The sequence below is a fragment of the Beta vulgaris genome, chromosome 1 (assembly GCF_026745355.1).
Source record: "Beta vulgaris subsp. vulgaris cultivar EL10 chromosome 1, EL10.2, whole genome shotgun sequence".
Taxonomy (NCBI): Eukaryota; Viridiplantae; Streptophyta; class Magnoliopsida; order Caryophyllales; family Amaranthaceae; genus Beta; species Beta vulgaris.
This window is the reverse complement of record NC_079202.1, coordinates 61,078,651-61,140,503: the sequence shown is the minus strand read 5'-3', so window position 1 is coordinate 61,140,503 and position 61,853 is coordinate 61,078,651. Positions and strand designations below refer to the sequence as shown.

The 61,853-nt window shown below is 32.1% G+C and overlaps 2 protein-coding genes across 2 annotated transcripts; one reads left to right on the top strand and one right to left on the bottom strand.

Moving 5' to 3' along the window:
- Nucleotides 1-2,004: 2,004 nt before the first annotated feature.
- Nucleotides 2,005-6,829, bottom strand: LOC104908672 (auxin response factor 18). The gene is made up of 14 exons (XM_010697844.4): nucleotides 6,330-6,829; nucleotides 5,862-5,977; nucleotides 5,612-5,707; nucleotides 5,414-5,470; nucleotides 5,147-5,299; nucleotides 4,974-5,058; nucleotides 4,741-4,831; nucleotides 4,474-4,638; nucleotides 4,262-4,375; nucleotides 3,954-4,026; nucleotides 3,714-3,864; nucleotides 3,097-3,620; nucleotides 2,471-2,658; nucleotides 2,005-2,380 (listed from the first exon to the last, which is right to left on the bottom strand). The coding sequence occupies exons 1-14, from the start codon at nucleotides 6,370-6,372 to the stop codon at nucleotides 2,230-2,232; spliced, it is 2,007 nt and encodes a 668-aa protein (XP_010696146.2). The 5' UTR covers nucleotides 6,373-6,829; the 3' UTR covers nucleotides 2,005-2,229.
- A 32,795-nt stretch (nucleotides 6,830-39,624) lies between these two features.
- LOC104908760 (ethylene-responsive transcription factor ERF023) lies at nucleotides 39,625-40,573 on the top strand. Its single transcript, XM_010697939.3, has one exon. The coding sequence runs from the start codon at nucleotides 39,775-39,777 to the stop codon at nucleotides 40,324-40,326; it is 552 nt and encodes a 183-aa protein (XP_010696241.1). The 5' UTR covers nucleotides 39,625-39,774; the 3' UTR covers nucleotides 40,327-40,573.
- The last annotated feature ends 21,280 nt before the right edge of the window (nucleotides 40,574-61,853 follow it).

Sequence of the window (61,853 nt, the reverse complement as noted above, 5' to 3'; positions counted from 1 at the left end):
AAAAAAATTACAAAAGCAAATCATTTAAAAATTCTCATTCCAACTTGCCATTTAAAACAAGTTTAAAATGATATATGCATCAAATACTTCAATCAAAAATTAAATGGACAAAATATTTATACCTTAAAAAAGATGGCGGCATACATAAAGTGCACATGAAAAGTCTGAACATTCACTACCTTTGATAGTCTTTAATCCAGTTAAACCAACTCTTATTTTTGTTCTTTCTGTTCAATATTCATTCACAAAAAATTAATGTTAACAATCACTCACAACCTTTTTATTTTTTTACATTAGCGAATTAATACATCTAAATTCATCTAACTATATTTAAGTTCAATCATAAATAAAATATAAAATACGAATGGAGTATCTAATAATAGAATAACAAATTTTGAAATTAACGCACGCATCGCGTGCATATGAAGGCTAGTTTAAATAAATGTTGTATGGGAAAAGATGATTTTAGGAGAGAGAATGGAAAATTATTGGTGAAAGAGCATTAATTGTAACATTTTTATTGAATAAACAAAGAAAAAAACAAAATTCAAGAAGCAAATAAATGATGGGACACGTTTTTTCTAGACAAATTATGAAAAAATGTGAAAACAAATATGAAAATAGAAACTATATTTTGAGACACCCAAAATGGAGATGGGAACTATATTTTGAGACGGAAGGAGTACTTAAATAGTGCAAAAATCAAAATTGATACTTAATTAATAGGTAAGATTTATGATAAATCTTTTTGTTGAACAATAAAAAATAGTTTTTTTTTTAAAAAAAACACTAGGTCTAATTTTAGCCTTATCCGTACGAGATCCCATCAAGGACACATCCATCTCATGCATCCTCTTACGTTTGATTTAACCCCAAAATGTCATTGTTTTTGGTCCTATGTTTATGCAAAAATCCAATCCACCATATTGCCCTGTCTATACTTTTCCCCTCCAAAGTTCATAAAACATTTCCCCCTTGGAGAATAATGTCAAAATGATTAACAAACTGTGATCAATATCATGTCCTTTGCGTGTAAATGTTCAAATTCAATGGGCGTTGTAGATAACTATGACAAATATCCCAAATAAAATGGTACTGCTATTTGATGCAGTTATGCAAAAAATTCATCGTAGACTTGAAGGCTATTTCCTACTAATCTAGAGCTCCCTCTAGTTTGCTTATATTTGTTCATTCGGATAAGATAATCATCAATCAATAATAAAAGTTATACCATACGCACGATACACCTGAATCAATAAAATAAATTATGTCTTCCTGCTCCCTAAAAATTATACCATACGGACAATACACCTGAGTCAATAAAATAAATTACGCCTTCCTGCTCCCTCGAGTCATGCCATCGCCAAAGCCATCACCATCGCCAACAATTTCTTACAAATTTACCCACTAGTCAGAAAAATCCCATAACACTAGCTTCAGGAGAAAAAATGCCCATTTATAGTATGGCTTCCCCAACCCACCATTAAAAAGAAGGTGAAAAAGGTAATAGCACTACCCCATAACCTTTGCATAAATGCCTAGTCAAAAAAGACAGCTCAAAACAATTGAATGCATCATTATTCATTCATAGGAAGTTCCATCTTTACCAAACCTTTCAGAATTGCCCAAAAATACTAATTTTCGTATCTTGGATGTCTCCATCACTTAGATTTTCCAGCTTTTTCTAAGCAACATTACACATTTTTCCCTCTTTTACTAGTCAGTTCAACAAGGAAAAGACCTCCTTGCCCCCATTCTATCTGACAAAACTTTCTCCAACATTAGTGGTTAGAATTCCATGTCTAGTTGACACTAAAATTCTCGCACACCAAACGTTGAATATACTCTTAATACATCTTACTAATCACCATGTTAAACATCATTTGTAACAAATCCATGAAAAATTCCAAATCTTAATCATGATCCACAAAGACCAACAACACATTTCATTATGTTTACTTCAAAGTGCATGATAATTATATGGAAAATGAGACGATAAACACGTTTAAATTAAAGTTTTCCACTCACCGAATTGTCAAATTAAAGCATAATCAGGGTTCTCCACATACTATATATTACAAGCTGAGAAACCAACCAAAAGGCACACTAAATCACAACATTAGGCAAGTTATAGACAATTAGCACCGACTAATCTAGGACACTTAAAGGGTTTTAGCACAATTTAGGTCCTACCCTCTTCAAAATGATAACATAATTACCTACCAATCATCAATCGCAGGCTTCGGACTTTTGCTCGGTTCCCAAGCTTAGAACTGTGCCTTCATCAGTTGATAGTGAAGATAGTCTTTTATTGCAACTCATTTTCTTCACTTCCTCGCTTGAGTAAATGCATATCTTTCTTACCATCTTGCAAAACTCCCTGAATAAATATTGATTAATAAGATACAAATCATTATTAGAGAAAGAATTCGCAAGAAGATGAGATTATTATTTGTTGTAATTCACTTACTGCCATGGATCATCGCCTACAAGCATCATATCACCTTCGTCATCTGTGAAAACAACGGCCCACTTATTTCGGGTTTGAAGTTCACCTTTGATGTCAAACATTCTTTCTAGCTCACTTATAAGTTCATCATATCCCTCTAAGATTGTCAGATCCACTGCCCGACCAACAGCAACACCTTGCATGTGTACCTTCCCGATCAAACAAAAACCACAAATACATAGTCAGGAAGCGTGTTGCATTTCTTGCCCGGATTTAGATAAAGATAAACCATTTCAACATTGTATCGTGGAAAATTTTATAATAATTACTCCATCCCATTTTATTTTTCCTATTTGCCTTTAGTAGAGTCAATATTATCATGAATATAGTCAAGAACATTATCATATAGGACTTGGTTTCGCTCACTTCAATCTGTAAGTTCCAGTTATCAACATGTTAACGTCACTACTTATAGAACAACTAAAAAGAGATAAACAGTCAACGACGAGCATTTGAGACAGTGACCAATCCCTTTAGGGCTATTAAATTGGGGACACAAGGAGTACGAAATATAGCAGATCCTTAATCAAGGACCCTTTCATCATCTAGCACATATTCATAAAAAAGTCGAATGATAAGAATTTCACCTTAGTGCGGCTCCTAGTTGAAGATTGAGAAGATTGCTTAGTCTGACTTTCCCTGAGAGATGAATCAGAATTAGCTTGATTCTGCTCTTTCAATGCTTCCCCAACTTCAGTATTCTGAACCTCATCAGCCTTTCTAGCAGAAGTCTCCAGTATTTTGTCCCCATCCAGCAAGTTTTCAGGGCAAGCGGTTATCTTTTCCAGGGTAGGAACTATGTGAGAGCTGTTTCTCAGTTCAAATCCAAACAGCCGGATCCCTCCAGCTGATTTTCCACCATTGATCACTTGCTCCGGGTGATCAGAACTAAGTTTTGTAGGTACCACAAGACAAGAAAAGGCAGAGGGAGTTGAACATGACTGAACTGACGACGTTTTGCTTTCATCTTTATTGTCGGCGAAGAACCTGAAGGAATTTCTTCCATGAGTAGGAGTCCAAATATTATCTTGCTGGTTACCGGGGCTACAGAAATCTTGGGTATGGGCTGGTCCGTACCAAAAGTTTGACCCGGCAGAAACCCCAGTGGTTTCTAGGATTAAATCAATTGAAAACATTACAAATCACATATAATTATGCTCAAGAATTAATATAATTTGATTGAACTAACAAGGTGGTCTCTCACCAGATATGGACAGATCACTAGGTCGAGACCTCTTGGTCTTTGATATTGGTGGCGGAGTAGGATTGACAGGAATTGAAGCAGAAAAGGGTTCTATCTCCCATGGGGAAACCTTGTCTGGTCTTTGAAATGTAGCAGCTTCATCCCATTGAACCTAAAGAAGAAACGTGTGGAGAAAAAAGTATCAAAAATAGAAATTTTGGCAGGCGAATCATTAGTCTCGTCTGTTGTTATATATTCAACCTTCAGTGACCGCCATTTAGAGCCTGACCAGTGAGGACAAACATCTTCAACCCCAACGATGGTGCCTGTAAATCTGAGCAACGAGAAAAACTCAGTTAACTTCACGATTCTCAAGTAAAGCTGATGATAATGTACTGAGCTACACAGAAACTTATGTACAACAAGTGTATCATATAAGGCAAGGTTTTGTCACCCTAACATTATACTAAGTGAATTTTAGTATGACTGGGGTGATTGAGCTTATAGTATGGCGTACAATACACCCGATGTACACAAGACACATTGATTTAGCTAAGGGAAGAAGATACCTTCTCTCAGGGGTGTCATCACCCTCAAATCTCATGTTAAAACGCATGCCAATAGAGAATCTATGGTCCACAGCTTCTAGAAACTTCTTTACTCCAACAATGAACTGGCTAGACCTAAAAGAAGAAAGCAGAAAAAAGAGCCATTTAAGCTTACTTAAAATCAATAAACCAATTCAACAAAATCAAGCACTTCATAAGATAAAGCATCCAACCTCGGCTTATAGTAAACAGTAAACATAGTACTGGTATTAACAGCATGACGTGCAGTAGCAAGAACACCAAGATGCATACTTTGGCTGGATATAACAGATGAAGGCATAGGGGCCTGTTGACGGACAAGCCGCCTGACACCAACTCGCAGGTCTCCTTTATCATCTCTACATGATATATGGTAAGTGATGAGCTTTTAGCTGTCACAAACAAATGCACCTCAGTTCCCCAAGTAATTTACAACCAAAACAAGCCCCGTCCCTCAATACCTTAAGAAAACAAATGCATCTCCAGCAACTAAACGCTTAGAAGTAACAAAAGTACTCCACCCAGTCGTAAGCAAATGTCTACGAGGTTGACCTGAACAATTTAGTAGGAATTACACTAAATCACTAAATTGATCCACAAAGAAATGAGTTCAAACTTTCAAGCAAAATCACATTATTGCAAATACAAAAAAAAACTTTTAAAAAGAAGCAAAAGAGTAATCTCTAGTTAATACCTCTAAAAATATGTTTAAAGTGCCACTCATATCCATGAAGATCTCTTGCAACTAGCTCTTGAGTAGGAGTTGTCTGGCTCATATCCTAAACAAATCATATGTAAAGCAAAATAAGCATAACCTAGATGAAGACAATTCGAAAATAATCTCGAATGTTTAAGCGTCGTAATTACCAAAGGAGGCAAGCATTCATTGGCATGCTTGCGGAGGACCGAGAATCCACCATGAGTGCTTGTATCCGAAGCAGTTAATATCTTACAAAACGAATGGACTTTCGGCCTTGGAGGCTCAGGTAAACATGAATCAGACCCTTTAAACTCATCTTGCTACAATGTAAATACAATCAACCCATAATCCACAATTCAGTTTTTACCTCATAAATGAAATTCTACAAAACACAATGTACAAACTACAAAGTACTGATGATCAAACTGTCTTACATCTTTTTCTGGAATCAGAGTTATCTGGGCATATACTTCATCTGTTTCTAGCTCAGCCTAATAATAGAAATTAAGCAAAAACACCATCAATGTAGAAAAACCAACTACCAAATAATCAATTGTATTCTGTCTCATACCAACAAAACAATAATGTACCAACAAATTTTCTACTCCAAAAAGGGAAACAACCCAAATTACCTTTAGTTCAATGTTCATAACATGACAAAGAATTTTTGGTGGCAGATTAAAGCGTGGAATTTGATGATTTAATTCCTGATTTGTTGATGCTTCCAACTAGAACAAAAACCAAAAACCCACCTCCAAAAATTAGTGAAAAAATTCCAACAAAAATATAATAACATCATAGGATAAAAAATAATTTAATGCAAGTATAAAAAGTAACAAAGATAAAATATTGGTAAGATGGAAAAAAAGAAGAGGAAGGTACTTGTTCCATGTGACCCTGTGGAAAGTAAAACACTCTCTCTCCTGACTGTGGAACATCCACCAGAGGTCCTGCACATGCCCTCCATAGCTCTGCATACAGTGCATAACTTTCTCCACCTATAACCCATAAATTTCAATTTAACCCACAAAAAAACAATCTCAAGATTTTCAAATTAAGTAACTTTAAAAAATACGATTTCTTATGACGATTCATGTTAGCCGACTCCAAATTATACCAACGCGTGTTGTGGTTATTATAGTAGTACTAATTTTTTATGACGATTCATGTTAGTCGACCCAAATCATTTTGAGACGAACGCGTGTTGATGTTATAGTAGGCACTAACATGAAAAATTACCAAATTATAAAATCATGAACTTTTTTCCAATTGGGTATTCAAAAATAGCAGAATTATGCCTGTTTATTGCAGAAACATGTATACAGGGAAAAAAAAAGGAAAAAAAAGTACCTGTAAGCCTTTCATTACTGTGTGTTCTCTGACACTGCGCCATTAAAGAGACCAAATGAAAGCTTCAATCTTGGTCAAAAAAAAAACTAAAATTCTCCAGAAATTGAAATGAAAAAAGTGGCTTTTGAAGTGAAAGTGAAATGGGTATTAAAAGAAACAAAAAAAAAATTAATGGGTTGAGTAATTAGTTTGAAGTAATTGGATTAAATAGGATTAAACACTCATGTAATAAGATGAGTGAGTGAGTAGCAAAAAAAAAACTGTTACGCGCCTTCATTAAAACCTTCTATCTTCCAAGTTTTATACTCTTCTTCTTTCTCTCTCCTCCTATTTTTCTTAAGTCTTGTTTGGTTAAAACTAAAACAAGTTTCCAAAGATTGCTCTTAAAAGCCAGAAGTGTCTTTGTTTCTCTTTTCTCATCACTACTACAAAAACTCTCATTTTTTTTCTCTTCTTACCAAATCCCAAAAAACACTTTCACCTCTGTCTTTTTATTCTACTCTCTTTCTCTCTCTATCTCTTAATTGTTATGGGTTAAATGAGGGTTATTATTTAACCATGGTTGGATGGGGGACAAGGTGAAGGCCAATTTTTTTGGGGAGGAGGGTGGGTCCTACTTTTATTAAAAACTTAGTAGTAGTGTGCTTTTTTTGTATTGTATTTCAAAGTTTTCATGGTACCTTGAAGTTGTATGTTTTGGGATGGTCTCAATGATGTTTATATTGTTATTTTGTTGTTAATAATAAATTACTGATTATTATGTGTAGTAAGGTTATGATTTGGGTTCAAATTGATGTAATTAGCTACTTTTTGTTATAAATATGGAAAATGTAACTTTAGCATTTGTTTGTATGTCATATAAAAATGCTGAAACTAATTGAATCGGTTACTACTACCAACTTTGTAGTAAAATTAAGTGATGAAGAGATGATTGTATGGATAAAATTGAAACTGTTTCCAGTATAAAATTTTAAATTGGGATCAGGTAGTAAATTCAATGAGGAGTATGTTAAGGAGAGTGTCGATTGTCTAATAAAGATATAGAACCTGTAAAATAATAGTTAAATTACCCTAGGTATTTCCAAGGTCGTCCTTTTGACGCTCAAGTCGGTTTTGAGATTAGAGATATAGTTAATGGGTGAACAATTCATTGCCTCGATGAAATAAGGACTCGGTTCCTATTTATATGGATTGGGTGGATGACGTTATGTTAACGTCATGACACTTGGCTAAGTGCTCGAGCTTGTTAGGCTGGCTTTTAATAAAGGTAAGCCCCTCATTTTCTCAAGGGTGGAATGGTAATTTCATCTAGGGGTCGGAGTGTTGTGACTTATTGGGCCCAAACATAAACCATTATATATCCACGGATAGTCAAAAACTTGTAGAGAAGTAGTAATTGTATGAACTAGATTTTCAACAAGTAGAGGGAATATGCCAAAAAAAATATGTTTCAAAAGAAAAAAAAATGAAAAGGGACATTTTGAGAAAGAAAAGGAAAAAAGCTTTTAAATAAATTAAATGATATTTTAATCCTATATTACAACATAATTTAGAAGTGATTACGATTATAGTAGAGTGATCATGATTTGGGTCAGGACATATCCATCAGAAAGAATTGTCCATTGGTTAGGCTGGGCAAAATTTTGGGTCAAATTTATGTGCGCAGCTCACTATTTCATGGCAAAAAATAAATAGTATCTTTTCCAGCCAGATCGGGTCTGGTGATCTACTCATAATTCAATAAATATTTGGGGTTTACCATGGCTCATTTGATTAGCTTTAGGTTAGAGAAGATTGCACCTCGAAAAACTTATCCAAACCAAATCCAAATAATTGGATAGCCCAAAAACAACACAAATGTTTGGTTCAAGTACCCGATTCGATATATAAAGTATTGGATTGAATACAAAATATGGATACTCATTATGATATTATCGAGTACCCAAAGTAGTATTTAACTAGTGTAAGGAAAATTACATGTGAATTTGTCACACACTTTAAAAAAACATGACTAACATACAAATTAGAAATGTGCTCGACACTGATTCAAAATAAAAGATAAGTAATAAATTCCAATATAAGAACCCCAAATAAGTTCCGATACATAGAGATTATTGTAGTGTTCAACATGTGTGTCCGTTCGGGGAATTACAATCAAGCTTAGATGAACTCAAAGTGTTATCAGAGCTTACTTTTTAGTACATAAATAGTATTTAGATGTTGCAATCTTCAAAATCTTGCTTAGATAAAGTTGTATGATCAAAGCTAGAATTGTTATTGACCCTTCTTTTGTACATGGTAGGTCTCCTATTGAAAACCTTTATAAAAATATGTAATATGGCCAGTGTAATGCCTAAGGCGAGGGGAGCAGTGATATAGTACTCTGGTGAGATGAATGCTTTACCACCAAAAACATGCATGATTCTCGACCGATTCAACTTTAAAGTTTAAACTATATGTAGAGGCTACACCGACTAGTGCAACGATTATTTGTTCTTGTTTTCATTGTCGAACACTAGAATGTGATTAATGATTTATCATTAATCATGTTTTTTCAAAATAATAGGTGTTGCATATGGTGTAGAGTCCAACCCTTTTATGGCATTACCGGCCCATTTGGTAGTCGTTAATAAATTGCGGTAATGGGAATGAATTTTAAGTGTAATTTTATTAGGGAAGCACCCTTAAAATCTCCATAGGGAGGCATTTTTTCTTCATGGACAAGCAATCTCACCCCTAAACTTGTGTTTTTGTCTCCAAGGGGAAGCAATTTTCATTACCACTCATTACCACCCTACAAGGTGGTATTGGATGGGAATGAAAATTCAAGAAGGAAATTGGACACTTTAGGATGAATTAGCATTACCATGGTAATGGACAATGATATTTTTCACAAATTTACACATGAATTCATTCCCATTACCACCATTTATGATCAACTACCAAACGGGCCGTCTTATATATGATATAATGAAAATATTCATTTAAACAAATACAATGCCATCGATTCTAGTGGTTAGAGCTTCCCTTCCGTTCCAAGAGATCCTAGGATCGATTCGCACCCTTGGCAAATTGAGATCCCTTTTATTCCCCCCAACTTGTCAAGGTTTCTCCTTACCTTATTTTGAAATAGAAGTTAGTATATATGATATACGCCCAAAACTAATACTTCATCCATACTGAAATATTTTACTTATTTCGAAATAGAGGAAGTATATAAAATACATAGCTAAAGGGAAATTTTACTATAGGAAGTTAGGAACTATTGTCAACAAACCATCGGTGGAGTAGATATATAATCCAAAACCAAAGCTATGCCGAATGAACCATCAATGGAGTTAGAAACATATTTTGATGGGAGTATGGGCCATAAGTTAGAAATTCAACTTTTTATCGAATTAATTTGTCAAATTCTATTGGGTATATAGACCTATACATGTTAGGATATACCATCTCTATTTTTAAAAAATTGTTACACTTCGACTTTTGACATTATAAACAAATTTCAATTTGATTATCATTTGTGATTTATGGACAAGGGAAAATATATTCACGTGGGAATGTGGGATCTTGTTTTACTCGTCTCAATATTTACTTTTAGAATATCAACTTTTTTTTATTTCTTTGAAAATACAAAATTAGATATATATAAAGGCTCAAATTATTGCACATGCATACGTGAAAAATATAAGTGTACTGTGTAACTATTATTTAAGAACGGATGCAGTAGTAAACTCTCACTACTTGTCTACTTCTAGTGAGGAAGTTTCTGCCAAACCCTTTAATATATATTCCCCCAATTTCTTTTTAATTTACTCACTTCACTTTGGGGGTGAACCAAGGAGGAAGTACAAAAGTATGAGAGAGAAACTGAAAAGATGGAGAGAGACACTGAAAAGTGAGATAGTAAAACAAAAAAGAGGGTTAAAATATTAAAAAGCAAATGACATGGGTGAAAAAAGAGGATAAAGTAGATGTGATATGTTACCAAAAATATAAAAAGTAATAGTGTGTAGATTAAAAAGAAACGGACTAAAAAGGAAATTGTGTAACTAAAAAGAAATGGATGGAGTATATAACTAATATAGATGAATTTATTTATATGGCGAAGAGGATAAATAAGGTGAGGACAACAGATCTTTATAGTAATAAAAACAAAGTATACTTCCTCCACTCTAAAATTATCGTAATACTTACCAATTTTAGTAGCTCTTTAATTAATTCAAGACTTCTATAAACGAAATAGTTTTAATTCTAATATGTCCAAACCACGATCACATGCAAAGAAACTTAATTCTAATTGGGGTTGAGGTTTCTCTTACAATCCCTTTCCCTCAAAGGAGTCTGACTTGCAAACTTGGCTGGTTATACCTGTGCGAGGTGTCAGTTCAATAGGGTCCCTTTATCTTACCAACTTAAAAAACACGGTTTTTTCACCAAATACCTCTGGAAAATATAAAAATTCACCATATACCCTCAATGTTTCATAAATGCACCATATATACCCATGAATTTCAAAAATTGTGCGCCATATACCTTTTTCCTAAATGTCGTTAACTCACCGTTAGCTTTTATTTACAATTTTGCCATCATTAATCCCTAACCCTAATCTAACCCTAATCTAACCGTAACCCTTACTCTAATCCTACCCTTAAACCCTTCCCCTTCCCCTAACCCTAACCCTGACCCTGACTCTAACTCCTTGGCAGCCCCCACCCCTCCCATCCACCCCACCCCAACCCCCACCCTCCTCCCCCACCGCCGCAGCACCCATCCGTTCATCGTCGACCTCTCCCACCCCCTGCACGTTCGTTCATCGTTGATTCCTTCATCCCCTCTTTGTTCTCCGTCAATTCCCCCACCCCTGCGCGAAAATCTGACGCACCCCCCCTCTTCGTTCACCCACCCCTTGCGCGAAAATTCGATCTGATGTGGCGACAAGTGAAGTGACGGTGAACGAAGAGGGGGGAGGCGGAGGGGGAGGGGGGATGCGGCGATGGAAGGGAGGGGGATGCGGTGGTGGAGGGGGAGGGGTGGGGTGGGGGTTGGGCCTGGGGTGGAGTGGTGGTGGGTTGGGTGGGTTAGGGTTTGGGATAAGGATAAGGGTTTAGGTTTAAGATTAGGGTAAGGGTAAGGGTTAAATTAGGGTTATAGTTAGATTAGAATTAGGATTTAGGGTTAATAATGGCAAAATCGTAAGTAAAGCTAACGGTGAGTTAACGGCAGTTAGGAGAAGGGTACATGGTGCACAGTTTTTGAAATTCATGAGTATATGATGTATTTTTAAACATTGAAGGTATATGATGAATTTTTAAATTTGTTAGAGGTATTTGGTGAGAAAATCGAAAAATACAGTATATAAATGAATTACAATGGGCACTATACTCACCGTTAGTATGATTGACGGCGTTAGTGGGGAATAGACTCATATAATAGCAGTGTGACAGGTGGTAATAATAAGTAATACTCGGAAGAAGACTATGGGAGTATTATTATCTGACTAACGTACTCACTGTGTATTGTGTAAGCCGTCTCTTTCAGTTGTCTGCTTTATGGCAGGCAGTCCTATTGGTTTGGAGTTTACCCTGCAAATTTATTTGTTGTGTATTGTCATACTACTTTTTTTTTTTCACTCTTTCTTTCTCTCTTTTCTTTTTCTTATTTTCCCCTCTTATTTCGTTGATTTTTTAGCCTCCTGAAATCGACATAATTTATGATGATGAATAGATATCACTGATTCATTGGGTCCCACCGCCTGCCCTTTTTTTTTCCTAAAAGAAGAGTTATCTCAGCTCTGAATTTCTGATGTGTTTTTATCAATTGTAAGGTTGGTGGTCCTATGTGATTGGTGCGGGTAGTGCCATGGATTAGCGTTTTTTTCATCTGAATGATGCAATTAATTGAACTTATCTGAATAGAATTAAATTTAGGGGGAGTTTGCTTCGTTAGAAGAAAAGATAAAGTATGAGAAAGAATTACAAGGAGAATGAAAAGAGTTTTTTCTTTGATTAAAAATATTGTTTGATTAGGAATGTCAAATAAAATAGAAAATTAATAATAATAATTTTAAAAAAAATGTAGAGGGATATGGGGTAATTTCAAACCTTGAGGGTGGTAGGAAATCAATCTAAGGGGGAGGAGGGTTATCTTAATAAGAAAAAGGGATAAATGGTTTGAAAAAGTGTACTAACCAAACATAAACAACGAACTCAATTTCATTTTCCTTTTTGAAACCCTCCAACCAAACGACCCTTATTGGATCTGATTAGACATGATTCAATTTATTGGACCTAATTGAATCTAATTGGAACTTATTGATCCGATCGGAACTTATTAGACCTAATTGAAACTTATTAGACCTTATTGAAACTTATTTGACTTTATTTAACAAAAAATTTGATGAGTAACACCATAAATATTACTCCTCATCTAATATGATTCTTATTATCTCTGCCTATTACTTTTTGAAAAAGTTATATGTAAGTGATGCAACTCTTAAAAATGAAAGCATTGATTGATCATCTATTACATTGGTTGATATATAAATTTTCCATAAACTCACAACCTTATTTTCATTTTAGGTATTGTTTTTACATCTTATGTGCAGCCCTTACCGTAAACCTTATTCTTTCAATTTCATTCTCCCCTTATTTCTTATCATTCTCACTTTTTCGTGCACATCTCCCAATGCATATATTTGAACTTATATATCTTTCATAATTTATTAGTAAAAAATATAATAATTAAATATTAATAAAGTATTAATTGAGATGAATCAAACAAGACCCACATGACTATATTTTTTCTTATAAATTGAGAAAAATTGAGAAGATTTCTCTAAATATGAACAATGTCAAGATTTCAAATGAAAAAGCTAAAAAAAAAAAGGAGTACTTAATATAAAGGATAAATTTTCCAGCCAATCTTCGGTCAAATGATCTGACATCATCAAGACTTAATTTTAGACCAATTAGTTAAGTGTTACAACCAATTAAATCTTCCAACAAAATCATTCTTCATCTATTAGTGCATCATTACAACCAAATAGATTTTCTAGTATGATTGACTAATTGGTTGCAGCACGTAGCTAATGCGTATGAAGTCTAGAATAGCAATTAAAGACCAAGAGAGAAAGGGATGTAAAGAGGGAAGAGAGAGAGATTAAAAGTAAGATATTTAGACCTACATTTTTGACAAAAAATAATTAGCGTAAGTATAGACACCGTATCTTTTTGTGTTAAAGAACACTATGCCCCTTCACATTGAGAAGAGAGGAAAAAAACACAACACACTAGAGTAAAAGAATGATTCTATATTATAATTATATTATCATCTAATGAGATTGGTAGAGCTTTCTATCTCATGGAATATAAGTATATAACAGTATGTATTGATGTATCATATTGTATGTTATCTTTAGAGAGTTTCCTTGTTCGTACGAGATGAACATTATATTGCTTGATCACAAGTCAAGGGTAAATTTCCATTATATATAAAGGTATATACAACTTAAAAGCATATATATCACAAGAATCTTACGTTGTTTGAGTATCATATTGGAGATATAGAATATATATATGATCATATGATCATATGTCCCTCTTTTGATTGAGATTTGACGAGCTTTAGAAACAATGACATTTTCATTACTATATTGATATTCGACAAAAGGTTCGAAAAGAATACTATCACTCACTTGACTTATATCCAATGTATAACGGGTTAAAAAAGAATGTCGTCGTACCTATTTCAATCGTTTTATCTTGTTAATTGTAGTCCAACACAGTAATATTTGAGTAAATTACATATATTTTCCTATATACTTACTTAAATGGTTCAAGAGCACCTCTCAACAATATCAAGTGCCTATGCATTAAAGAATAAAGAGATGAAGTTGATTAAAACTAAAAGGAAGATCGCACCTTCGACGACAAATCTTGGATTCCACATTGTCACATTTTATAAACAATGAATTTAAGCGCACGGATGGGAATATTGCCTAATTATTAAGAAAAGGTTAGTGCCTGCATTAGAATAAAATTTTCGTCATTCGTTTATCATTAGGTAATGGAAGTTTCCATTTGTACTCTGAAAAATCGTCAAAGATCTAGGATAATAGAGCTTTCTCTTTCTTTCGTGCACTCTCTAATTTATTTTTATTAAAGAACAAACATTGATTACATATATTTTTTTGATAATATCGTTGTGATTTAGAAACAAGTGATAATTACTTTGTGCAATAAAAAATAATTAATAAAAAGTATGAAATTGAAATAACAACTGAGTAAAGCAAAGAGAAAGAAAACAACACACCAATTTAGTGATTTACTTAGGAAATCCGAGCTTCGAGACAACAAACCCATAAACTTGCACAATGAAATAAATGGAGAACAATTGTGAACATACAAATTTCCCACAAACTTTCTATCTCCTAAAATCCTAGGAAAAATGAGATATCAAGTTTGAACTTTGAGATTGTCTACTACTCTATCTAAAATTAGAAAATAGGGTATTTATACTCCTAGTACTAAAGACAGTACAACGATCACGATTAAAACTTAAGCCGTGTGCAAATATAAGCTGCCAGGACGGACTCAAAGAATCGCCCGTTTGGGCCAAACCTCAAGGACAAAATCAAGAGAACTTGGGCCGCCCGCCAGGACCGATAGTCGCCCATCTTGGCTGACCAGCCCGCCTGAAACACGTGGAAGCCCGCGCGGGGAAAGAGGCTCCCAACAACCTGCCTTGAGCTTCCAAAGTTGGCGGCTGCCCGGGCTTAGATGTCGCTCTCCCCAACCCTTTGTGTGCAGCCCGCCGGGGCCCTGCCGTCGCCCGCCCGAGCTACTAACGCTTTTGCACTCCTTCGCGATCTTCCTTTCTTCTCCTCGTTGGCACTTGCTTCAAGCATTTCCACAAACCCAACAAATATATCAATAACAAGAATTATAGAATCTGTTTAACACCTCTTCCAATTCACATAGAGCTTAAACAAGAAAAAAAAAAAATTATTGGCACTTGCTTCAAGCATTTCCACAAACCTAACAAATATATCAATAACAAAGATTATAGAATCTGTTTAACACCTCTTCCAATTCACATAGAGCTTAAACAAGAAAAAAAAAATTATATTCTAGTAGAATGAGAAAGAACATCCATGTGAGCACATCATAGTATTAAAGACTCACTAAATTAACAATACATTATGAGAAGATTACTTAATATATATATACTATTATATCACATATGAATATATGATTATCCCACATTGATAGAAAAAAGAGATGCTTACATTATAGCGTTAAGCATTACTTATCTTATTGTCATACTAGCAAATTATGCACGCGAAGTGCCTAATTTTTTTTGTTTTTCAAACATAAATTATAGCGTTTTTGGGCATAAATAGGGTGAAAATTCGAACATTAGACACTTTTTATTGGCTAAATTTCACAGGGATCACCCTCTATTACTTAACCCTTATTTTTTTTATTAATTTCTTTTACTTATTCTTTCTTTTAGGTTTTTAAGATTAAAAGTAAAGAACGATAAAAGAATGTTAAGAGAATTTATTTAGAATTTCTATATTGTATTAACATATTCTTGTGTGTTAAATAAATCATTTTACTTTGTTAATTGATTGAATATTCCGTTTTGAAGTAATACTTTGTGAATTGATTAAAAATATATTTGATTGATATAATATTAATTTTTACTTTTTTAAGCATAAATGTACTGAATCTTATAGCCAATGTTTTTTTAGTGGCTTAATTTATAATTTGATTGTCTTGAGCATTTAAGTTAAATTTTAATGTTATATTTGAGTTAAACGTGACTTTGTTTTTTCCCATTTCTCAAGATAAAACATCATATGATCGTCTTATCATTTTTTTTTTCTTTCCTCTCTCCTCATTGTGATAAGTTGATGACTATTGTGTAAAGCTTGACTAGGAAACATTAGGGAGAAGAACGTTCGTACTTTAGGTTAGCTGTGTAGGAACTAAAACCGCTAACTAAAACCGTGGCGTGAAGAATTCACTGCCCTAAAGTTGAATTTGCCCCGCTACAACACACGGCCTCTTAGCAATCAACCTCCAGGGGTACACGGTCTCTGAGTTTTCAGTGTAGATGGGAAAACAGATTGCGAACGATCTTGAATATTGGCCAGAAAAAGATTTTCGAGAGAGGAAGAAGAAGGTGTTTATTTTCTGTGTATCAAAGAGAACAATAACCTACGTATTTATAAAAGGATAATAGGGTTAAAACGTGGTTACCAGCCGACTTAGTGGGAGGAGATAATGGCCCGAAATTAGGAGATAACGGCTCATTAAAGGAGGAAATCCGGGAAAAAACGGTAACCTAATTACTGGCTAAAAGTCCTTTTGTCACACAACTCAAAGGGTATAGAAAGTGTAATGTATATAAACCCCTTACATACCTATTATTCTATCAATGTGGGACTCTTCACATTCTCTTTTGAAGCAACTCTTGAGTTTCCTTTACAAACATTTATTATAAACTCCAACAAGCTGAATAATTTCTTGATTACTCTATTCATTTGAAAATAATAGTCATATACTACTGCTCTTTTTGTTTCATATTCAACATTATTTCTTTTTAAGGAGAAACAAAATGCTCCTTAAACAGTAGTACAGACTACAGAATATATTCTTCATTTGCAAATATTAATATCTCAAAGTATCGAATAAATCGTGGTGAATCGTCTTAGTACTGTAGAATGAATCATGATAATCATCTTTGACGCTTTTTTTGGTCTCATTTGAAGAACAATGTTAATGGAAACAAAGTGAAAGATTATGCTTAAGAACCGAACATCCCTATGGCCACAAATCACGATCTGATTCCCACTATATACTTTTATGTTTTCTTATTTTTGCTATAACTCTATAAGCACCTCTTTTCTTTTTTTAACTAGCAAACATCTTCATTTGTTATCAGGAATAAAAACTTATCATTACAGTAAACCTTGCAAATTGCCTCATATGTGTAAATTCCATTTGTTCTTTTTTTTTTTTTTTTTTTGGAGAGAGTGATAATGAAGAAATTAAGGCAAAATTGGCCTCAAAACCTTGAACTGTAGCTCGGTTGCATTCAACACCACCAACTACGACTAGTAGTCTAAACACCACCAACTATGCGGTGAGGTGCATTTCGTACCATAAATGAGGATGGAAGCCTAAAATGTTGCCGAAAACGGTGGGTTTTTAATTTTATGCTACATATTGCACCCCACCCTGTAGTTGGTGGTACAGACTGCATCTCACCCCATAGTTGTTGGTGTTTAGGCTATTAGTTATAATTTATGGTGTTGGCCTGTTGGGTGCATCCGAGCTGTAGTTCAGAGTGTTGAGACCAATTTTGCAAAGAATTAATGATACTAAGAGATTCGATGGTAGGCTTTGAGTCTCACTATACTTATTTGTGCTTTATTAACTAAGTATTCTTTTCAGCTTATTTTTTTTATAACTTAGTTGAATTTAACAGAACTTATTAGAAATTATTTGAACTTATAATTGGACCTTATATTAACTTATGAAATATAGAAAAAAAAATAAAGAAGAGTTATTAGATAGGGAGCTAGTAACTAATGATGTTTCTAGTAAAATTCTAATAAATAGAGGAAAGTGAAAGTTTACATTTGGTGGTGGCAAAATAAAGAGGAGTTATTAGACTGGACAATTTGAATAACCAATTTTAACCCCTATAAATACAATGAATTTCTATTCAACATTTTCCTATAGTATTGTGAAGAAGACTTACATAAGTTGCATTGAAAATATATTAAAATTTCACAAATGTTGAAAAACTCTGGGGACTGGGAATAATATGTGGGTTATAACATGTTATAGATAGTCCAAAGAATAAATATAAGTACTAAACAATTTTTTTAAAAATTTAAAATTTATAACAAAAAGCAATTTCGTTTTTCTCATTAGAGACAAAGAAAGTAAATCATCAAAATATTTTATTAAAATGTGTTATAGAGAAAAATAGTATAAATAAAAAAACTTTTTAAAAAAGGATGCCACTTTCCACTTATAGTGGTTTAGAATTTTTTTTTTTTTAAATCACATGGGTGAAGTAGCTAGTTTTTCCCTTTCAAGTTTCAACGAGTTTTCGGGCCCATGTTATGCTTCGGATTAATCATAATTTTCATTTTACTTTAAAATTATGACACTAAATATTACTTCCTCTGGTGCTTAAGACTTTAGTATATAAGTTTGAAGTCATGGGATATCTTATACCATGCATTTTAAAAAATTTATTATATATGGAGTACATTTGGGATTGTTTGGCATTTGGATGTTGGCTGTTTTAGTTGACTTGTTTGACTGGTTGGAAGCATAAAGCATTGACGGTATGGATTGGCTTTTTGAGTTGGCTGTTCAAGCCAGCTATTTGCAAAATTGTTTGGTAAAATTAGTTGTAGTTGTTGACTGTTTATTAGAGAGTTTGTGGGCCAACAAGTCAAAAGTCATTCCAAAAAGCTACTACAGACAACTTTTTAATTTTGACTTAAAAGCCAGTTTTTCAGCCAACTAAAAAGCCAATAACCAAACACTTTTTTGACTGTTTAACCAAATTGTAAAGCCAAAAGACAATTAAAAAGTCATTTACCAACACATGACCAAAATCACGACTCTAAAAAATAGCGCCATGTAACACAAATATTTATTTAGTAACACCTTTTAATATATTAATAAAGATCTAATGGTTTAGCTAGTCAAACATTCATGTCTTATGCGGTCTAGTAAAAACAATTGGTTCATACTTCATATCACTCAAGTGACTTAGCGTGAAAATAAAAGTTGACTATAAATATCACTATGTTTTGACTTTAATCTATTATTAGAAGACTAAATTTGTTGTATGCAACAAACCTAATAGTACTATACAAGATCTTTGGCTAACATTAAAAGTAAACACTACAAGTCTACACTACCAATATTCCAGTAATATAGCATTTTCTACTACAGTATCTATCTTGAGTCTTGACTAATACGACCAAATAAAAAGATACGTTTCGATTCATGTAAAGTTTTAGAAAAAGTGAGAAAGAAACTTGCATTGATGCGTTGCTTAAGATTGATTAATAGTAGTATAAGATTAGATTAGAGTAGTTTCTCATTGAACGTGGAGTCCCACATCACCAATTAAGCGGAGATAATCTCCTTCCATTAGCTACTAATGAGTAATGACGCCCCTAATAATAAATTGATAACGACTCTTCCGGTTTCTTAGGGACTAATACAATAAAGTAAGAAAAATGCACCCAAGAGAAACACCAACTTAGCATAAAGATACAAAAATTATTAAAAGAAATGGTCTAATTTTAATATAAAAATAGACCTAGTCACTAAATAAATTAAACTAGTGACTGAAAGAAATTAACCTAGTTACTATTGAGCTTATTCTATTTTTAATATTGGATTTACCATTGCCTAATTTTAATTTAAAAGTAGGCGGTCTCTTACAAGACGAACTCAAAATGATAAGCAGTGGAAGTATCTATTTTTCTAGTGTATATATGTTGAAGAATGAAGATAGTTTTGGTTGTATCACAACAACTTTTCTTTTTTCTTTCTCTTTTATGTAAAAAATTAAATTGAAAGATGGTTGCTTTTTGCTAGTATTTGGAGTTCTAGATGTCAATTTTATGTTACCTCATACTTTTGATATTCAACTAGCTTTGTATGCATGCGATGCATATATCAATATATATTAGTATTAATATTAATATTTGTAATTGTAAAAAATATTAATATAATGTAAAAATAAATTTGTACTTATAATTTATTATTACAAAATATAGGATTGGAGAAGTTGGTTTATGCTTACTTTTTCTCATCAGGTTTAATTGTTTCACTTGAATATATAACATCTTGACTACGACAATTATGAAATCGAAAATAAAAAGATGAGTTATACTCTTTTTTTCGCGGTAAGTTTATTAATTTTTAATTTATGTTCTTTGTAATTGTTATTGATTATATATTTAGGTAAATTTTTTACTTTACAACCGACGGAGTAGTTATGTTATTTACTTCCATCTTCCTCAATTAATTGTCCAATTTGACTATCACATTCTCAAAGAATTACTTAGCTTTAAAAGTATTAACTAGTTATTAAGCCCGGGCTATTCCCCGGGTAAGAAAATTTTTTATTTATTAATATTGTACTTTGATATGATAACACTAAATACTACTTGGTCTAGTGGTTAAAATTTTAGTACATAAACTTGAGGTCATGGGATCAAAACCTATACTATGCAATTTCTAATTTTTTTATTGTACATGGATTATATGGACTAAAACTCCATAGGGAGAACGCCACGTGGCACCGTTCCTCATTTACGCACGCCTTTTAATATATTAGTATAGATATCATAAATATTCTTCATTACATATTAGTAAAATAGAATATATATATATATATATGCACTAAATAATAATATTTATATTATTAGTGAGACTTTACGGTCAAGAGTGTATAAATCTATATCTATATCTAAAACCCAAAGCAAAAACATGTCATGTTGCCACATGTATTCCCCTCCCCCACACAATTAAATGAGACACTAAACAATAAAAATGTGTGTTTCAAGATTTGAACCCATAACCTCTCATTTGAGATATTAATGCACTAATCAACTACTCTAAAATCTCATGTTGGTCTTGTAGGAAAAAATACATTTGAAGACATAATATTTCTATATTTAAAACAATTAAATACAAGTGTATATATCAACACTCATCAAGCTAATTATAATAATACCATCTTCTATCTCTCAATACTCTTATATTTTTTTAAAAAAAAAGCTCTTCAAAATTTTATAACCTCCGTTGTTAATACTATTGCACCATTGAATTATCGGTTTTATTTTTACACATTAACCTAAATTTCAAAAACAAGATTGTATTATATAATTTGTGAGTAATTATATGTACTCTCTCAAAATCGCGGGTTATATTGATGAACAATTCATATTATTATTTACTAAGTAGAAAATTTAATAGCTAGGCACTGAAAGATCATTTCCTGAGCGCCAATGCGCTGTCAATATTTACAACTATTTTTTGCACTTCTCTCAAGTTTTTGATTTACACTTCAAACACACATTGGTAAGTAATCCGAGGAGAATTGTCCGAGATAAGAACTAGTTTATGATTTAAAACATTAAACATGACAAGTTCTTGAAGACAGATGCAATATCTATGATGTCCATAACAGCGCGCTGTTTATAGAAGGTAAAACGACATCCATCTTAATTCTTAAGCATGATCAAAGAGGTCTTTCCTTACCAAAGAATCAATTGGAACAAAAAAACACTTGAGATCCTACAGTGAGTGCATGAGCAATTATGTTTGTTCCTAAAATACATATTTTGGATTGCGTGTTCACATGTTATACGACCATATGACAAGTTTTTGAAGATGGATGGTGTATATACAGTATACTACTCTCTTTGTTCCACCTCAAAAGTACTAACATTAACGTGGAAAACTAAATGCAAAAAAAAAAAAGTTGAGTAAAGAAAGCACAATTTTAATTGTTAAGTGTTAACTTGAGTTGAGATTTGAGATGGAGATTTTGTGACATTTTCAACTCCAAGCTAGGATATGTAGAAAAATATAATATTATAAATACTAGCTTTAAACCGTGTAATCTTTAGAAATCCTCCAATTCCTTCCATTATTTTAGGCTCTTTCAAGTAATCATATTTCATTCAGTTCGTTAAAGGTGCGTACGGTGCCATTTTGTACCATACACACAGATAAAAAGGTGCACATACCTTCGAATTTTCGTATTTCATTGATTCATATTAAAGTTGAAATCAAGTTGCACATAACAAACCAAAATACAAATGAATGCACCAATATAGAGGAAAAAGATGTTGACCTCTTGTAAGAAAAAGCGGATAATACTAATTTGGATAATAATTATTAATGTCTATTTTTTCCTATATTAAATTGAATTTTCCTATATTAATATTTATTTTTAGTGAATATTATTTGAACCATTAATTTGTATAGGTCTTGTTTGATAAATAATGGATGATTGTGTAATAGCCAATTATATTAGGTATTTTTTCAAAAAATAAAAGATTATGGTTAGAACTTGCAACCAAAAAAATGAAAAACTTAGTCCTATTATATCTCTTTGTACCTACTTGGATTTTTTTGTCCCACATAAAAGTTCCAAGTAGGAAAAACAAAAATGAACCGAGTGAGTAATAACTTTTAGGTAACCACTGATTTTACCAAAGTATTTTTATTTGATTCAATTTGATATGTAATTGTTAGTTTTGACTTTCATTATAAATGTAATATAATTCTAAATTAATTAATTGAATTAAATGTGATAAATTGTACAAGTATCTAACTAAAGCGAGTAATACAAAAAAAAACTATCAAAACTATTCCTTTTTTGTTATATACTGTATATATAAAGAGGCACATATGGGCCTGGGCTGGGGTATCTATAAACAGGCACATATTGCAGGTTTGATTCTCGAGCTTTTTCCGGAAAGGCAACACTATATACCACTAGTGAAAATAGTCAGGGATCCAATAATAATATCACTTATTAGGCAACCAAATTAAGTAATTTACCAATTATCAAAGTTCAACAGTTGATTGCCAAATGATAACAAATCATAGTTCAAGCCAAGGTATCTTATATCATATATTTTCGCTTAACTAAATCATTTATAAAAAACTTTGGAAAGTCAATTACTATTGCGTGGACTTGGTCCATATAAATATTAGCGTGGATCAAAGTCACTCACGTGACATAGATGTGACCTTTTTCTTCATCTTTCATAAATTAAAGCTACACTAATTTGCCATTATCCAATATAATGATAATTTTTTTCCATACGATGATCGATGACCCTTTCTTACATTAGTTTAATAATGAAAGTTACTCTTTACTCCATAACGTAGTAACCTTTTTCTTACATTGTCACATTTTACTATCTATATCTACTCTTTTTTTATATCTATTTTTTTTTTAACATAGTGACCCCCTTTTTTTACACAAAATCACATGTACTAATATTACGTCCATACTATATTTAGTGTGTACCAAGTCTATATAAACATTTTACTTTTGCTTTTGTGATAATATAAAATACAATTCCTTAAATAACTAACAAACCCAATATTTACTATTTAGGGAAGGGGGTTGGAGTACATGATTGTAATGAGCCTTTGGATGGGGGTGCTTGTACAGGAACAACTCAAATTAATATAATATTAGATTATAAAAAGGTGAGATGTGACTATATGATGAAAAAGATCACTATATGAAAACTGACACGTGTAGCTTTAGCCTTTACTCCATCATTTTTACACTAAAGTAATTGTTAGAAAAAGATCAAAAATGTCTTGGCTTCTTGGTTAAAATTGAGGTATTGTGAACAATAGGTCACAAGTTCGAATTCTCCATTTCTTTTTTCACACTGCATTTATGACTAATATGGATAAAAAAAGTAATGGTTAGAAAATAGTCCTATACTTTTATAAAGTAGTAAATCTCTATGATTGTTATATGATTAGTAGTTAGTACGATAGTGTACCACTTAAATATACCACTCAAATCTCCTGGAGTGACAGTTAATCCTCAACAAAAAACTAAAAAAAGGAAGCATATCATATCATATTACCATCTAAAAAAGAAAACCCAACTCAGTATAAGTAAAGGGAGACAATGTGCATATATAAATCCAATTAAACAGTAGAAGACGCACCCAAAACAAAACAAAACAAAAAACAATAGAAAAGAGAAGAGGAGTATAACAATAAGACAACTACTCTCATATGAAGTATTTCATGATTCATGCACCACGAAACCCTCACAAACTGGCAAAAGGATTGGTCAAATTAGGTAACTTTTGCCACTTCTTAAAGTAAGCAAGCATATCACTTCTTAGACATTGGTCAGTCAAGGACAACTCAAATTTGCAAATACACAAATTAAAATTGCCCATAATTATGTTATTGGTTTTTTAATGATGGAAATTATGTTATTGTTTAAAGAGGGGACCAACCAACCAACTAAAATGCTTGGCTATTAATCTAATCTAATCTTACTAACTTAGCTGTACCAATACTAGCACCCATGCATCTTAAATCAAAATAATACACATATATAATTGATAATAATCGATAATTTTTTTTTTTTAAAAAAAGCCTTAAAATATACAAAATGATCACTATTGTTTAAGATTTTTCTAATGTTTCTTCAGTTTCTTCTTGCTTGAAATCAAGTAAATTGAGACATCAAATTAAAAAGATGAGAAAGTAGGTTGATAAACAGTAATGCTTTTTCCATATGGTAGATTGTAATTTCGCACACAATAATTACTATAAAGGACTTGCTTGCAAACAGTATCATATAGTACTTCATCTATATGTAAGAGAAGTATTACAAGCATTAACATACCCACCTTTATAATTAACTAGCTTGTAGGCCCGAGCTATACACCGTGTACTTATAGTTACATTATTAATAATTTACTTTAGAATGATATCACCAAATATCATGTGGTTAATTTAATGGTTAATACTTTAGTATATAAACTTGAAAGTTATGGTATCAAATCCTAATGCGTTTACTATTTCTTTTTGTTGTATATGAATCATGTGTTAAAACAACTAAGGAGAGCCTCATGTGGCGCTGTTTCTTGATTAAGAAACCTTTTAATACATTAGTGTAGATTGACTGGGGAAGTGATTAGAGTAATTCATTATTGTATTTTGTTCATATATATATATATATATATATATAATATATATATAATTATATATATATATATATATATATATATATAGTTGTAGGTCCATTTTTTAAAGTTGGATTTATATGATATGACAATCCATAGTTGGGTACAAAATCATAAATTGTGAAGATTAATTGTCTTAGGGGTGTGTTTTGACATAAAATTCACTTATTTGAAATTTTTACAACCATAACCTATCTAATTTATGTGAATATTTTCATTTTTTGTAAAAAATAAATATAATAAAGTTAGGTGATAAGGGGACGTAATAATTACTTTATACTTCATCTATGCAAGGGAAGTATTTTTTTTTAACGGGTAGGGAAGTATTACAAGTACTAACATATTAACTTTTATAATTAAGTGAATAGGGGTACGGTGATTAGGGTCATCCATTGTATTTCGTTCACATACCAAGGATGTCTTGACTTAGTGGTTAAGATTGATGTGTTGTAAACTATAGGTTACATGTTCGAATAATTCCATCTCCTTCTTTGTACTTTATATTGTCTTCTGCCTCATATGAATAAAAAAAAGAAATTGTATTTCGTTCACATTGTTAATGGTATATGTCCATTTTCTTCGTTGGGTTTATCTAGTATCACCATCTACAAAAATTATTAAAAGAGACGGTCTAATTTTAATATAAAAGTAGACCTAGTAACTAAATGGATTAAACTAGTGACCGAAATAAATTAATCTAGTCACTATTGGGCTTTAATATTGGGCTTAGCATTGCCTAATTTTAATTTAAAAAGTAGGCGGTCTCTTACAAGACAAACTCCACTATCTATAGTTAGTTGGGTACTTGATGCAAGTATAAGCTATGAAGATTGATTTGTTATAGCCTTGTACCGTTGTACGGTGCGTTTTCTTGACTTGGACATTTTATGAAATATATGTCTTTTTTTTTGTTCTTGAAAAATAGATACTATAAATCATTAAGGTTAGGTGATAAGAGCTTGAGTATAAGGTGTGTGCTTATTATAGAGAATAAAAAAAAGTGGGCATACAGATGGTGATATGTAAGATCAGCTTTTTTGGTTTTATTCCACTTGATTGGTTATGATATTATACTAATAGAAATACTTACAACACATTAAAAATCGGATAAAGAAGAAACTAAAGTTCTCTGCTGCACTCTATTATTGATGATTAGAAAGTTTAATATTTGCACGATATTCAAATGCAACAATCACCAACAACGTAGAGAGAGTGTATACTATTCAAGATTAGGTAAAACATTATTATAAGGCGTTTAACTTAGCTTATTCATCATTTATGGAAGTAGTCATGGAGCAATGACATGACTTCCATTGAAATTCGTCTTTCCATTGGCCTCAACTATTGGATCATATGGCAGTACAAGAGTGAAGGAACAAGAAACAAAAATAATGACACTCACACTAGTATATTACTAAGTACTAACCTACGTTTTTAAATAAGTGCAATACTTTAACTTTTACGCTTGTCGATACATAATTTTGATCATTTATGTATTTGTAAAAGTTTTAAAAAATTGATATTAGAAAATATTCATTGAAACAAATCTAACCATATTTTATATGATCATTTTTGTTTTTATATATTAGTAAAAAAAAATATAATTATAGTGAGGTGTACGAAAAGTGCAAAATCCAAAACTTTGCACTTAAAAAGAAATAGAGAAAGTATATAATATTCTAATAAATCTTAATTCGGATTTGCACGTATATAATTTATAATAACACAACATTTAGAAGATTGATGATATTGTTTCCATATTTTTCACTATATTTCGCATATAAATTATGATGCCAAATAATATCTATAATTTTTTGTTCGTCCAAATTCTATTTCCCTACCGACCAGGAACCAGCAATAAAGGATGAGATCAATAAAGTCATTTTTTTGGGGATCTCCATTGGAAACCCTTTAGTAAGAAGAATAATCTTAATGGATTAGCACCTGTTGCAGGTCAGTTAAATCAGATACACAATTCAACGCTGAGAGTAGGGAGGGATATAATTATAAGGAAATCTCTCTTTCCAAGCACATACAAGTAGGAAGTGAATACCAAAAAATAGGAGGTGATATTATTCCCTTAATTTGTTAAACAAAATTATAATAGATGACACTATTGTCCTAATTTGAAGCAAGAAAAATATACTAGAATATGAAGACTTTAATTAATCAAGAGATAGTCTTCTCTCAAAGTTGTATTCTAATTAGTCATCTAGTAATTTTTTAGGGGTATGTACCAATTAGTCAAATCCTTTTTGGGGGTATGTACCAATTAGTCTAATGACTCTAATCTAAAGATTCATGACATTATGCTTAGTTGATTGCAAATGATTGATCTTTGGACGAATATTTATCTTAGGAGGTAAAGACTTCTTATTTATGTTACCCGAATACAAGGAAGTACAAGGCTTGATTCAAGATATAACCTGCTATAATAGCAAATGGGCGCTAGCGCCGACGCTACCTACTAGACAACTACATGCAATTGCAAGTCTCATACAGGAATAAATTTTATGTTGTGTGATAACACATTACTCGTACTATATATTTTTTTGACAGGAAAATAACATTTTTCAGTAATATCTACACTAGACATCATCATAACTTATGATGAAAAGATAACCCAGTGTAATTCTAGTTACAACCCATTAGATTCTTTTTTCTTTTCTATTTGAAAAAATGATTTAGAATAATACCCCCTTCGTTTTCTTTGTGTTGTTAACCTAAGAAGATGATACACTGAATAACATTACTCATGTGACGAGTGAGATATGGATCATATGTGCGGTGTGCCCATGTATAAGTTATTTACCATAATTATTACTAGTGTTTGCTGAGTCAACATATATTGTTATAGAGTTAGTTGTATAAATAGGGGTTTTATACTAGCTCTTAACTAACTTTTCTATTGCTGTAATATCTGACTCATTGAGTCTTCTTTCTCTCTGAAATAAAACACATTCCTTCTGTGTTTCTTCTGCTTATATGGTATCAGAGCCACAATCTCGTTCGTGAGATTGAGGTTTATTAGCTTAATTGCGATTGAAATCTGTAGAATTCGATCGTAATTGTTGTTTGCAATATTAAATTTGCAAATTATTCTGAAATTGAAGATAATCTTGGTTTCTTGAACCTTTCTGAAGTGTATAATGGCGGATTCGGTTGTGAATTCTACTCGAATCAATGAAGAAAATGTCCAAAAATCGAACCATAGAGGTAATTGTGATCCTCTCTTTATCTCGAATTCGGACAATCCTACTGCTTCTCTTGTTTCTGCTACATTCAATGGAACGAATTATAATAGGTGGAGTAAAAATGTTAGACGAGCACTTATTGCTAAGAACAAAGAAGGTTTTATAACTGAAATAATACCTATACCTGCAATTACTCACAAAGACTATTCTAGATGGAATAGAGCTGATTACATGGTTACAAGTTGGATTCTCAGTTCCATGAACTCTCAGATTGCTGATGATTTTGCTTATATCAATAATTCTGCTGAACTATGGAAAGAATTGCGTGAAAGATTTGGTCAGACCAATGGACCTTTGATCTATCAATTAAAGAAGGAAATTGATGGATTAAGGCAAGAAAATATGACGATAATTGCATATTATGGAAGAATTAAGAAGCTGTGGGATGAACTCAAATCTTTAAGAGTTTTTCCAAGTTGTGAATGTGGTGCCTTAAGCAAATGTAGCTGTCAATTTCTTAAAAGATTGACAGATCTTGATGATGAGGACAAGTTAATGCAATTCTTGTTAGGTTTGAATAGTGGTTTTGACAACACTATTACAAACATGTTATCAATGGAACCTCTGCCTACTATAAATCGAGCTTTCTCAATTACTCAGCAAATTGAGAAACAGAAAGAGATTTCAGGTGCTTTGGAAGTTACTGAAAGCAGTGCTATGGCTGCACAAAGGTTTAATCATGGAGGTATGATGACTGGAACACAGAAATTCCAAGGAAAGAGAGATTGGAAGAAGGAGAAAATGGATAAAAAATGTGATCACTGTGGAGGCAAAGGTCACACTATTGAGCAGTGCTTCAAGATAATTGGATATCCTGAATGGTATAATGCCATTAAGTCTGCTAAGGCTGGTGTTTCTGGAATGTTTGGTAACAAAGGTGGCTATAATTCTGGAGGCAAGAAGTTTGCAGCTAATGTTCATATATCTCAAGATGGACAGCCTAATACTCCTCTTGATGATAATTCTGGGGATATGAATCATGGTGGGAATCATATTAATCAAGATATGCTGAGTACAATATGTCAGGAAGTGATGAAAGCTATGCAAGGCAAGCAAAGTGGTCACAGTAATGCTTCTTTTGCTAGCTGTGCAGGTAATAATCTTAAACACTCATTCTCTGCTTTGAGTCATAATATTGCTCATGTTTGGATTGTGGATTCTGGATTCTGGGGCATGTGATCACATGGTATTTGATGATAGATTGTTGATAAACAAAGTAATGTTGTAGAAAGAAATCAGAGTAGGCTTACCTGATGGTTCACATAGATGTGTAGAAAATGACTGGCAGTGTCATATTGAATAAAAACCTAATAATACACAATGTATTATTAGTAGAAGGTTTTAAACATAATTTGCTTTCTGTAAGCAAGTTAGTAGAATCTGCTGGTATCTTGGTGTAGTTTACAAGTGATGCTTGCTATTTTCAGGACCAATATAAGAAGCAAATCATTGCAAGTGGTAAGAAACATGGTGGTCTATATTACTACTTCAGTTCTGCTGATAATCAGGTTGGGACTGGTATGAAATCTTCATGTAATTCAGTTGATTCTTGGATGTTGACTACAAAAACTGCTACTGGTGGGCTGAATAAGGATACTGTTAGTAGGAAGAATAAATGCACTGATAAGAGAGATTACCTTGATCTTTTGCATAATAGACTAGGTCATTTGTCATTGTCTAAAATGCAACATGTACCTGGTTTTAATTGTCAAGGGTTATCAGAATACAATTGTGATATATGCTTGAACTCTAAACATCATAAATTGCCCTTTCCTGTGAGTAAAAGTAGAGTTGAACATTGCTTTGATTTGTTTCATATTGATCTTTGGGGACCTTATAAAGTTCATAGCATAAATGGGGCTAGTTATTTTCTCACTCTACTTGATGATCACAGTAGAGTAACATGGACTTATCTGTTACACAACAAGTTACAAGTTGCTAAAACCATTACTGATTTTCTTCATATGGTTAAAAATCAGTTTAATACATCTGTTAAGATGGTGAGAACAGATAATGGTACTGAAATAATCAAATAGGAATGTTTGAATATATTTTTATTTGAAGGTATTTTAATGCAGAAAAGTGTTCCTTATACTCCACAACAAAATGCTCGAGTTGAAAGGAAGCATAGACACTTATTAGAAGTCTCTAGATCATTGAGATTCCAGGCTAATTTGCCAAAAAGATTTTGGGGAGAATGCCTATTAACAGCCACTTTTCTCATTAACAAAATGCCTACTAAAGTTCTTTCTTGGAAGTCTCCCTATGAGGTTATGTTTAACAAGGTGCCTGATTATAATGCTTTGAGAAGTTTTGGTTGTCTATGTTATGCTTACAATATGAATGTTCACAGAGATAAATTTGATACAAGGGCCAGAAAATGCATCTTTCTTGGTTATCCTTATGGTCAGAAAGCATATAAAGTATATGATCTTGCAACAAAGTCCATGTTTGTATCCAGAGATGTTATCTTCTTTGAGCACTCTTTTCCTTTCCAAACTGAAAAATCTATATCTTCTAACTCACATTCTTAATCCTTCTAACTCACATATACCTTCTACATCTCATAATTCTTCCTCAAATACTCACATCTCTAATACTCCTTCAAACACACATATTTCTGATACTTCTTCTAATACTTTCTCACCTATCTCTAACTCTCCTGTTATCCATTCTTTTTCTCATTCCTCTCAAAATGATTCTAACCCTTCTCCTCCTATCCTCAGGTAAAGTACCAGACATGTCATTCCATCATGTAAATTTACAGATTTTGTCAATACATATGTTCCTCACAAAACTGCTATTCCATCTTCTGTTACCACTGAATCTCAATCATTTGCTGTCAATTCATGTCAAACTCTTGAACCTAAACATTATAACCAGGCTAAACATGATCCTAATTGGATTAATGCAATGCAGAAAGAGATACAAGCTCTTGAACTGAATGAAACATGGGAGTTAACTGTTCTTCCTAAAGGGAAGAAAGCTATTGGTTCTAAGTGGGTTTATAAAACCAAACTTAAACCAGATGGGTCTATTGATAAATATAAAGCCAGGCTTGTAGCTATTGGTTATAAACAAGTAGAAGGGCAGGACTTTACTCAAACCTTCACACCTGTTGCAAAGCTAGCTACGGTTAGAGTAGTTATTGCTCTTGCTACTGTTCATCAGTGGAAGATGTGTCAATTGGATGTAAACAATGCTTTCTTGCATGGTTACATTGATGAAGAAGTGTATATGGTTCCTCCAGCTGGTTATTTTAAGGCTCAGAAGGGTGAAGTGTGCAGATTAAAGAAGTCTTTATATGGTTTAAAACAAGCTTCAAGGCAGTGGAATAAAGAACTCACTAAGTTCTTACTCTCTATTGGGTTTGATCAGTCTAAACAAGATTATTCCTTGTTTACCAGAACCTTACATGATGAATTCTTGGTCTTATTGGTATATGTAGATGATATGTTGCTAACTGGTACATCTATGATTCAAATTCAAGCTGTCAAAGAAGCTCTTGATGTTGCTTTTACCATCAAAGACTTGGGTGAGTTAAACTATTTTCTTGGAATTGAAATTTCAAGAACTTCAGATGTTACTTTTTTGTCCCAAAGAAAGTATGTTAAAGACATACTTACTGATACAGGAATGGTAGACTGTAGCTCAGTATCCACTCCTCTTTCCCCTGGTCTGAAGCTTTCCATAGATACAGGGGTGGTATTGGAAGAACCTAATGTTTACAGAAGACTTGTTGGCAAGTTACTTTATTTAGGTCTCACTAGACCTGACCTATCTTATGCTGTTCAACATTTAAACCAATTCATGCATTGTCCTCATGTTCCTCACTTAAAGGCTGCTCATCATGTCCTTAAATACTTGAAAGGTACTATAGATCATGGTTTATACTACACTGCTCATTCTGATCTGCAAGTACATGCTTATAGTGATGCTGACTGGAGTGGATGTCAATATAGCAGCAGGTCTCTTAGTGCATATGCAGTGTTCCTTGGCACTAACTTGGTTTCTTGGAAAACCAAGAAACAAACTACAATGAGCAAATCTTCCACTGAAGCTGAGTATAGGAGTATGTCCAGCACAGCCAGTGAAATTGTGTGGATTCATAGTTTACTGGAAGACCTTCATATCACAGCTTCTCTTCCTATAACTATGTACTGTGATAATACTTCTGCAGAGCATTTGGCTCATAACCCTATGTTTCATGAGAAAACCAAGCATTTGAAGCGTGATATGCACTATGTTAGAGAGCAGGTTGCTGCAGGCTTTCTCACTACAGCTCATGTTTCAAGTCATCATCAGTTGGCAGATGTGCTCACAAAGGATTTGCCTTCTCCTCAACATTCTTCTCTTTGCTCCAAGCTTGGACTTGTTCCACATGTCCAGCTTGAGGGGGGTGTATAAGTTATTTACCATAATTATTACTAGTGTGTGCTGAGTCAGCATATATTGTTAGAGAGTTCGTTATATAAATAGGGGTTTTATACTAGCTCTTAACTAACTTTTCTATTGCTGTAATATCTGACTCATTGAGTCTTCTTTCTCTCTGAAATAAAACACATTCCTTCTGTGTTTCTTCTGCTTATACCATGTGATATGATCATATGAGGAGTCGGAGAAAAATACATAGACTTTGTTTTTTGGACTTATTTTCAGTTCAATTCACTTAATTTTAGTTCAGTTTAGTATTTTTTGCAATTCAGTTTCTTTTAGTACAAAAGAATGGGACCATACTTCCTACATTTCGGAATAGATGAAACTCTCAAATAATAAAAAGAAAAGCGTTCTATTTATTTCAAAGTCGAAGGAAGTAAAAATTTTAGTATGATGACATTATATAACCATAACATGAAAAAGGACATGTTATGATTAGGAAAAAGTTCTACAAAGTTTTGATATGTGCAAAGTGATAAATCAGGATCTACTTTCCATGTGAAACATAAACTTCATGGCTCATGCTGAAAACTAAAAAGGTCAAAATAACTTGCATGGGCAATTGGGCATAGACGCATAGTTACTGCCAAAAACAGAAGTCAACGCACTAAGAAAATGACTTTAGTATCCCTTTAAACTATTTTTGGTGATAAATATTTGACAAAAAAAAGAAAGATTTCACATGAATAAACTGTACTACAATCATCTTCTCAAAATAATTTTAATTATGAATTTTTTTCATAATAATCCACTAATCCAGAGGTGTATTCTCAAAATAATCTAGTAATTTGAAAAAACTAATCTATAAACTCAAATAATAATTTGTTAACTTTAAACTGTTGGATAGAGGAAGAGTACAAGAAAAAAAATGCAAAAAAAAATTAACAAAAAAGTAACAATGCAAACATTCTATTAATCACTTAAGATCATCGGTATTCCCATGGTGGAAATTATCCTAAAATCATCCATAGCGGAGACTATTATGGGAAAATAGTTGATAATTTGAATTTGCTCTCATGAATTTTTTCAAAATGTAATCAATTTTTTTTTTTGCAAAATCACTTTTATAAAAGTTAGTTTTGTTGGAAAAAAAAATGCAAAATAATATTTACCACACTTTGCTACAAATTCTAAAACCAATGTTCCTCACACAACGTTCCATATTTGGTTACCAATATTAGGTTAGTATCTGAGGCCTTTGGTAGAATTCCAGTTTGGGCCAGGCCCATGTAAGTCCACTCCGACAAACAATTGGTTTTTATGCAGTACTCCTATAAGAATAGAGCGTGCAATCAGCAAGTGTACATGAGAAATCTAGGCGGGGTCTGCACCCAAAAGTTAATGAGTATAGAATGTTTAGGCTTTAGCCATTTAGGTCTTAAATATGTCAAAATGAGTCTCAAACCTATTACGAGTTTCTGATTAATTTGTCTCTTTTTTTTTTCTGGTGCAAATGAGCTACAAGGACGGGAATGAGAATCGATTCCAGGATCACCTGAAACCAGGAGAGAAGCTCTAACCAACCGACCTTTCCCTCATTCTCACTTGTTTAATCGCTTACTTTTTAGCTTGAGTAAGATAGATTATAATTTATAAATTATACCTTTTATTTTTAAGTTTAAGGCACATAAATTTTTCTAACTTGTATTGACCATAAATTATATAGATTATAGAATTTGTTTTTTTTTCAAAAATTGCTTTTCTAGTATAATTTTCTTATAATCTTTATCAATGGTCAAAATATATCCTTCATATATCGTATTGGCTCTACAAAAATAAATGGAGGAGGTTAAAGAAAAGGTTGATATATACATGACTATTTTTTTATTATTGGATATTGAAACATAAATAGGAAGGCATGGCTTACCATACCAAAATTGATGGATGACATACTGGCTACAACCCATGTGACACTATTGGTATGGCTTTAACTTATACAAAAAAGAGTGTTATATTTTTTTTATCTTTTTGGATTTGTAAGATGAATTGTCTTATCAGATTGGAATTTCGCACATGGCAACCCAATTCTGATTGGCAAACTAGACACTTTAAGAATAGAGGAAATGTAAAGGGATTATCCTACAAGTGCTCCTAGTTGGAATTGAACCTCCAACATCAAGGTTGGAAGGTACAATTCCAACCATTAGGCCAATGCATAAAAGAGAGTTATCATACAAAACATACATGTTGCATTTTTTTATATTTACATTTTATAATTGATTTGGTCCATAGGCTAAAAATATGTCTCGAAGTACACTTAGACCTTGATCCAATTTCGAACTCCTAGACCTAGATTCACCCAATTCAGTGGGCCTAAAAAAAAGTAGTTAGGTTCTAAATAGAATCTCAATTGTCTCCACTATGTGCATGATTTTTTTTATTTAAAAGGTGGTCTGATTAATTAGAATGGTCGTCTCACTAAATATATAGCAATATCGTCTCACCGGTACTTTCTGAATTACATGCAATGTTATTGCGTGAATGCTACTACAAATTGACATATGATATTCACTTATTCATGTTGTTGTCAAAGGTAAATGAGTCTGGTTGCAATCTAACTAGACGTTTGATAACTTTACTAATATGGATCATGGATGTTATTTCAAACAGATTACTCCTATGAAAAGTCTCGTACTAGATTGGAAGTGGAAATAGGGTTTGTGACCTAGAGTTTATTTTGTAAAAGACTGTCTATTTTTAAATTAAAATTAGGTGATGGTAAACGCAATATTAAAAAGAAAATTAGCTCAATACTAACTAGGTTAATTTATTCCGATGGCTAATTTAATCCATTTTGTGACCAAGTCTGCTTTTATATTAAAATTAGACCGTGTCTTTTAATAATTTTTGTGTGACCTATAAATTAAGTCACTTGTTGATTAAGCTGAAAAATTGAAATTAACTTTTTATAAATTAAACTCAAGAACTTAATTTAAAGCTGTAATTAACTATTTCTTGAATAGTGACAAAATGAATGTCACAATCTATCTTGCACCACGTATAGGTAAAGTTTAATTTTCCATATTATATACTCTTAGTTGAGCCAAATATTGTTTGTAGGCTTTTGCATCCCAACCATCCTCTTTAATTTCTTGATATGAACATGTACTGCCTCTCAAATTTCAATGTCACCAAAGTAACCTCAATACCAACCAATTATAATCATCAAAAGAAACCATTGATTTTTCCCCAATAAAAAGGGAGGGGGGGACAAAGAAATATAATGAAGATAAAGAAATAGAGAAAAAGAGAGATGAAATGAAGAAAAAAAATAATTAAATGAAGCAAAAGTCAGTAACATCTCGTGTCTATATCTCCTAGTTAACATGTGAATCGTCCAACTACTTGGTAGAGAAGGGACCAGATATAAAAACTCCAAAGGCCAAATCATCTTTTCAATTATAAGAGAAAAAGAAATCTATCATCATAAAGTGATAGCAAACAAGTATTCCTCTAAGACAATGTGATATTCAAGTAATTGTGGGTTGGGGTATGCAAAGGATAGCGTCGGATGAGAATTTGAATTAGTCCGGAAGAGAATTTGGATCGGATTAAGGATTTTAGTTCGAGCTCCATTCCGTTGAAAATCAGGATTTCAGTTTTCCAGACTGGTGAATCGGAATTTTGTTTTTATAGGTTAAGAAAAATCGAAGTTGTAAAGTTAGAAAGCTAAAAATGTACTCTTTATTAACTTTAAAATTATTGTTTTTAGAATTATTAAATTTTAATATTACTACTTTATAAATATGTATAAATCTATATAATTTTTTTTTTGAAAAAAAGTACAGATTCCGGTCCAACATCTCCAAAATCGGACCGGGTCGGAAAATTCCGTTCCCAATCCAAAAAAGATCATATTCCGATCCATGGATTTTGGACTTGTGCACACCCCTAAGGATGTGGGATTGATAGTAATTACTTTCATAACATTCATTTTTTTTTTCAAAAAATAAAAAAGAAAGTTAAACATACTAAGGCCATGGTAATTTTTTAGTATATTGGATATGTTCTATTTATCTTATATCTAGCTCTTATTATAAAAAAACAAAATTATAATAAGAATTAATAAGGTCCAATAATTTTAGTTAAGCAAAAAAAAATAAGGTCTGACATTATCACAAAATAAGGTCTATTAAGTTCAGGATAATTAAGGTCTAATGAGAACTAAGAATTTCATAATATAATTTATATATATTCAGTTAAGTTCAAATAAGCAAAAAAAATTGAACAGAACATACACAATAATTCAACATATATTTATATATTGGAACAAGACATTGATAGTGTCTTTTCATTTTAATTTCTAGTGTTTTGTAGGGTTAAAGTCTGATATTATTGTGATACAATACTTAATAATTCCATGAAGCCTTTCTTTTAACAACGTTTCTATTTAACTAATTACTATTTGTTTTATACTCTCTCTATTCCTTATTGGCTATATTACTGCTCCTGTTTGCTGTTTTTACGCAGTTTTCAATGCACCTATACAAGCAACAATAATATTTTGAGATCCACACCTTGTTAAATTATAAAAATGAAATATTATGTCTCACATCGAGGCGAATCAATAAGATTTCATATGACTATATGAGTATGTTATGCTACATAATTTAAGTTTTTTTTTTATCTTTAAATAATGATATAATTTAAGTAAAGCATCAAAAAGGTTCCGAATTGAGTAGTTAAATATGTTATTTATATAAATAAAAAACAATGCTCATTATTTAGATCCTAATTCTCATTTTTGTTATATATTCTGTCCCTAGTCCTTCACTCATACTTCGCTATCATGACCAATTAGAGCATGAAATTAACATGCGATTTTATTATATGTTGAGTTCGTGTAGTTGAAATTGAACATATATGGAAAAGTATCCTTAGGTTATCATAAAAAATATATAGGGAAAAATCCTCAAGTACCCATGAAGTTTGATGTAATTTCTGAATTGCCCCTCACATTTGAGAAATTCCTCATACACTCCTGAACTTTGACTTCGTGCTCAAAGTACCCTTACTAATGACAGTTTGTTGATCGATGTTAGGTGGAATCTGTATTACCTGGAAGATCTTTAGTATCGACAAAGGTTGGAGAATATACTTGGAATTTCTTGTGAGTTGTTGTGCGACATAAATGCTAGAAACCTAAATTCTATCAACAATATGTCATTTTGAGCACAAAATCAAAATTCATGGGTATTTTCCCAAATGTTAGGAGCAATTTGAGAATTATGGCAAATCTCAGAAATACCCGAGAAATTTTTCCAAAAATATATTGTGATTGATATGAGAAGACATCCATAATATAATGGTATCAATTTTTCCAAAAAATTATATATAGGTTCAAGGATTTTATTAACCAGTTAACTATACAATATAAATGTGCTAAATATGAAGTTGGGTTAATCTAAATATACACGTAAGATTTGTCCCGTCATATAGTTGGGCCATTTAAATTCAACAAGGTTTGGAGCACAAATAGTGGCATGGCACTCAAAATCTAAGTTTTCTATGTTGGTGTTTAAGTGAATTTCATACTAAGGTTCTGTTCTTGGACTGACTTAATGGAAATTTAGTTTAGTTTATTAGTTCAGATAGGTTCAATTCAATTCATCAGTTTAGTTCAGTTCTATTAGTTTCTTCTCACAATTTTAATTATGTTTAGTCCAAAAGAACAAAGCTTAAATCTAGGTAGAGATGCATGATGACATCAACAAGACAAAATGAAATTTCTTTCTTTGTGAATCCAAGGCAGCAGGCTCCATAGCTCTAGATGGTACGAGTACAAATGAAGCTTTCTAGTGGTACTTCTAGATTTTTCAAGTACTACGAAACGACATATATATACATAAAAATTCTCCAAATGGTATTATATAAAGTACTATAAACTCTCCCAACTCTTATGCTATAAAATGTTTTAGATGTACTACTAGAATGAAATATCAGCATTATACATGCTTATTAGTAGGGTGTCCTTAATAGAGTCCAAAAATAGCTTATCTAATACAATTGTATGACATATATCAACCTTCCTCTAAGATGTCTAGGAGGTCACCATAAGAAGATATATCAATTAACCAACAAAGAAATCTTACTCGATCATCAACATATAGTTTGATAGCTAGGAGTATTATCCAAGAAGTAAATTACCATCACATAGTACCTCAACTTAAAGATGACAAAAGTCGATCATCAAATCAAATTCAAACTTTATAATTGTGAACAGATTCGAAAGATAAAAGCTTTACCATTTAAATCCGATCTGACTCGAATATGAAATTGACAAACCCCATAAATGATATAATTACATGATGATTCAAAACTAGCACACCTATTGAATCACCTACCCACAACACAACTACACACAAGTGACAACCTCCACAATCTACTCTCACACCTTAATAGTCTTGAAAGCGATTACCAATAATGCCCTTTTTCCATGCTTCCTAAATGACCTTGGGGCATACTCTAGTACTCTACCTTTTCAGCACGTGCCTGTTAATTACAAGTTAACACTTAGCACTTTTAGACTGTCCCCTCTTAAGGACTCATCACACTTTCACCCTACTATTAAAGGACACATACCCTCACATTTCATCACAATCTCACCCACATGTGATAATAACACCTTATAATTAATTGGGGTCCCACCTAATTTAATCTTTTGTGGCTCTAACGCGCGTGGGGGCTACACCACTTTTGTTGTGTTGCTTGTTTATTGCACAACACATTGAGAGGGCATTATTGTCATTACACTAGGAATTAGGAGTACTACTACAAACCTCCATATAAAGCCTAACAAAAAACTTTCTTTTAAGTGCTAACAAGTAACAACTACTACTAGCATGGTACTACTACCCCACCAAAAAAACACTTTTGCTTAGCACAAAAAAAAAAATCTACACTTTTGCTTTGTTAGTTGTTACTTGTTATATTACACTTCTAAGATCATAAGATGGAGCAACCACAATGTAGTGGTGGATTTGAAGACCCGGCAACATCTCCGGACTCGCCTTCGGGTGGGGCCCACTCGAGTAAACCCCGAGGGTCGGGAACGAGGCACCCGGTGTACCGAGGAGTCCGGAAACGTCGATGGGGTAAATGGGTATCGGAAATCCGAGAGCCTAGAAAAAAGACCCGAATATGGCTCGGATCATTCCCAATACCCGAGATGGCTGCCCGGGCCTATGATGTGGCAGCCCATTGTTTAAAGGGCTGCAAGGCCCAACTCAACTTTCCTGGGGAAATAGACTTCCTACCCCGGCCCATCTCATGTTCTCCTAGGGACATCCAAGCGGCTGCGGCGAAGGCGGCCAACATGGTGGTGGAAGGGAAAGACGGCGGCTGTCCGCCGTCTGATCATTATGATCATGATCATCATGATGGAGATGAGATTGATGATGATTTTTGGAGGGAGATTGAGCTCCCTGAGTTGCTGGATACAGGGCAAGGAGGCAAGTTTATGGATTCCTATACTACTTCATTCAATGATGAATTTTATTATTAAGTATTTTGCAATAGATATTATTGTTTAGAGGCTTATCAATATCATGTTCAGTCAACATTTTTTTGTCATTCTTTTTCTTAAACACATGTTAAATTTGAAGCTCGATCATAGATTTTGTGTATATATCTCTGTTCATCCTTTGTCAAACTTGTTTATGTGTATAAATCTGTGCTATACATTGAATTTTAATGACTTCCATGTATGATCTGTTTATGTATCTCTATCAAATAATCTTGTTGTGCGTCTACTGTCTCTTTATTACCATAAGTTTATTTCTTTTTTTGCCTTAAAAGTTCTTAACTAATTACTAATTAGGGCATGTACTAACGTGTAATCCTTCTCATTCACATAAATTTATTATTTTCCTTAATTTTAACAATTGATTTGAACTACAACAATATCACCTTGCTATGTTCGTAAATTGATGGTACATAATTACGTATGCTAGAATGCTTGCTAGCTAGGTCAATCATTGTCCAAATATGGCATATAATAGAAAGAATATATTTTTTCTGTTTCAAATTGAATGCGACACTTTGAGATTTTACCCTATTTACATAGTCCACTTTGACGGTCGTTTGTGAATTATACGTGAATAATAATATAGTCATGTGAGATCTTGTTAGATTCGTTTTAAGATGTGCTTTTTTAATATGTAATTTTTATAATTTTAACAAATACAAATTAGAGATATATATTCTCAAAACTACGCATTTTTATATATACGGCTTAAGATTATAAAATAAGTACACTCATGTGTATTGCAATTGGATCATATGTTTTGGAAAACTCTTAATTTTTAGATAATTCATTAGGCTCTAATTACCAAACACACCCTAAGTGTTTAATACAAGCCCAACATAACCACATACAAGATTGACAGGGTTTTATTCTAAAACCAATCAACGATAAATGAAACAACACACCAATCTATATGTTTTTTATTCTCTCTCTAATACTTCGATGTGGAACAACTATTCATGACTCGTATTTGAGTTATATTCTTAACAAAACTCAACTACTGATTAAACCAATATTTTAGTTAAGTCTCATTTTCACTTGTATACCGGACACGGGTCCCAAACTTCAGTAGCCCGGATGGTTCCTCCCCTGAATTCAGTATCTGTGTGGTCTGCTCCTCCAATTGGGTGGTTCAAGTGGAACGTGGATGCATCAGTAAGTCCTTCACTGTACATGTCGGCTGTCGGAGGAGTATTGCGTGATAACCATGGCCATTTCAAGATCATTTTCTCTAGTCCAGTTCCCCTTATTGAAATAAACAGTGCGGAAATAATCGCCATTTTCAGGGCCACCCAAATCTCAATGCGGCTGGATTACCTTCGCACTTCTCAGATAATTATTGAGTCAGACTCGGCTAACGCGGTCAAGTGGTGTAATAGTGATGAGGGGGGTCCCTGGAACATGAACTTTCAGTTGAACTTCATCCGAAACGCTAGGAAGCAGTGGCTTAATGTCTCCATAATTCATAAAGGGAGGGCCTCAAATGTTGTTGCAGATTCATTAGCTAAACAAGGTCTTACTAGAGATGCCGAATTCATAGCTTGTTTGTAATTGGCTTCTTAGGGCCGTATTTTCCCTTTGATTGTAACCTTGTCATTTACTCTTGAATAAAATCTCCGCAAATTATCAAAAAAAAACATAGTTGCTGAAGTTGATTTTTTACTCTTCTCTGTTAACACTCTATGTATTATCTTTTGAAGCTGCAATTATGACTTGAAAACCACCAACTCTCGCTTTCTTAGTACTAGAATTTTTTGCACGCGATGCGTGCTTGAATTTTTTCGAAACATAAATTCGATTTTCTTCGACATAAGAGTCAAAATTTGAACATTAGACATACGAAATATAATTGTTTTTAGTTGCAAAATTTGATTTGTTTAGTTTCTTTCACTTAAGTCCCTTACCATTCTTTTTGTTTTTTTATTTATTTTTCAAAGTTAAATTCTATGAACAAAATAGAAATTTTATTGAATTTATTTATGATTTCTAATATTATAATTTTTTAGTTGATTTTTGAATTAAGCAAAGTACTTATAAATTGTAAAGAAAGTAGACACTTTGCTTTCAAGTCAATTTTTTCATAGGTTGTAGTTTGTTACTGAATTTTTAAGTTTTTGTAAAGTTTTCTCATTTTAGTGATTTGCATAACGTAAATTATGCAATTTTATGATTTTAGTTGACTTGTGAGTGATTGTTATAATTATATATTTGGTATTTTTGTTTGAAGCCCCCTTTGATTTGTAAGTGAATTTGTAATTTATAATGGGAAGGGGGTAACATAGTCTCTTCATTCACTAGTAGAATAAATGTTATTTGCTGCGGTAATATTGCTGCGGTTTTACTCATACGCAGCAATATAGCACGTAAAAAGAAAAGGAAAAATATAAAAAATCATATTGCTGCGGTTTCGGCCGAAAACCGCAGCAATATGATTTCCGCGGGAACTTTTTGAAATTTTTTTGACTATTTGACCAATCATATTGCTGCGGTTTTTTTCGAAAACCGCAGCAATATAATAAAATAATATTCAAAAATATTATTTTAATCTATTGCTGCGGTTCCTTCTTAAAACCGCAGCAATAGTGTGATTAGGATTTAATAAAACCAAAGGGCGCCGTTTCCTTAATTCTCAGCCCTTACTTTCACTTTTATAATATCTCTGCTCACCCTCTCTCTTCACTTTCACACTACCCGGCCATTTCACTTTCTCCTCTATCTCTCCTCACCCTCTCTACATCTCCTTCCTCTCTCACAATTCGCCGTTCTCGCTTTCACCGGCGCGCTTGCTTCCTCAGCACCATCTTCGACTTCGCATCATTATCATTGCTCGATTTCATCTTCGTCGTTCTTTGAATCTGAGTTTGTTTTCATTTTTCTTATATATTTTGTTTTTCACTCGATTGAGTTTTGTTCTTCCATTTCTTCCTCTCGATTTCACTCGCCGTCGTTGCTCTACCAGTAAACCGCAACCGGCCGGCGAACATTTTCACAGTATCCGGTCCTCTGTTCTCGTGCTTCAAGTTAACGCACAAATGTTGAAAAATGTCGAACAAATGAGTGCGAAGGTGTACAATGTTTTTTCTGGTTTTTTTTGTTCTTCCGGGCCCACCTCCCTTCTCCATTGCTTCGGTGGACAATGCTTTCTGATATTATAATTAACATCTGATTGTGGATAATGGATTTGTGGGGGTTTAACAGTAAGAGCTTCAAATCCTATAGGACGGGAGTGGGTTAATTGTAAAGTTGGGGGAAGCTTGTACTTTGGAATGGGTTTTGATTCTACATTTTAAATATATTTTTTAGTTGTAACTCTTGTTTTTTTATTTTTCATTTTTCATTTTATTTTTGATTTTTTCTATTATTTATGTAATTAGTTTTTTTTATCTTTATATATTAATGAGATTCATATGTCATTTTATCTTAAGTTCGTCTACGAATTTGATGGATAGTGGATGGGTTAGTTGTTTGATATTAATCTTTCAAATTTTAGTGCAAAATGCAAAAAAAAAAAAAAAAAAAAAAAAAAATTACGCGTATCAGGACCTATTGCTGCGGTTTTGGGCAACAACCGCAACAATATGTTGTATTATTCCGATATAAAAAAATACTTATATTGCTGCGGTTTGGATTAAAAACCGCAGCAATATTGTAGATATTGCTGCGGTTTAAAACCGCAGCAATATAATTAATACCTATTGCTGCGTCCTTAATTGCTGCGCGCCCAAAACCGCAGCAATAGGGCACTTTTTAACCGCAGCAAATAGCATTTATTCTACTAGTGATTCAGGGAAACTATAGCTCCTCCCTTCCCTTATATAATAGAGATATGTTGTACTTTAATTCTTGAATGATATTTTACATAAACTTTTTTACCTTGATAATTAATCGCTATTATATAATAGAAAAAGATAGGTCCAAATATATGTAAAAGTTTCATTATATATAGGAAACACTAAAAAAAATTAAATAATATTTTTTTCCTTGTCTAACTTCTAAATTTTGATTTCACTATAAATACACCTTTATTTTTTATCATGACCCACCATTAATTGTGAATGGTTCTTGAGAATAGTGATTTGTAAGTAAATTTTTGTAAATATTTTTGTATGTATTGACATTCTAGGTTATTAGTTTAGTTTATATGTTAATTTTAAATTTTAATAAAGTTTCCTGGTTGTTTGAGTGATTTGCGTGATTTTTATAAGTGGTTTTGTCAATTGTATGAGTGATTTGTAAAGTTTCTTCTTTTAAGTGATTTGTGAGTGAGTGTTGTAAATTAATTTTTGGTAGTTTTTCTTTGAGTGACGATTTTGATTTTGACATTTCATTTGTAATTTAGAAAGGGAAGGGGGCAAAATAGACATTTCAAAAAAGGACACCATTGCTCACCCATTCCCTTATATAATAGAGATAAATGTTATATATGACCTGAAATTTTGTGAATGACATAAGGCTAACTTTGAATGCACATATCTCTGAATCTATAAATGATATTGATTTGATTCAAATTGGAGGTGATAGCTTGTTCAAAGATTTTTCCAACGATAGGTCATATGTCCAATTCCGTTGAGAAACGAGAAAGTTATGACTGTTTTACGAAGAACTGACGAAACTGTTTCGTCTCGGGCCCGATCGGGCGGATTTCGCCCGACCCGATCTGGCGGTGCGCCGATTTGTGCGCTGCACGCGTTTTTCGATATTTTTTCGTTTTTGAATTATCTTTTAGGGTTTGTACGGGTTCCTTATGTTATAAAAGGGCTTCCTAGTGTTCATTATTATTGACACAACTTATGAAACACTTTTAGCCACTAGAATTTAGGACTCCTTGTATAGTTGTATTATTCTCTATGATTTTCTCCATCATAGTGAAGAAGCTCTAATCCCCCACCTGTGGATGTAGGTCAAATTTGACTGAACCACGTAAATCCTTGTATTCTTTGTTTGTTCATCTTTATTATTTTCTCACCTTTATTATTTCATTGATTTTCTATTCCGCATTAATCAAACTACAACACCCTGTTTCCTAACAATAAAATTTTGGATGATTTATTGTTGGAAGATTTGCATTTTATTGCTATGATTCTTATATGGGTATTTCTAAAGCAGAACCCTAGTATTGAGTAATCACTTCATCCCAAAGTAACATTGTTACATAGCGCATGCTTAATTTCAATTACCACAGTTTATATGCATGCTCCCTCTTTTCTAAAATAAATGAAATACATATCATTAATTCGTTTCAAAATAATTAAACGTTATTTTATTTGGTATACTTCTTTCTATCTCTCTCCTCATCTCACGGGTCACCTTTTTCTTTTTTACTATCTCTCTTCTCTCCTGAATTCCCTAACCAAAACCCTACGTTTCATTTGAAACAAAATGGAGGAAGTATTAACTTCAGTTTATAATTTATACAACTATATATTTGCTAAAAACTGCTACTGGCATATTTTAATCGTTTTGAGTTATAACTAGATTCCATAATAATGACATTTTTTTAAAAAAAAACATAAAAAATTTGATTATGTCCTTTCTTAGCTAATGTAAATGTGCAAAGCATAATGGCACATTACCTAGCTAATATCGTGACTTCAGCATGGAGCTAACGGTGAATTATTCATTGCCAACTTGAAATTCCACCCTGTATACTTACGAATACTCTTTCTATTCCATAACAAAGTCGTTAGATACTTATGGATACTCTTTCTATTTCATAATAGAGTCGCTCTACGATTTCCACCTAAAAGAAATTTATTTCCACATTAAAAAGTTTTTATCTTCACAACTCTCCCTATGTTTGCACACATAGTTAATAGTTGTTTCATCTAAATATAGTAAGCCAAATGCATTTTAGAGCCCACAGATAAAGGGATTCCCATTGGGCCGAAAGACGTACTGTTAAACGATTGAGGCATAGCAAGCGATATTGGGCGCAAAAAGCTCCAAAATATTTCTGTTGAGAGTTGAGACTTATGGCCTATGCAAACTATTTCCGTCAAACTTGTAAAATAGAATGATAACCCAAATTAAACATGTTACACGTTGGGACTTGGGAAATTGCATACTCCAACTCCAAATACAGTATTTGTTAACTTATTGCTTCTTAAGCTTTCCAACCTATTATAAATATATCACTGTTTTTTTTTATCCATATAAATTACAAAGGCAATACAATGTACTCTCCCCGTCCTTTATTAGTTTACCCGTTTTGACTGTTTACATTTATCGATGTAAAACTTTGAGTAATAATATCTCTAATTATGTATTTGTAAAAATTATAAAAATTTGATATTCCGAAACTACATATTGAGACAAATCCAACGATATTCCACATTATTATATTATTCCTTACATATAAAACACAAATGATGGTCAAAATAACAATGATGAATAGTGTTATAAGTCAAAGAGGGTAAATTAATAAAGAACGGGGGGAGTACAAAGAAGAAAAAGGAGGATTTAAACTTGTGACCTATTATTCACAGCACCTTAATCTTAACCATCAGGCCAAAATAAGATATAATTCATTGTTATAACACAAACATTCCACACCTTGCTTAATGCCAACCTCTCCTCAAAGAGAAATCATAGTCAAGTTTTACAAGGTCTCGTAGGGATGACATTTAAAACATGATATCGAATTTCTTCTACAGTATTGGCTTATAACATTAGTTGTCTTCCTTTATCGTTTTTTCCCCTTTTGTAGGCATGCTTCAATTGTGGTTTGTGTTCTAAGAAAAAATGTTATGTGTCACATATTTTCATTTTGTCTCATTTAGACAAAATTTCAACAACTGTGAAAATTATTAATTTTTACTAGTAAGGTTAGAAATATAAATGATCCCTATTTGCAAGCCGCTAGTAACCTATGCAAACCTACCAAGATGCTCATTTTTTGTTGAAACTTATTGAAAGTCCACTTGTGAGTGTCCCACATTGGAGAAAGAGGAGAGGATAACCCACTTTATAAGATGAGGAGTTCTCCTATCATCAATTGGTTTTAGGATGGAACCTCCTAGACCCTACTTTGTAAGTAGGCTAAACTCTCCCCCTTACAAGTCAGGAGCAGAACATCAAGGAACGGGCAGGAGTCGCAGTTCCGGATAACTTTTGAATTTTTTTTAAAAAGAACTAATTTAAAATGTAATTTTTTAAAAATAAAATAGCTTAATTTTTATATTTGACCTCCTCTAAAACTAATAATTATATCTTTGATCCTTTCTAATTTTTTTTTTTTATCCTGCCTCTGTTACAGATGCTTGCTTTTGTAAGCAGCACAACACGCCCAAATTATTTACTCCTAAGACAATCCTCTTATCTAAAGCCTTCGGTTTTAAGGGAGCGGGATATAATATAGAGGACTGAAAACTTTGAAAGAAAGAGTTTTTCAAAGTATCTTGACCAATCTCACAAATTCCATAGACTAACAATAGAAAGGAAATATTCAAAGAAAATGAAATTATAATAAAAATATCTGAAAATTTGATTGCACGTTCCACACATGCACCTCTGGCTAGTTTGCTGAGATCATTTCATGTTTTCATATGAGGCCATGATTATACATTTGACTATTGACTAATTGACTTTAGGCCCGTTTTCTTAAGAAATTGTCTATTGACAAGGATAAATTTAGGTCGAAAACTTGTTATTTCGAGCCCAAAAAAATAGACTAAAAAATTATTTTTAACTTATTAAAATATTATGTCAAAGCAAGAAAACGGGTCTGATTTAATTGTGGTTCAAAAATTTTTGTCCAAACCTACCCAAAATTTGAGCCGCGCCAGACCCACAAGCTGGGCTTTTTTGAACAGCTCTACTTTTTACCTTTGATTTTCACAGTTTTACTCACTCTTTAATATTCCTTTTATTTCTTTCATTTTACGTATTTTGTACTTTTGCACTAGTTAGACATTCCACATCAACTATCAATTTGTAGTTTATAGGAGTATGTAAAGAAACACATATTGACAATGTATTACAAATCTATTACAAAGTATATATTATTACAAATCTATTACAAAGATAAACATTTGATATTTTGGAGTTTAGTGGCTTGATTAACACCCCCGATAAGTTGTTATATGTTCTATATACTTGGCGAGTGATGAACTATATATTGTTGTTATAAATTTAATGATTTTGTTAATTTGATCATGTGGCAAGATGTCAGTAAATAGAGGGAAGTAAGTCAATTTATTAACGATATACAATTAAATCACTGTAGGTTAGCTCTTTGATTCCACTAAATACCTATAATATTATTATTAATTTTTATTCACGTAGCAGCTTGAGATCCTTTCTTCGTTCTTTTTCTATTATAACATATGAGTTTTTACAACTGTCAATATACAACATTAACAGTTAAATATCTTTAATTATTTAGTAAGGATTATAACATGTTGATAATTTACAAGTATATATTGAGACGAATCTGTCAACATTCCACTTGACTACATCTTCCTTGCGTAACAATTATTTTTTTAGGGGACCTTGCGTAGCAATCATAATAGAAGGTGAAAGGTAGTGTATGAATACTGTAAAAACTCATATATGTTGCAATAGAAGAAAAGTGATGGAAGTATATAATTTTAACATAAATAATTGAGTGTTATAATCAAAGCTAGTAAAGTATATATATGATATCTAAAATGCAAAGGGTGAAGTATATACTCCATCCGTTTCAAAATATAAGGTATTTACGTTGTACAAAAAAAAATTGACCACAAATATCTCTCATAATACGATAAATAAAAATTATATTATTGAATTCGTCTTGAAAAATACTATAATAACGTTATTTTCTAAAATTTTCTATTAACATAAATTAAGAGTACTTAACGATCAAAGTTCAACCTCAAACATCATGCATGCTTTATATTTTGAAAAGGAGGGAGTATAATTTATATTCAATGAAAATCAAATAAATTATGCATTTGAATACAAATATTTTGTTTTCAAAATTTTCAAATACATGTTCAGCGTATATGCGATTTAGGTACGACTTTTTGGACGCCCAACAATAATGCCATGATACCTTCAAATGGTATTTAGGCCTACTAGTCTACTACCATGTGAATGGTGTGGTCCATCCTTGAGAGTTGAGGATAATGCTCTTCACGTTAACATGCCCAGCCCCCCAACTCACTCTGTAGCCCACCTTCAGCCTTTTAAGAGTTTAAACCTCATATTAGTCCATCATTAGATTAGAATATGATTTTTTGTAACACAAATTATTTTTACTTTTTTATGGTAGGGATGAAAACGAGTCCTATTCGGATTGAGATCTTGGTTAGGTTAACTCGACTGGCTTTGTAGGTAGATTATTTGGAAGTTGGGGAGAAATGGTAAAGGGGAAATCTATGTAATTGAGTATTTTTATATAAAATGATAAAAATATGAAGAAATAGGTATTTGGCTATTTTTCATTTTAAAATCAATAATTAATTACTAAGCAAAAAATTCTTATTTGACACTCTACCATACATAGAACCCCTTTTCAAGAGTTTAGAAATTAATTATTTTTTAATATGCATAATTTTGACTTAGCATCTTGGTGTATTACGAACTGACGTCTTGTCTAGCATTTTTTTTAAAAGGAAGTTTGGTCTAGCACTTCAACAAAAGAACAATGTCTTCAAAGTTTTCGAATTCAAACTATATTGTCTTTCTCGTACATTATTCTCGAATTATTTACCATTTTTTCCCTTTAATATGAATTAATTGGATCGATTCTACCAAAATCTAACTCTTTAAATTATGTAGTTTGAAGTTTGAAAAAGTGATTTTAAGATGAAAATTTCCAACCATACAAGTAAACATATTAAATTATTTCTTCATATACATCACAAATTTTGTATTTCCCCCTTCTCAATTAAATAAATATTCCCTCTTCTGAGAAGGAATACCTGGTGATCAGTCGAGGTTTTCTTCCCTCCATTCTCCTATTAATGAAATGCAAATATGAATTATCAAAAAAAAATTAAATTAAATAAATATTCCCTTTTCAATTTTTGTATTACACGACGTTAGTAATTAGATTGTCCTAAATCAATAATGACTAAAAGTACAGCCTCAACCCTCATTATAACAATGGTTGTTAACAAAGCTAACAACCGACCTTAGTTTGATAATAATCATATATGCTTCATATAATTGCCGGTAAATCTCAAACATTTGAATAAATATGTATAAAAGGCGATGTTTAGTTCACCTGAAATTTTCTGATCTGAACTTATCTGATCTGATCTGAACTTATTTTTTCTGATCTGATCTGATCTAAACTGATTAGATAACAAGATCTTATATATCTTTTAGATTTTTCTCAATATATAAGAAAAAATATAGTCATGTGGGTCTTGTTTGATTCGTCTCAATGAGTACTTTATTAATATTCAATTATTATAATTTTTACTATTATGTAATGAAAGATATAGTGATTTTTAAATATAAGCATAAACTGAACTGATCTGATCTGAACTTATTTTTTTAGATCTGATTAGATCTGAAATAAGCAAAAATAAGGTGAACTGAACATAGCCAAAATAGTGTTTGATAGATTGCAGTTACAAGTTAACAACATATAATAAGTCACATCTCAAAGAAATAAGGGCGGTGCAACCGTGTTTTTATTAATACTAGTACAATGATCAGACTTTTCCTAGTTGTGTAGGAAAGAATATTTGCAGGTACAAGAAGTAAGATAGTAGTGCCCCAAATTGACATGCACATCATATTCACATACAAATCTTTGAGCGAGTTATCCCCACTTTATGTTGGCTTCTTAGATTTTATTTGGGGTACCTACTACCACTATCGTGTCGATCCACCTTCCACTTCTATTATTGGAAATTCTTAGTGATTTATTCTATTATAGTACTTCTATTATTGGTGTTTATAAAGTTTAAGGGGTATTTATTGAAGCTTTAAAAAATAAATTAGTTGTTGACTCGGGTGATAATCTAGATCATTTATCAATGTGAATTTGAAGTGTTGAATTAGATACATGTGAGAAGTTAAAAGAAAATTATAGATATTCGATTGTGCTCGTGAAATAATCTTCCAGTTTTTTAAAATTTCTATATATAGTAAATTATAATATGATTATTGATTAGTATAACTCTAGACTTCAAGGAAGTACATATATATAGATATATAATTAATTACAAAGATTATAATACAGTCTTATTTTTGAAAATTAGGTTAATGTGTAAGAATATAATCGGATGCAACTAAATAATGCATGTAATGGTGTTAATTAGTAGGGTTATAAAAATTTAAGAGTTTTTTTAATAATATAATATTGTTGAAAAGTAGAGCAGATTATTATTACCGTACCATTAGATTAATGAGTATTAACATATACATTTGTACTTAATTATTTTAAAAAGAGAAATATTATGTTATCTTTAAATAATTTTGTTTCCTACAAAGTCAATTTAGGTGCAAGTTCAAAAGAAATTTAATCTATCTGTATAAGTGAGCTTAAAAAAGAAAAAAAAAATGTAAAATAATATATTCTTACCCTCTATGAAGGCAAGAGATACTTCTTACTTCTACGAGAATGTTGGGTTTTTTATGAGTCACTCGAATGTATATCAGATGGTTGGTCTGGATTTTTGATGGGTGTGGAGCAAGCAAATGAAGGAAGGACTATTAGCAGTCGCAGTATTGCACGTTTGCTCGAGCTATGTTGACGAGCGAGCCACATAAGCTACCAAGTATGTGGGCCGTAACTTTTGAGATAATTGGATATAAGTAATATGTATCCTTAATGATTATTGTCGGAGGTAAGTATAATTAATAATTATACCTTTAAATGCTTTTCTTAGATGTAGGTTATACTCTATATTCCCCCTCCCATAAAATCCAAAAACTGATGCAGAATAGTTGGTTAGTGTGTTTGTATTTCAAACGGGATGTTTCATGATCGAGTTTTTCACATATAGATTTTTGTTGATTACTTTGTACTCCCTCCGTCCCATAATATAGTGCCTACTTCATTTTTGGTGGGTCAAACTTTAAAATTTTTGACCAAATATTCTCATTTGTATATATAAAAAAACGTATTCATGTGGGATCTTGTTAGATTCGTCTCAATGTGTAGTTTCATAATATCAAATTTTTGTATTTTTTATTAATGCGAAATTGAAGATATTAAAGGTCAAACTTACGTCTTGGAGACCGTGTAAAAAAGAAACAAGCACTATATTATGGGACGGAGGGAGTATCATTTACTGAGAAGGATGGATAGTTACATGTAATAACATGACATTTAATTTGTTTGCATTAGATTTTAGATATTATCAAACATCCTTTCGTTAATATCAAGCACAAAGAATGGTCGTACTACTCGTATTACGGTATTACCTATATAGATTATAGATCCACTGTATTGATAATCCATTTAGACATAAACAGTAAAAAGATACTCTCTCCGTCTCATAATATAGTGCTTAATTTCATTTTTTCACGGGAATTAAGGTAAATAGAATTTAAGAGGAAAGTAAAAACTTTTTATTATTAAAATAAATATTGTGTGGAAAAAGGTGATCTTAGGAGAGAGAATGAAGAATAATTGGTAAAAGAGCATTAAATGCAACCCTTGGGTTGAATAAACAAAGCCAAAAAACTATTTTCAAGAAGCAAACAAATAATGATGGCACGATTTTTCTAGGCAAATCACAAAAAATTATGGAATTAAATATAGAACCAAGCACTATATTTTGGGATACCCAAAATGAAAATGAAGCACTATATTATGGGACGGAGGGAGTAATTACAAATGCTGAATCGTAACTCGTAATCAAACTATTCATATGACCTAGAGTGCTTTTATGAGTGGTTATTTTAAATAAGGGAATAAAAGAGCCAAAACACGCCTAACACGTTACAGGTAAGGAGGACTTAAGGAGTGCGTAGCTTTTTATTAAATGGTAGTCACGTTCTTTGCTTCCTTCTTCCTTCTGCCGTCGTTGCCGCCAGTACCTAACCTCCATTGTTCACGTGCTGGTCCCAGTCCCTTCATCTTTCTAAGGATTTGGGTGTTTAATAACCCTTCAAAAGGTGATCGAGTTTATCCTTCAAATTTAACTATAAGCTTCAGATTCTATTTACAGACTTAGGCTATGTTTAGTTTTACCTGAAATTTTCTGATCTGAACTTATCTGATCTGAATTTATTTTTTCTGATCTGATCTGAACTAATCTGATAACACGATCTTATCTTTTAGATTTTTCTCAATATATAAGAAAAAATATAGTCATGTGGGGTCTTGTTTGATTCGTCTCAATGAGTACTTTATTAATATTCAATTATTATAATTTTTTACTAATATGTAATGAAAGGTATAGTGATTTTTAAATATAAACATGATCTGAACTGATCTGATCTGAACTTATTTTTTCTGATCTGATCTGATTAGATCGGAAATAAGCAAAAATAAGATGAACTGAACATAGTCTTACTTCAGACTCATTTGAATCATATACTTTATCACTCAGACTCTCTACGTACAAAAAAAAAAAAAATACAAATATCAACTTTTAAGTGGCTAGGAATTTAACTCCTTTACATTACTCCCTCCGTCTTTTTTTATTTGCTACAAGCACTTTTTTACAAAGACCAAGGAGGGAGTGGGGACCATTGACATAAATGGAATTAACAAAAAAGTAAATAGGTAAATTGTGGGACCTATGTATTATATATGGAAACATTTACAAAATCAAGAAGGGAGTGATGACAAATTTGTAAATAAAGTGTGGGACCTATGTACTATATATGGAAATATTTGCAAATGTAGCAAATAAATTGAGACACCCCTAAATGGCAAAATGTAGCAAATAAAAAAAGACGGAGGGAGTATTACATATCAAAGTCTTAGGTGGAGGTTTTGATTATCAAACTCATTCCAAAACTTCCATCTTTTTCTTTCAACATCATTGCATAGTTTTTTTTTTATCTATATAAGCCACGAAAATAGTATAAGTCAAAGGAGATGAAGATAAATTTGAACTTGTGATCTATCGTTCACAATACCTTAATCTTAACCACTAGGCCAAAACATTCCTATCCTTTAGTTTCAATGAATTATCCTGCTTGTGTGTTTATAAAAAAAAAAAAAATACGACCCCCTAAAACATACTTATGGACTTATGGTGGTGGCAATTAATGTTCTCAAAATAAATATTTGTAGTTATAATATACATGATATACTAGTGAAAACGGCACCGTGTGTTAACGGTAGTATGACAAATTGACAAGAATAGGAGTACATGTACATTATACCAAATTTATATGCAATGTTTGGGTAGGACACGTGACTGATAGATATTGGTTAATTAAATCACGTGGCTAAGAAATTGACGCACCACCAAGAACGAAGAACCAAGTGCGTCTTTTTATTGTTGGAGTCGTGAAATTGGTGGTGAGATACTGAGCACATTATAATTTCACTTTATCATGTAGCTAACGTGCATTTTATTACTTTTTATTTCTTGTTATTGTAATTTATATTTTTATATTCTCTCTCTTTTTTTTATTTTGATCTATACACTTCTCGGTACACAATTTTAACCATAAATATGTTTAATTATCCATTACTTAAAAAATATTTTAAAAGTTGACATTTTAAAAAATATTAGTCGAGGCAAAATAAACAATACTTTATCCGTTCTAATAAGTTAAACACTTTTCTAAAAAACTCTCACATAAAAGAGAGAAGTGTTTCACTTATTAGAAAACGGAGGAAGTATCTTGTACATGTATGCTAATCTTTAGTTTTACTCATATGTAGAAAAATATGATCATCTACTATTCTACTTAAGAAAAAAAAAGGAAAAATTTGTATTACTAATATGATTGCGGCCTTGTGGGGTTGCACCTACATCTATAGTTCAGTCATATGGTTATGCTAACTCGTAAATATTTAGGTGTTTTTGGAAAATATAAGAAAATTCACATAGTTTACACATATTTTTTCATTTTATATGTAAAAGAGAACATCTTATTAGGGAGAACTTAATTGATCAGTTATAGTGAGCTTTTTTTTCCGCTGAAGTTTGTCTAAGATGTGCTCTTCAACCCAATATAGACAAACTTTATATCAATCATTTTAATTAGAAGTAGGTCAAGCACCAAAAAAATGAAAAAAAAAAATTAGAGTTTGTGGAGTATTTTTGTTATTTCGACTAATTAACAGAGTATCACATAATATTTGTGTTAATCCATCGGTACTAAATTAGAGTTAATACTAAGTATTAGCATGTATATACATGCTATGCATGCGAATTCGAAGTATGAGTGGTAATTACTTTGCAGTTTGTTAAACGGTTTTTCCTTTTTATTTTTATTTAAAAACTGATTGAGTGACAAATGTTATAGTTTATTTTTCTAGTTAGGAGTATATTGATCAAAAAAAGGTGAATATCAAAGTATGACATTTTAAAAAACATTCGTCAAGGCAAAATAAACAATACTTCATCCGTTCCATAATAAGTAAAATATTTAGAGAAGTGTTTCACTTATTATGGAACGGAGTAAGTATCTTGTACATGTATGCTAATCTTTAGTTTTACTCATATGTAGAAAAATATGATCATCTACTATTCTACGTAAAAAAAAAAAAAAAAAAAAAAAAAGAGGAAATATTTGTATTACTATTATGATTGCGGCCTTGTGGGGTTGCACCTACATCTATAGTTCAGTTATATGGTTATGCTAACTCGTAAATATTTAGGTGTTTTTGGAAAATATAAGAAAATTCACATAGTTTGCACATATTTTTTCATTTTATATGTAAAAGAGAACATCTTATTAGCGAGAACTTAATTGATCAGTTATAGTGAGCTGTTTTTTTTTTGCTGAAGTTTGTCTAAGATGTGCTCTTCAACCCAATATAGACAAACTTTATATCAATCATTTTAATTAGAAGTAGGTCAAGCACCAAAAGTAGTAAAGAGTTCTCAACTTCCCATAGATAACAAAGATAGTCTCTGTAATCATATTATGTCAAGGTATGCAAATAATACAATTATGTGTTAGCAAAGTTGTTGTTTGAATACCATCATGGGCCAGAGCAAGATGGTTTGAGTGCCACATGTGATACATCAGGTCTCGGGTTCGAAACTTGTCACCACAAAAATGTATTCATGTGGTAGTTGCTCCCTCCTTGCCCTCCAGACTGACCTGGGGCTGGTTACTTGGGGTCTGGGTTTCACCCATGTAGCCCGGAGTTTACCATTCACTAAGTGGATGGGTCCTCATCACCAAAAAAAAAAGTTGTTGTTTGAACTGAACCTATTAGCAAAATATTTCTAACCCAATCTAATCTAGGTGCCTTCAAAACTAATTGTCCAATCTAAATTTTAAACTTATAGTCTCAAAGTCATGAGACCAAACTTGAACCACTAGACGACATATCTAATTTGACGAAGAGTACAATAACATCTTTCACAATGCGAAAGAATGACAATTATAGGCTATTAACCACGATTACAAGATTAGCACATTCACAAGTAAAATGCATTTTAATCGTTTATAGGCTTGATTCATGAATCTCAAACTTTATTTCAATTGGTAAAAGATTAGGTAACTATTTTGGTGGCTAGAATTACCCATTTCAACTCGAATAAACAATTAGTAGTCCAATAATTAAACAGTTAATTTGTTGGTTAAAATATTGTTCCCGCATTCATCCCACGTGCGGACGTGCCTTGTTGATCGCCACTTCCTCTTTCTTCAAATGGTCACGGGACATGACTTTATTTACTCACCGCCGGACGGCGATAAATAAAACAAATAACAAAAAGGAGGTTCACGGGAATTCGGATGCTGAAAATCTCATTTAAGTTCGTTTTACAACGTACCTATTTTACTCGTATTTTTTTTTAAAAATACTATTATTTCTTGTTATTTTTTTTTTTTTTGGAATAAGATTACTAATTTTCCATCATATATACATTCAACTTTAACATAAAATAATAATTTCTCTTTCCTTCTAGGTCTCACATAATTGTTTCTCCTAAAATTTTGTGCAAACGAAACGGGTAAACTAATAAAGAACGGATGGAGTACTTACTACTTTCGGTCTCTCGCACTCACTCCGTTCTAAAATACTATAAAACATGTTTTTTTATGCACGGTTTTCAAGATATGTTTTAAATTATTAATATCTTTAGTTATATACTAATACCTTTTTTATAGTTTATGTTTCTATTTTGAGAGTCAAGCTTTAAAATCTTTGACCAAATATTTTCATCAATGTATACAAAAAAATACTCATGTGATTTCTTATTCATTTCACCCAGTGTATACCTTCATAATATCAATTTTTTTTTTTACTAATACAAAATATATAAGATATTGTAAGTCAAAGTAGGATCTTGGAGACTGCAAAAAGAATCGGGCTATATATATTTGGGGCGTAAGAGGGTGTATTGACAATTGATATCATGAAGCTGCACACTAACACAAACTTAACAACATCTCACATAAATATGTATTTAACATAATTTACTACTTTCAGTCTCTCATAAAAACTTTTGCCACTGCCCACCGTATAGATGTTAATTAACATGATTATAGTGCATTAGTTTTGGCGGCGGCTGCTTAAATTAAGTCTACAAGTTGTCTACTTAGGCCTTTTCAAAATACATTGAGACGCCTATTGTTGTAAGATCATACGACTGTCAAATATTGAAATAGATACTTCTCGGTAGTCTCATAGTCCCATATGCTTATTTCTGGTCAGCATTATACAAATTCTAATAGAATTAGTACCTTAACTAGTACAATTTTCTTGGCGTTTAGAATTGTTTTTTCTATATCCTTTTGTTTGATTCCACTTAATGAGATTAATTAGTGATTTAACCACTTGTTTCTGACTTAGATAGCAACTACATCAAGGCGTACTTTGGAATCTAGAATTGATGTATAGTCTAATCTAGTAGTTTGTAATGTCTTGTACTTTTCTCTAGATGTGAATCAGACAATATTAAGCGAACTAATTAGATGTACTACAGTTGAATATGTTTATGAAGTTGAAATATAATCCATGTAACTTACCGTTCGATCGGAAGGGTATAAATATTGGTAGTCTTAAGGGGAGTCTTGAGCAAAGGCTTTGAGAGTTTTTAGCAAAGATTATGCAATAATGTTGAAAGAAAAGATGGTAGTCTTGTAGTGAGTTTGATAATTAAAGACTCCATTCAAGACTATAACATGTAAAGAGTTAAATTTCTAGCTACTTAAAAGTTGACATTTGTCTTTTATTATTTTCTTTTTTTTTTTGTAAAATCAATTTAAAATATAGTCTGTGGAGAGTCTGAGGGATAAAGTATAGAATTAGAATGAATTTGGAATGAGTCTGTAAAATGAAAAGGTAGTGAAAAACTGATGTGGCACAGTCTGAAATTTGGAGTTGAGTTTGAGGGACAAACTCACCCTTAATTTTATGTATGAATTATGATGGTCTTATGGATCAATCTTGGGTTGCATTTTCCTCTTTTTAATAATACAAGTATACAAGTAATACAACAACCATTTCTATGAACTGATTACCTTTAATATTAATAGGGTCAAATATTGAAAAATTGCATATTATTTCATTTACATATAATATTAAAAATTACTCCCTCCAATAACTTTTCATGTTCCTAGTTTCAACTTTCTTTTAGTAATCATTTATAGTTTGACTTTTTTATGTGTAAAAAAATTTCTAACTAGAAACATAAAGGAAAATTTGCAAGGAATTATTCCACTTTTTGGCCGATCTTCCAAAAATAATTCGTTCTTTGGAGTATTCTGTAATAATCCTACCTTTGTTTACTAAATCGATTTTTTAGTCCCAAAAACCCGTAAGAGCATTTATTGGTTAGTGTTTTGACCACTTTTAATAAAGTTTACCAAGATTAATAATTATCTTTTTTCAAATAAAAAAACTAAGGCAAAAGATTTAGTTCAACTTCAGAAGAATGGATCCCTTAAAAGTGAAAAATGACTAAGAGGATCCATACCTTTGACTTGAGATGTTTTTAAAGCTCTTAAAGATTAAACTCTTGAGCTTTAGCTACGTGAAGTTCATTTCGAAATATTTTTTAAAAAATACGATAAAATAAATTACAACAATAACTTCATATGAGACGCCTAAAGTATAACCCTTGATCTCTCGGTATAAAACTATAAATCAAATCTAATATATGTTGGTAAAAGATGAAAAAATTTACCACTATGTTAATCTTCATTTTTTTTTAGGCAAAGATATTTCGGCATGTACTATATTGAATTTTGAGCGCCGTGGAGACGTCTATACTACGACTTCTAATTTTGGCAAACCCCACTTTCCATAACTAGCCAAGAACATGCAACACCATCAAACGCATTAAATATTTATATGTCGCCCAACGTGTCAGTGATCTGGCACCAAGTAGCAAATAAATCACATACTCCAAATTCCAATACATTAATTTCACTTTACTTGGAAAAGATAAAATATTTTGGGTTCTTCTACCTAGTATCGAAAATTTACGTTGTACTCGACTTTTTTAAGTCTTTATATTATATATTTAAATTTTCTAAACATCACGCAAAATACCCTTATTAATAGAAAATCCTGCTTCAGATCTCACTTAGATTTCAATTTCTCAAATTATATTTCAAACCTCAGTCAATTAACAAGGCTCAAAAATCATACTATATGTCCAATGGTAAGAAAGTCCCAAAATCTACTATCTGATATCATGTATAAGGCTATTTTGTATAACATTTAGGAAGTTTAAGGGTATAACGTCGAAATTTCAAAAAACGGATACAATATAAAATTTCGTAAAACACAGGAACAGGCGAGCATACATAAAAAAAAAACCGAAATATTTTATATACTTACATATGCATAAAGCCATAAAGAACAATTTTTTTTTGATTCAGTAATTAATTGGCCAATTAGGCTCAGCCTTCATGAGTTAGAGGGCAATAAAAGGATCCCAACCTATAAGAAAACTTCCAAAAATCGGAAAATGGGATTTACACCCACAACTCCACAAGCATAAGCCATAAAGAGCAATGATCTAACGATGTTCGGTTGCAGATTTTGGGTACAAAATTAGACTACACCTTATATTATATTTTGTGATTTATTTTCACAGCAGTAGGTCGACCAGTATATTTGGTCAGCAAAACAGGATAATCATGCATCCGCCATCCATCAGATCCATGTATGTTATTCTTTCTTTGATCTCTCGTACGCTACTCTCAATCTCTCAAGTCTCAATTTTACTCTTCTTTCATTTATATTTTTCACGTTTTTCTTGGTTTAGCAATATAACCGTTTACTTTATTCGTTTCTTTTTGTACTTTTGTTGTTCCTAATTTCCATAATTTGGATGCTTTAAAACATGTTCTAGAAACACTTACAGGTAGTGATTTATTTAATTTTTATATTATATGAAAATAAGTCCACTTACAAGTTAGGAGGTTCCATCCTAAAACCAATTGGTGATAGGAGGAGTAACTCTGAAAATTCTATTGTGCTCCTGGGAGCACAATGAGAACTGTGCTCACACAATACAAAATATAACATTTAGGAATACAAAAATGAACATTTACGAATACGAAAACGAACATTTTACGGTTGAAGTGGAACATTACAAAATTCATTTAGGAAAACGAACATTTTATTGTTGAAATGGAACATTACAAAAATTCATTTATGATAAAAGAACATTTTACTGTTAAAGTAGAACATTACCATAATCCAAATACGAAAATGAACATTTTTGGTTGAAGTGGAACAATGAGAACTGTGCTCCCACAATACAAAATAGAACATTTACGAATACGAACATTTTACTGTTGAGTGGAACATTACAAAATTCATTTACAAAAATATGTTGGAGCACAATGCATGCATTAGAGTAACTCCTCGTCTTATAAAGTGGTTTATTCTCTCATCTTTCTCCAATATGGGACACTCATAAGTGGACTTTTAATGAATTTCAACCGATTTTAACCCAAACTTTTGTACATATATAACTACTTGCCCAAATATATTTATCTATGAAGAAATAGTATGAAACTTCAGCCTATGTGGATATTGAGAGTCAAATGATTCTTATCTCGCATTGTTATATGTATGTCAACTTGTTAAGCATAGTTTATATGTTACATATGTGTGTTGGGTTCGATTTGACAAGAGTTGTTAATTCATGCAAAGCATGTGTTGCATGAAAAGGAAGAGTATTGCATTAAATTGCAGTTGAACATAGTCTATGAATACATGTACACATATTACAACATGAATATGAGAAAAATGTGACCCTCGAAATAAAGGACAAGGGGATTGCAAAAGTAATGTACATCAATAAATCATAATTTGTTACTAACATATTGAAAAGAATAACAAGCTACTAGTAAATCAAATGGTAAGGGCTCCTATACGCTATAAGGCTAGTATATGATTTTATCACACCCGAATTTTAGTGAGAAATTATTGTGGTTCCCACTTTTTAATAAGA

Coding starts and splice junctions, on each gene's coding strand:
- LOC104908760 (XM_010697939.3), top strand. CDS start 39,775: ATGGAGCAACCACAATGTAGTGGTGGATTTGAAGACCCGGCAACATCT.
- LOC104908672 (XM_010697844.4), bottom strand. CDS start 6,372: ATGGCGCAGTGTCAGAGAACACACAGTAATGAAAGGCTTACAG. Junction 5,978..6,329: donor CAGTAATGAAAGGCTTACAG/GTACTTTTTTTT, acceptor TATGGGTTATAG/GTGGAGAAAGTTATGCACTG. Junction 4,639..4,740: donor GATGCATTTGTTTTCTTAAG/GTATTGAGGGAC, acceptor TATATCATGTAG/AGATGATAAAGGAGACCTGC.